The sequence below is a fragment of the Malus sylvestris genome, chromosome 14 (assembly GCF_916048215.2).
Source record: "Malus sylvestris chromosome 14, drMalSylv7.2, whole genome shotgun sequence".
NCBI lineage: Eukaryota > Viridiplantae > Streptophyta > Magnoliopsida > Rosales > Rosaceae > Malus > Malus sylvestris.
This window is the reverse complement of record NC_062273.1, coordinates 10,980,973-11,049,904: the sequence shown is the minus strand read 5'-3', so window position 1 is coordinate 11,049,904 and position 68,932 is coordinate 10,980,973. Positions and strand designations below refer to the sequence as shown.

The 68,932-nt window shown below is 36.8% G+C and overlaps 3 protein-coding genes across 3 annotated transcripts; 1 reads left to right on the top strand and 2 right to left on the bottom strand.

Moving 5' to 3' along the window:
• The first annotated feature begins 22,516 nt into the window (after nt 1-22,516).
• Nucleotides 22,517-35,445, top strand: LOC126599492 (rhomboid-like protein 20). Its single transcript, XM_050265876.1, has 8 exons — nt 22,517-22,682; nt 22,800-22,900; nt 24,394-24,534; nt 26,056-26,122; nt 26,912-27,063; nt 27,181-27,282; nt 28,011-28,133; nt 34,951-35,445. Exons 1-8 carry the CDS (start codon nt 22,658-22,660, stop codon nt 35,116-35,118), a joined length of 879 nt encoding a protein of 292 aa, XP_050121833.1. The 5' UTR covers nt 22,517-22,657; the 3' UTR covers nt 35,119-35,445.
• On the bottom strand, nt 30,000-32,669 carry LOC126599493 (uncharacterized). Its single transcript, XM_050265877.1, has 2 exons — nt 32,208-32,669; nt 30,000-31,511 (listed from the first exon to the last, which is right to left on the bottom strand). The coding sequence occupies exon 2, from the start codon at nt 30,468-30,470 to the stop codon at nt 30,000-30,002; it is 471 nt and encodes a 156-aa protein (XP_050121834.1). The 5' UTR covers nt 30,471-31,511; nt 32,208-32,669.
• Nucleotides 35,446-47,397: 11,952 nt separating the features above from the next.
• On the bottom strand, nt 47,398-52,287 carry LOC126599491 (uncharacterized). Its single transcript, XM_050265875.1, has 7 exons — nt 52,172-52,287; nt 51,422-52,003; nt 50,642-50,694; nt 50,339-50,403; nt 50,158-50,236; nt 48,311-48,622; nt 47,398-47,985 (listed from the first exon to the last, which is right to left on the bottom strand). Exons 2-7 carry the CDS (start codon nt 51,856-51,858, stop codon nt 47,831-47,833), a joined length of 1,101 nt encoding a protein of 366 aa, XP_050121832.1. The 5' UTR covers nt 51,859-52,003; nt 52,172-52,287; the 3' UTR covers nt 47,398-47,830.
• Nucleotides 52,288-68,932: the final 16,645 nt, after the last annotated feature.

The following is a 68,932-nucleotide window of genomic DNA, read 5'->3' as shown; positions in this document are numbered from 1 at the left end:
TTTTTGCACTTGTACAAACCAGCGGCAATTGTTGTTGCACCACCAATACTACCAACCAAATTGATTGTCGACAATATAGTTTTTGCGCATTCTACGACTAATGTAGAAGTTCGAGGTTTTGGGCAACGGAGAAAAGTTTTATTGATGTGTGTAAACGCAAAAGAGTTGTTGAGCGTAATGAATGAGAAAATTATAATTAGAAATAAAAATACATTTGTGATGAGTGTAGAATGAGATTTTTAAAGTGCTAATAACAATTCTTTTTTTTTAAATCTAATTACGCTTTTTTTTAGAAAGTAACACGACTTAAATTGCAAAATAAAAAATGTGCAAAAACAATTTAGATCAAATTGAATTTCATTAGATTCTGAGGATTGATAATGGTTTTAGGGTAAATTACATTTTACCCCCTCAAGCATGGGATCAATTGCAACCTCATACATCTTTAAAGCATTTCAATTTCATACATTTAGTTATATTTCTTTTCAATTTCATATATACATCCGTTAAAAAATATGTTAAATTAACCGTTAAGTGATGATGTGGCAAATGTAGGGTCCATATTTGTGCTGACATGGCAGTCAACTTTGCATCATGTGAATAAAAAAAATTAAAAAAAGATTATTTAATAAAAATAAATTAAAATTTTAAAAATTAAAAAGAGGATTTGGGCAACTTGGTGAAGGATTTTTTTTTTTTGGCAGTTGTCCCCAATAACCCATCCTCTACATCAGTTCACACTCCTATACATTTCCAATCACCACCACCAGAACCCACGATCTCATAACTTGCTCGTAGCTCGATTTGTTCTGTCACTTCTGAGTTCAATCTCAATATGACTCAGTAGGGCGAGAGGTAGATTTGGTGGCAGGGCTCCACCCGGTTCAACCCCAACACCTCGATTCCATCTAATGAGGTGGAAGTGAAAAACCCCCCACACCTTAATGTTCTCATGCTGAAGCTTCGTGTGGTTCGTTGCTGATAAGGTCGCGAAAGACTCGCCAAGAAGGTGATTGACGACAACGCCGAATAAGGAAAGATCGTTGTTAATGCTGGAAGCTATAGCAATGCAAGAGGCTACCACGATGACATCGTCTGGGACGGAAAAAGTCGACGAGGAAGGAGAAGAAACATGAAATAAAGCGTTGTCGGGAGAGACGAGTGTGGCCAAGCCGGTGAGAATGTCGTTGATGGACTTGTTGGAGACGAACATGCATATGAGGATGGACTCGAATCAAGGAGGAGGCAGCAGTGGAAAAAGCTTCCTAAACCCAAATGGGATTATTAGGCCAAGCACAGATGGAGCGATTGGAGGTGGAAGAAGCTTCCCAAACCCCTATGGGATTATTGGCTGCAAACAAGCACAGAGGAGATGGGATGGAGTTGATGAAGAGATAGGGTTATTGGGCTAAGCTTTGCCCATATCCCTTTTTCAATGTTCTTTTAGCTTTTTAATTATAATATAAATTTTTTTTTATTAAATAATCTTGTTTTTATTATTTTTTATTCACATGGTGCAAAAGTTTATAGTCATGTCAGAACAAATATGGACCCTACATTTGCCACGTCATTACTTAATAAATTTTTAACGGATGTATGAAATCGAAAAGAAATATAACTAAATGTATGAAATTGAAATGTTTTAAAGATGTTGTATGAGGTTGTAATTGACCCCATATTTGAAGGGGTAAAATGTAATTTACCCATGGTTTTATGTCTATGCACTTTGATTTGGGTTCAAGTCCGCTGATTCTTCTCCCCTAACAACTAAATATTTAACTTACTAATGATGTCACTTGTGGATTAGGATCATCTCCGGAGCAATTGCATCTAGATCCTTGGGATCAACGAATCCTAACCGTCCGTAATAGATCGTGCGGTTAAAAATAAACTTTCCCTTTCCCCTCTCCTCTGCAATCACCAACCTCCTTCTTCAAGCCGTATCGAAGTCAAACTTCGGCGATTCCAGATAATTACAGTCGCTCCTGATCAGGCTTCTACTCTCGGAAGGTGCGAGAGAAGCAGAGCTATAGGAGGACGGGAGGAAAGATAAGCTCAAAAGGTCGACTGACACGATTGTTGACGTGTCGCCATTGTCGGATGGGAATTAAGTCTATCGTCGGATGGGAATCAGGTCGTCGCAGGTTCAATTTGGGTGGTGATGGAGGAAAACTCTGTTGAAATATTCAACAGTCTAGCTGTTAGGGTTTCCTTTATTCTAAAGTTTATCCCTTTGTTCTAGGGTTGATCCTGGACGTGCAAATAACCTTCCTTGACTTGAGGGACAAGTTGTTTTTTTTTTCTGTTTTCAATCTAGTCACCCACCACAATTTTATGACCTGAATAGTTGTGGGTTGTTATTTGTTTTCCCGTTCGATGTAAGGCTATTTAATAGCCGAAGATGTTTGCTTCAGTTTAATAAGATTTTCTCCTAAGCATATCTGTATTTTTCATATTGTGTATTCTCAAAGCTCTAGTAACCTAGTTCAGTTTCAACATCTGGTATCAGAGCCCTATCACGAGGCCTGACCAAACCGGTTGTTAGCGTGAGCAAAACACAACTATGACATTTGAGAACAGCTTTGTACAACCGGTTATCCCAAGGTTCGATGGGCACTATGATCATTGGAGTATGCTTATGGAGAACTTTCTGCGTTCCAATGAATATTGGAACCTGGTGGAGACAGGAATCACTGCAGCAGCAGCAGGAGCTGAATCTAGTGACCTGCAGAAGAATGCGCTGGAGGAGCAAAAACTGAAAGACTTGAAGGCCAAGAACTACCTGTTCCAGGCCATTGATCGTTCAATCTTAGAGACGATCTTGAAAAAGGACACATCTAAGGATATATGGGACTCTTTGAATCAGAAGTATCAGGGAACAACACGTGTGAAACGTGCTCAACTGCAGGCCTTTCGAAATGATTTTGAACTACTGCATATGAAGGCTGGGGAAACTGTCAATGACTACTTTGGAAGGACGCTCGCTATAGCTAATAAGATGAGATTTCACGGAGAACAAATGAAGGATGTGGTGATTATTGAAAAAATCTTGAGGTCCATGACTTCAAAATACGACTATGTTGTTTGCTCGATTGAAGAGTTGAATGACTTGGATGCATTATCCATTGATGAACTCCATAGTAGCCTTCTTGTGCATGAATAAAGAGTCAGTCGACAAGTTGTGGATGAACAAGCCCTCCAAGTCACCTCAGGAGGTCAGCAAGGAGGAAGAAGTAGCGGTCGTGGCCCCTATCGAGGAAGAGGGAGAGGAAGAGGTAGATCTGGGTTCGACAAATCTATCATCGAATGCTACAATTGTCATGGCCTAGGGCACTTCCAATGGGAATGTCCAAAGAAAGCTGGGGATTCACAAGCGAATTTTGCAGAAATCAAGGAAGAAATGTTGCTAATGGCGCACGTGGAGGTTAAGGAAGCTGAGAAGGAGTACATTTGGTTTCTTGACTCAGGATGCAGTAACCATATGTGTGGCAAAAGGGAAGTTTTTATTGAGATGGATGACAGCTTTCGAGAGTCAGTGAAGCTGGGGTATGACTCCAGTCTTAGTGTGAAGGGCAAAGGCAAGGTACGACTAGAAGTGCATGGGATCATGCATGTCATCACAGGAGTTTTCTTTGTACCTGAGTTGAAGAACAATCTGCTGAGTATTGTTCAACTGCAAGAGAGAGGACTCGTAGTGCTCATGCAACATGGAAAGTGTAAGATCTTTCATCCCGAGAAAGGTCTAATTCTTGAGACTGAGATGACGTGCAATAGGATGTCCACTGAAGGAACAAAAATGTCTCACCATGACAACCACAGATCAAGCAACTCTCTGGCACTGTAGGTACAGTCACCTGAGCTGGAATGGATTAAAGGTGTTGCAACAAAAGAATATGGTTGAAGGGTTGCCAAAGCTCAAAGCTTCTCAGAAAGTGTGTGAAGACTGTCTTGTGGGAAAGCAGCATCGTGACTCTTTTCCACGTGAAAGTATGTGGAGAGCCTCCAAGATACTACAGTTAATACATGCTGACATGTGGCTCGATAAGTCCCATTTCAAATTGTAAGAAGAGGTATCCCATCACCTTTATCGATGATTTCAGTAGAAGAACGTGGGTTTATTTTCTGGTTGAAAAATCAGAAGCCTTTGCCATGTTCAAAATTTATAAAGCTAGAGTGGAGAAAGAGACATGAGCATTCATAAGAGGCTTAAGGACAGATCGAGAAGGTGAATTCACGTCACATGAATTCACGAAGTTCTGCAATGAGAATGGCATTCACAGACAGTTGACTGCTGCCTACACACCTCAACAGAACGACGTAACAAAAAGGAAGAATAGAACTATCATGAATATGGTACGTTGCATGCTGTCAGAGAAGCAAATTCCAAAAACATTCTGGCCTGAAGCTGTGAATTGGGCAGTGCATGTATTAAATAGAAGTCCAACTCTTGCCGTAAAAAGGCAAGACACCTGAAGAAGCTTGGAGTGGGCGCAAACCATCGGTGGATCATTTTAGAGTCTTTGGATACATTTCTCACGTGCACATTCCTGACAGTAAGAGGGTGAAACTGGATGATAAAAGCCTCAAATGCATACTAATGGGGGTAAGTGAAGAATCCAAAGCTTATAGACTGTTTGATCCTATTTCACAGAAAATTATTATTAGTCGAGATGTGGTTTTTTAGGAAGATGAACAGTGGAATTGGGATGAAGTTTATGAGCAAGCTGTCTTAACCGACCTTGAGTGGGAAACTGATGAAGAAACAACCACAGAAAATGAAGAGGGATCTGGAGATATTGAAAACATTGAAGATGATGAGTTTCATGAAGTAGGAGGAGCCATGACTGAAGGCAGTGCATCTCAAGAGAGACGAACTCAAAGACCACCAATATGGATGAGAGATTATGAAACCTAGACCTGGCAGTTTTTGACACGACACGAAAACGACACGAAAATAACTGGTTTCGGGTCAACACGATAACTTATCGAGTCACTATCGGGTGACCCGTTAAGAACCCGTTAAGAACCCGTTAATAACGGGTTCTTAACAGGTATACACGCGGGTAACACGTGGGTAACCTGTTTCGACCCGTTAAGAAAAAAATTATTTTAATAATTTTAAAGTTTAATTACTAAAAGATTTATTATAAAATACAATAGTCATATTAATATATACAATATATTCTATATTAAATATATAGTTTTGTATTATTGTTCTATATAAATTACAAAAAAATAAAAAAAAAGTTTTAGTCATTATTTATTTTTATTATGAGAGTTCCTTATTATCATTACTAGGACAAATTTTACATAACATATTCTTGTCCAAAATTAAAATATACTGGTATAGTATTTGTATATGCAAGAACTAAGAAGACATACATACAAGTATGAAAAATGTGAAAGAATATATAAACACCCGTGATTTATCATTATTCCTCTACGAATAGATAATTGTTACCCTTATATTATCATTTAGATTTTTAAAATCCTTCAAACCCTCATGAATAAATTTTTTTTTATTTGAGGGCAAAATTAATAAAATTAATAATAATTATTGTAGAAGTGTAAAAAATATAAAAATATATATATACAATCACTCATATATAAAAAAATGTAAATGCTTTAAATTAAAGATCAAATTTATTCATTACATTCTTATAGGGTCGAGGAGTGTATATGTACAAAATCATCAAAATCGAAGTTAAAATAACCGTTCAATTGTGATTTTTCGTTTATAACCGTCGAAAACTTTTGTTCCGTTACGTAATCTCTGAATGTTTGTTTGTTACGATTTTTTAAGTTTGCAATCTCAGAATGTATACAAATAAGTTTGACGGTTGGATTGTTGAAAAAAGTTTCGTAGAATGCATTGCGTCAAAACAGTATATTAAACAAACACTTAGAGTTAATATTATACTTCTATTAAGTATAAAATAAGTTTTTGTGGCATCCACTAGTGTAAATACTTTAAATTAAAGATCAAATTTATTCATTACATTCTTATAGGGTCGAGGAGTGTATTTGTAAAAATCATCAAAATCGGAGCTCAAATAACCGTTAAATTGTGATTTTTCGTTTATAACTTTCGAAAACTTTTGTTCTGATACGTAATCTTTGAATGTTTGTTTTTTATGAGTTTTTACGTATACGATCTCGGAATGTGTACAAATAAGTTTGACGGTTTGATCATTGAAAAAAGTTTTGTAGAATTCATATTGCGTCAAAACAGTAGATTAAACAAACACTTAGAGTTAATATTATACTTCTATTAAGTATAAAATAAGTTTTTGTGGTATCCACTAGTGTAAATACTTTAAATTACAGATCAAATTTATTCATTACATTCTTATAGGTCGAGGAGTCTATCTGTAAAAAATCATCAAAATTGGAGATAAAATAACCGTTAAATTGTGATTTTTTGTTTATAACCGTCGAAAACTTTTGTTCCATTACGTAATCTCTGAATGTTTGTTTTTTATGAGTTTTTACGTATGCGATCTCGGAATGTGTACAAATAAGTTTGACGGTTGGATCATTGAAAAAAGTTTCGTAGAATGCATATTGCGTCAAAACAGTAGATTAAACAAACACTTAGAGTTAATATTATACTTCTATTAAGTATAAAATAAGTTTTTGTGGTATGCACTAGTGTAAATACTTTAAATTAAAGATCAAATTTATTCATTACATTCTTATAGGGTCGAGGAGTGTATCTGTAAAAAATCATCAAAATCGGAGATAAAATAACCGTTAAATTGTGATTTTTCGTTTATAACCGTCGAAAACTTTTGTTCCATTACGTAATCTCTGAATGTTTTCTTTTTACGATTTTCTACTTATGCGATCTCGGAATGTGTACAAATAAGTTTGACGGTTAGATCGTTGAAAAAAGTTTCGTAGAATGCATATTGCGTCAAAACGGTAAATTAAACAAACACTTAGAGTTAATATTATACTTCTATTAAGTATAAAATAAGTTTTTGTGGTATCCACTAGTGTAAATACTTTAAATTAAAGATCAAATTTATTCATTACATTCTTATAGGGTCGAGGAGTGTATTTGTAAAAATCATCAAAATCGGAGCTCAAATAACCGTTAAATTGTGATTTTTCGTTTATAACCTTCGAAAACTTTTGTTCCATTATGTAATCTCTGAATGTTTGTTTTTTATGAGTTTTTACGTATGCGATCTCGGAATGTGTACAAATAAGTTTGACGGTTGGATCGTTGAAAAAAGTTTTGTAGAATGCATATTGCGTCAAAACAGTAGATTAAACAAACACTTAGAGTTAATATTAGAGTAAACTGCCGATTTGCCCCCTGAACTATCACCCAACTTTCGATTTGCCCCCTGAACTTTTTAATTGGAAAATTAAGGACTTAAACTAATTTTTTTGGCCGATTTGCCCCCTGCTGTTAATTTTTCATTCATTCCATCCAAATTTCTGTTAAATAGAAGCATATGCACAACATGTGTAGGTAGTTCGGTCGCTTCATTCTTTAAAATAATTGAAAACCTTCGATTTCTAAAATATAAACCTATGCAAATATGTGTGATTCTATAGCTTTTTTGTCTGAATGTCTAGTGAAATGACACTTTTGTCCACAAATGAGAGTTACGTGGTTTGCACATGATAAGAGTTAACGTTAATCTGGATGAAATCTATGAAAAACTAATGGTAGGGGGGAAATCGGCCAAAAAAATTAGTTTAAGTCCTTAATTTTCCAATCAAAAAGTTCAGGGGGCAAATCGAAAGTTGGGTGATAGTTCAGGGGGCAAATCGACAGTTTACTCTTAATATTATACTTCTATTAAGTATAAAATAAGTTTTTGTGGTATCCACTAGTGTAAATACTTTAAATTAAAGATCAAATTTATTCATTACATTCTTATAGGTCGAGGAGTCTATCTGTAAAAAATCATCAAAATTGGAGATAAAATAACCGTTAAATTGTGATTTTTTGTTTATAACCGTCGAAAACTTTTGTTCCATTACGTAATCTCTGAATGTTTGTTTTTTACGATTTTTTATGTATGCGATCTCGGAATGTGTACAAATAAGTTTGACGGTTGGATCGTTGAAAAAGTTTTGTAGAATGCATATTGCGTCAAAACGGTAGATTAAACAAACACTTAGAGTTAATATTATACTTCTATTAAGTATAAAATAAGTCTTTGTGGTATCCACTAGTGTAAATACTTTAAATTAAAGATCAAATTTATTCATTACATTCTTATAGGGTCAAGGAGTGTATCTGTAAAAAATCATCAAAATCGGAGCTAAAATAACCGTTAAATTGTGATTTTTCGTTTATAACCGTCGAAAACTTTTGTTCAGTTACGTAATCTCTGAATGTTTGTTTTTTACGATTTTTACGTATGCAATCTTGGAATGTGTACAAATAATTTTGACGGTTGGATCGTTGAAAAATGTTTTTGAACTGCCAGCAATAGATAATTTTGTAGTAGTGAAACCTTAAATTTATTTAACCGTCGATTGTCATTTACGCTTTATTCTTTTTATTGAATTTCATTTTTAAAATTTTATTTTTTGAAAACATGATCATCTGGCGGATGTAAGAAGATGATATCACGTTTCGATATTTACGGTTAACTGAAATATGAGTCAATATCATATAATTTGTAGAAACTTTATAAACATCAAGCAATATTTTCACTAACCGTAAAACTTTAAATATAATATCAATGATCCAAACCGTTCATCTACCTGCACCCTATAATAGATCATGTTTTCAAAAAAGAAAATCTAAAAAAAATGAAATTTGATGAGAACAATGAAGCATAAATGTAAACAACAATCAACGATTAAATTTTGATCTATGATTTATATGATTATAGTGGCGAATTTCGAAGTTAAGCTCTTCATGAAAGTTATAAAGCTTGTCATTACGAGTGTTTATATATATTTTTCTATATTTTTTTACACTTCTACATTAATTAAAAAACTATTAAAGACTTTAGGTAAGCGAAAATATACTTAAAACAAAATTGCATTTTTATGTTTTGGATATGATAATATGGAATGTATATACTTATTTAGTATTATGTTTTTCATTTGATTATTTATTGGTTTAAAATATATTTTCCTTAACGGGTAACGGGTCGGGTCATATTACCTGTTAAAATTATCAGGTCGATTTCGGATTGGGTCATTTTACCCGTTTATTTTAACGGGTGTTACACGACACGACCCGTTAAGATATCGGGTATGACACGAAAACGACACGAACACGGAAAACACGACACGAATGCCAGGTCTAATGAAATCGGTAAGGGTCTCTTTGATGAAGAAAATGTAAACTTGGCTCACCTAGCCTTGTTTACCAATGGTGATCCTACTACTTATTATGATACCGTGAAGAGTGAGAAGTGGAGACAAGCAATGCAACAAGAAATAGAAGCTATAGAGAAGAATGATACGTGGGAGTTGAATGATCTACCACCAAGAGGAAAAACCATTAGAGTAAAGTGGATGTTCAAGACGAAATTGAATGAAAATGGGGAAGTGGACAAGTACAAGGTGATGCGTAAAATAACTATACACACAAATTAAACCCTCTTTTTATCAATTGTAGTAAAGTATGTAAGTAGGGATCGTTCTAGGCCGGGGATTAGGAGGGATTGCTAAATCACTTGGAAACTGACTTGAAAACGTGAAAACAAAGTTTAAAACACTAACTAGACTCAAACAATGCAAAACTATACTTTAAAACACTAAAACAAACCAAAAGACTCAAAACAGCCCCTAAACACTCAAAACTACCTTAAAAACACAATCTGGGCAATTTTGGGACTCTCACACAAACTTGGACAAATTTTAGTTTTCTAATGAACTAAAACACTTAAAAACATAATCTAAGACAAGTTCTAATTAATATGACTCAAAGAAATAAGATGGGGTTGATTTTTGACGAAAATAATTAAATTAAGACAAGAACAAAGTAAACAAATTCTTAGACAAATTTGGGTGAATCAAAACACTCTAACACACAACCAAAACAGAAATTAAACACTTTGAAACAATAAAGTAAAAGGGGGATTTTGGTTTTAATGAATTTGAAAACAAAACAAACTTTGTAAAACAAAACAGATTGTAAGTGAATTTGAATGAAACTTATGGATGGAAGATTAGCTAGGAGGTTCTTCTCCACATATGTCACACTTGCATACAAAACGATTTCCAGTTGCTTTTCGATAAGCTATGAATACTCAACGCCCCAAATTAACCGTGAATTGCACTAATTAACCCTCAGTTTTTTCCACAAGTTATTAGGTTGGATGATTGCATACGACAACCCAAAACATTCCCTACAAGTTCCCTACATGAATTGCATAATAGAGATACAAGCAAGAATCATTAAGTTCTATGAAAAACATAAGCATTGACGAGGCACTCGTTACTATGATTTGCATGAAACTTATGCCAAGAGTTTACTTAACGTGATTGTGACTAGCAACCTTCACTACTTGTGAATATAAGTTTATAACGATTAGGTGAAACTCCCTTATATTCTAGCATCAAATTCATGCATGAAAATTAAGCGTGCACTCTTAACCAACATACACAAATTAGTTTTTATATGAACGGATAAGTAAATTGAATTCACAACTTATGAATCACAACTGGATGTAATCAAATCATATTGCAAGTATGAACATAGTTTCGAATCACCCCCTAACTAAGAGGGGTTTAGTTCCTCATACTCACAAAGCAAAGATACATAAAATTAGACATTAAAATCAAAGGAAAGAAAACACCTAAAATGCTCCAACTTGGTAGCAAGTGCATCCAAGATTCCTCATTTCCCTTGCTTGCGGCAGATTGGGTTATGGACAGATTTTGGGTAGTTTTATGATGTAGAATGGATGGGGAATGGTATGGAAGGGTTTAGGGTGAGTGTGGAGGAGTGTTTGATGGTTGGAGGGTGGTGGAGAACTAGGCAAAGAGGGTGGAAGAAGGTGGAGTGGCTGTTATGTTTTCTAGGCACTAGAATGGTGTTTTTGGGGTGTTTTGCTTCCTAGGGTGTGTATGGACGAATTTTTGTGATAAAATGATGAATATGGGGGATTTTCCTTTGGCCAAGGGGTGTAAACATGTATTTATAGGCCCCAAAAACCTTAGAAAATCAGGTTAGGTTAAGGATGAAATGCATGGCAATTTGTGTGTGTGGTGTGCAATGGTCCAAGGGTGAAAATGAAGTAATGATGCAAAGTGTGAAGGGTAAAATGGAGTGGTGTTGTAGCTAGGGAGCATGAATGATTGTGTACATTGCATAGAGATGGAAAGGGAGGTGAAATGTGTCAACAAATGGGTCAAAGGTGCAACAACATGTGTTGCACATGGCATTGGATTCCAAATGTGAATGATGGAGCATCAATTGGTGCATGTAATGGATGTAAATGTTGTCTAAAATCTAATGAGTGAAGGGAACAAGAGGTATCAAGCAATTGAGTGTAATAATTAAATGAATTGAAGCATGAAATTAGAAATTATGTAGGGGACAAGAGTGATCAAGCATGGCATGGAATCCAAAGGGAATTCTATGTGGTTTGCATGGCAAGGAATGCAAGTTGGGGTGACAGATTTTTGGGCTGTTTTCTTCATCTTTTGGACCATAATTCTTCATATTCTTGGCCTCTTTAGTTCTCAAATTCGTCCATCCACTTGGCCCATGCATTTGCTATCCATTCCAAGCCCGAAACATGCTCCAAAGGCCTCCAAAATGCATCTTCTTGCATACTTTGTACTTAGAGTCTGAAAACACACTAAAATAACTTTGAACACTAAAATAACTAAGGAAATACAACGTAAATGCACAAGAACAAGCTAACTAAGTCGCATAAATATGCTCCTATCACAAGGCTCGGCTCATTGCGAAGGGATATAGTCAGCAATATGGAGTTGATTTCTCTGAGGTGTTTGCACCAGTGGCTCGAATAGATACCATTCGAATGGTCATCTCTCTCGCTGCACAGAAGGGTTAGGAGATTTACCAACTCGATGTCAAATCAGCCTTCCTGCATGGTGCAATTGATGAAGAAGTTTTTGTTGAACAGCCACCGGGTTATGAACAGAAAGGGAGTGAATCCAAGGTATATCGTCTTAAAAAGGCACTATATGGACTCAAGCAGGCTCCACGAACATGGTACAGTCGGATCGAGGCATACTTCATCAAGAAGGGCTTCAACAAATGTCCATACGCTCACATTGCTCATTAAGGCAGCCAATGAAGGTAAAATTCTAATTGTATGCCTCTATGTTGATGATCTCATATTCACTGGGAATGATGAATCAATGTTTGAGCAATTTAAAAAATCCATGATGAATGAGTTTGACATGACTGATCTCGGAAGAATGAAGTACTTTATTGGCATAGAAGTAGTACAGAAAGCAGATGGAATATTCATTAGTCAACGAAAGTACGCACAGAAGGTGTTGGAAAGATTTAATATGGAGCAGTGCAACTCAGTGCACAACCCTATTGTTCCTGGTTTCAGACTGACTCGTGATGAAGAGGGAGTAAAGGTTGATAGCACGTTTTATAAGCAAATGGTTGGAAGTCTCATGTACCTAACAGCTACACGTCCATATATCATGTTCACTGTAAGTTTGATCAGTAGGTATATGGAGCATCCTACTGAATCTCATCTGATGGCAGCAAACAGGATTTTAAGGTACATAAAAGGCACTGCTGGGTTTAGGATGTTCTACAAGAAAGGAAGAGATGAAGAGCTCATTGGGTACACGGATAGTGACTATGCCGGTGATCAAGATGATAGAAAGAGTACTTCGGGTTATGTCTTTATGATGAATTCAGGTGTAGTATCATGGTCTTCGAAGAAACAACCAGTGGTCACTCTTTTTACTACTGAGGCGGAGTTTATAGCTGCAGCTTTTAGTGCATGTCAGGTGGTGTGGATAAGAAGAATTCTGGGAAGTTTAAGTGTAAAGCAAGATGGTCCAACAACAGTTTATTATGATAATGTGTCAACCATTAAACTTTCAAAGAATCCGGTGCTTCATGGTTGCAGTAAGCACATAGATGTTCAGTTTCATTTTCTTCGAGACCTTGTCAAAGATGGAGTTGTGGAATTGCACCAGTGTTCTACACAAGAACAGATTGCAGACATTATGACAAAGCCGGTGAAGCTCAAAGCATTTCTGAAGCTGCGTGGATTAATGGGTGTTCGTGAATATCCTGGTATAAACTGAATATCAATGGTATTCAGTTTAAGGGAGGATGTTGAAATATTCAACAGTCTAGCTGTTAGGGTTTCCTTTATTCTAGGGTTTATCCCTTTGTTCTAGGGTTGATCCTGGACGTGCAAATAACCCTCTTTGACTTGAGGGACAAGTTGTTTATTTTTTTGTTTTCAATCTAGTCACTCACCACAATTTTAGGTCCTGAATAGTTGTGGGTTGTTATTTGTTTTCCCGTTTGATGTAAGGCTATTTAATAGCCGAAGATGTTTGCTTCAGTTTAATAAGATTTTCTCCCAAGCATATCTGTATTTTTCATACTGTGTATTCTCAAAGCTCTAGTAACCTAGTTCAGTTTCAACAAACTCTTCTTTTCTGATTTCAATATATATAATGTGTTGTCTCTATCCCCCAGGATTAGGATCAAATTAAAGCACAAATGAGGAGGTTGGGGATCGCATGGTAGTGAGGAATGGGAAAGAGCAGACGGTTGAAGAGAGATTCGTTTCTGGCCATACGAACTATTACCGACGGTCAAGATTCGTTGATCCAGAGGATCCGGATGTAATTGCTCCGAAGATGATTTTGATCCGTCACTTGTCAAAAGAAAAATAATAATAATAAGTAAATCCGTCTTTCGCTCAAATCATGTTGAATTGCAATTCAATGCTCCAATCCAATTGGTAAAATATCAAAACCAATCAAATTTGAATCGAATTAAATGATTGAATATGTCGATTTGGAAAATTGAATCGGATCTTTAACACTTCTAATTCCTACATGCCTCCTATTTAAGAATTTATTCAATATTTCTTATACCTAGCATTCGTGCTACGTTTCTCGTGTTCTTGTTGTTTTCGTGACATACCCAATATCTTAGCGAGTCATGTCATGTTGTGTAACACCCGTTAAAATAAACAGGTAATATGACCAAATCCGAAATTGACTTTTTAATATTAACGGGTAATATGACCCGACCCATTACCCGTTACAGAAAATATATTTTAAATCAATAAATAATCAAATGAAAAACATAATACTAAATTAATATATACAAACCACATTGTCACATAAATATTACTTTAAAACATAAAAATATTTTTATCTTTCAAGTATTACATACCTTAAAATAAGAGCCTAATGAAAAAAAAATATTAGTACATTACTACAAAATATCAAATATTCAAAATGAAAGGAGCTATGTTTCAAGGTTGAGAAACTTTGCACCTTTTTTTTTTACAATAAGACCCCTAAATTGTCATCAATCACCAAGGAAAGAGGTATTGGACCTAACAGTAACGATTTAATCTCACTTACGTAAGTGAGATTAAATCTACGGCTATTATTTAAGTAAGGTTATTTTAATAGTTTTTAATTAATAGAAGTGTGAAATATATATATATATATATATATATATATATATATGTGTGTGTGTGTGTGTGTGTGTGTGTGTGTGAATATATATTTAAGGATCACTCCCCTGGACGATGTGGGATGTTACAATCCACCCCCTTAGGGGCCCGACGTCCTCGTCGGCACACTTCCGGCCAGGGATTGGCTCTGATACCATTTGTCACATCCCGGCCCGGGGCGGATCACTTCTCGGGCTCGTTCCACCACTGTAGCACAATATTGTCCGCTTTGGGCTTACCATTCCCTCACGGTTTTGTTTTTGGGAACTCACGAGCAAATTCCCAATGGGTCACCCATCCTGGGAGTGCTCTGACCTCCTTCTCGCTTAACTTCGGAGTTCCTACGAAACCCGAAGCCAATGAGCTCCCAAAAGGCCTCGTGCTAGGTAGGGATGTGAATATACATTTAAGGATCACTCCCTTGGGCGATGTGGGATGTTACAATAGAATTTGGTGTGCTTCGCTTCAATTCTCTAAGATACGTTAATAGGCCATTATATGAATCAACGATCCAACCGTCCGATCGTCACCAAACTTTGATACGTAGTAGTACGTAATATTTGAAGAATGCAGGAACTTAAGAATCTTCCCGAATTGGATTTGTAAGTTTATAAAATAAAATGTTAACCACCACTTAGTTTTGGAAATTGGTGGAGATCCAACCGTCGGATCGTAACGAAATTTTAGTATGTTGTTCTAGAAGCTTAATGTGTATCTTGGGAAGTGACGGATCATAAATCTGAGTTGTGGATCTTCCATATTGAGTTATTTGGGGTTATGACCCTACCGTCAAACTTAGTCGATGGTTGACCTTTGATCAACGGGTCTCGCATTATTCTTGAATGCCCTTAAGGATATGTGTTATGTGAATTACATATTCTATGGATAAGAGTTTTGAGATGTGGTTTGATAACTGTTTTAGGCACCAAGTGTTCAGGACGCCTTGGTTCTGATGTTAGGGAATCGTAGCGCGGACCCCAGGTAAGTGGGCAGTTATTTTCTGTATATACCTATATACTACTGATTTTTCCCAGAAATTGAATTTAAATGAAAGTATGTTTTAAAATGCCATGCATACATATTATATGAAATATATGAACTAGTATTTGATGCATATATGTGAAATGGTGTTGTGGACGCACATGTGAGTATCAGGTGAGTTTTATGTTGCTCATGTGATTTATTGATGATGGGAATTGTGTTGAAAGCTCATAACATGCACCCCTGGTGTTAGTGCTTATATTATTCACCCCGCACCACACGCTCACCTTGGATCCAAGTAGGTGCATGTCGAACAGACCATTAGAGGTGGTTCCGACATGTTATATAGACCATTAGAGGTGGTTCCGACTTGTAGATGACTTTAGATTATTATACAGTTGTTGATGAGAAAAGCACTAGAGCGTATTCTTACACCATTCTTGTCATACAGACTACTTCAGGTAGTTCCGATTTATGTGCAGAGTAGTGCCATACAGGTCACAGTGGTGACTCCGGTTGGGATGAATATTGAGCTATAGAATTAACCGTACATGACAGTTGCAGGGTCTCCGGTTGATTCATTATTTCACCTGTTATATTGATGCATTCTTATCATGTTTGAAGCATAGCATGACATATTTCTTGAAAAGTGTTAAAGACTTATGATTTGAGTTTTGCTGTTATATATGGTTATATATATACTATTTTTTTGGGAAAGTATACAGGTTTTACAGTGAGGGGTTAGAAGTGTTGTTAAATGAAAAATTTTCGAAAAGCTTTGTTTTACTGACCCGCTCAATCTTGTTTTGCGCCCCTCCAGGTTCTAGTTAGCAGTGTTGGTGGCCCACGAGAATTCCCATGGCGTACTGACATACTACTTAAATGTAGGACTCACCTTCGGGTGTTGTAATTTAGTAATGGTCCTACTTGACTGCACTTAGTACTTATGCTCTGAAGATGTGTGTTTCACACTTAAACTCACCCTAGCATGTTAGTTGGATATTCTTGCTAGTAGTTGGTTTTTATTCCTTCGTATTTCTTTTATCTTTTGCTTCCACATCACACTTTTGGTTACGTCACGCCCACGTGACGGCCATCACACCTTGATTCTAGGATCGGGGTGCATCAGTTTGGTATCAGAGCTAGGTTGGGATGTGAATATACATTTAAGGATCACTCCCCTGGGCGATGTGGGATGTTACAATGATATCATTTGTCACATCCCGGCCCGGGGCGGATCACTTCCTGAGCTCGTTCCACCACCGTAGCACAATATTGTTCGCTTTGGGCTTACCATTCCCTCACGGTTTTGTTTTTTGGGAACTCACGAGCAACTTCCCAATGGGTCACCTATCCTGGGAGTGCTCTGGCCTCCTTCTCGCTTAACTTCGGAGTTCCTACGGAACCCGAAGCCAGTGAGCTCCTAAAAGGCCTCATGCTAGGTAAGGATGTGAATATACATTTAAGGATCACTCCCCTGGGCGATGTGGGATGTTACATTTTCAAAAAAGAAAATCTAAAAAATGAAATTTGGTGAGAAGAATAAAGTGTAAACGACAATAAACGGTTAAGTTAAATCTAAGGTTTATGGATTATAAGGCCAAATTTCGGAGTTGACCCCTTCATATGTGTGTTTCACACTTAAACTCACCCTAGCATGTTAGTTGGATATTCTTGCTAGGAGTTGGTTTTTATTCCTTCGTATTTCTTTTATCTTTTGCTTCCACATCACATTTTTGGTTACGTCACACCCACGTGACGGCCATCACACCTTGATTCTAGGATCGGGGTGCATCAGTTTGGTATCAGAGCTAGGTTGGGATGTGAATATACATTTAAGGATCACTCCCCTGGGCGATGTGGGATGTTACAATGATACCATTTGTCACATCCCGGCCCGAGGCAGATCACTTCCGGAGCTCGTTCCACCACCGTAGCACAATATTGTTCGCTTTGGGCTTACCATTCCCTCATGGTTTTGTTTTTTGGGAACTCACGAGCAACCTTCCAATGGGTCATCCTTCCTGGGAGTGCTCTGGCCTCCTTCTCGCTTAACTTCGGAGTTCCTACGGAACAAGAAGCCAGTGAGCTCCTAAAAGGCCTCGTGCTAGGTAGGGATGTGAATATACATTTAAGGATCACTCCCCTGGGCGATGTGGGATGTTACATTTTCAAAAAAGAAAATCTAAAAAATGAAATTCGGTGAGAAGAATAAAGTGTAAACGACAATAAACGGTTAAGTTAAATCTAAGGTTTATGGATTATAAGGCCGGATTTCGGAGTTGACCCCTTCATAAAAGTTGTAAAGCTTATCATTGATTACATTTTTTTTTTTAACATTTTTCACAACTTCTACAATAATTATTATGAATTTTATTAATTTTGCACTCAAATAAAAAACATTGTCCATGAGGTTCGGAGGGTTTGAAAAATATAAATGACGATGTAACCATCGTCTAAGCATGATGCAAGCACCAACGTTTATATATTATGTTGATGCACAAAATCGGGTTGATCTTGGACCAACGTAAATTTGACCGTAAATCACACATACACACAAGAACACAATGATATATGTGTTTTACCCCAATTTGGGGTTAAGTCCACACTGGTGTCGATATAGTTTCACTATATAAAATGAGAGTTACATTGTTATTACTAGAGAGGCTAGGGTTTACCCTCCTCTTAGACCATCTCCAATGGTGGCCTATAACCTAAACATATTTAGCCCATAAAATTTAGGTTTTAGCCCATAAACGATTTTTCTGCTCCAACCCTTTTAGCCAAAAATTTTAGCCCGAGATTATCAAAAAATGGATTCAGGCTAATTTTTTTTAAAAAAAAAATTATGTAGACTATCCTAAATTAATTATATGAACATTTTAACCTAAAAATATTTAAATGCCGATAAATTTTGAAAAATCACTAAATCAATACTTGAAAATCATGATAAACCACATAAACTTAATACAAACGATATTTAATAAACCACATAAACTTAATACAAATGACAATTAATAAACCGCATAAACTTTAAAAATAATAATAAAAAAAAGACAATTAATATACCACATAAACTTAATACAATCGAAAACTCATAAACTTAATAATGATATCCACCATCTTGACTTGGTGATGGACTTGGGTGATAGTCTTAAAATGAATCGTCATCTTGAAATATACTCCTTGTAGCACTCCTTCGTAAAATGTCATTTTGCTTACCACGTAAGTATTTCTTCCTCTCTAGAGTGTATTTGTCGAGGTCCTCCATCATCAAATTAATTTTGAACCTTTCTTGTTCCCTATCCCCTTGTTCCTTCATGGCCAAACGCATTTGGGCCGATTCTTCTTGTCGAGAGATATGGTTTTCATTCATTCTTACCATTTCGCTAGCAAATTGTGCACGTATCGGATCTTGGAACTTTCCTTTTCTCTTTGCTTCCTTTTGCTTATCTCTACCCGGGGGCCTTGCAAAATAAGTTGGGGTCATTTGTTGGACACCTTCATTGTCGGCAAAATTCACACCTTCATTGACATCATTTGGGGGTGGGGCTTCACTATGAAATAATTTTCCCCATTGTTGGTCCGCCTCGGTTGCCCACCTCGGACAATCCTTGAGGATGTTCCAAGCATGATGCAACTTAAAAACTTGATTTTTTAGTGTAGTTCTTGTCTTGTAAATTGCCATTGCTTTGTCACCCTATGCAACAAATACATAAAAACAATTAGTTGCAAAATACTATTATGAACATGACAAATAAAATATCAACAAAGAAACTCACAATTTCTGAGGCGCCCCTTCCACTAGGCATGTCAACCATGACTCTTTCCAAGCTTCCCTTACACAAAGTGCACGCTTTGTTGATAATCTTCCACTGATCATAAACACCACCAACTTCCCTTTGATCGGTGTTAGAGTTCCATGGAACTTATCAACGATTTTACCCCACAAAACCTTTCTATTTTGATTCGTGTTGATGGCACCATCTTCGCTAATAGAAATTCATGCCAAACATAAAGCAATATCTCCGTCAAAGGTCCAATTACGACCTCTAACATACTCTTTTGCCATCTTGAAAATTTTGGAAATGAGAAGAAATGGTAGAAAGAAAAATTGGAAGAATTGTAGGAGAAAAGTGAGTTTTGTTTGGATGTTTGACAAATACATAGGTATTTATAGAGTTTTTGGTTGAATTTTAAGTTAAATAATTTTTTTTTAAATTATTTTATCCGTTGAATTTAAATTTAGACCATTAGATTTTTTTTTACCGTTAGATTTTATTATATTTGATCTAAGCCATTAGATTTAATAAATATATAAATATAAAAATAATATTTTAACGTGGACCGTTGGATTAACCAACGGTCCAATTAAACTGGCCGTTGGGCTACAGTAAGGCTGACAACAGAGGGGACCAACCCACGTGGGTGGGTCTTCGGCTGGAAAAAAAGGGGTGCGTTAGGGGGACTGGGTTTTGGGGTGTGGGCTTCACATCCCACTTTTCACTCTCACCCGTGGGTCCCATTTTATTTTGTGGGCTAAATTGTGGTTGGTATTTGCCTTCCTTTTAGGTTTTAAGTTTTAGGTTTGGTTTAGGTTTTGGGTTGGAGTGGGTTTTTTTTGGGGGGGGGGGGGGGAATGAGAATTTTAGGTTATAAGCCATCATTGGAGATGGTCTAAAGTGACGGTAAATGATCCCTTTTATAAAACAAGGGTTTCTATCCCCTTCTACACACATCATGGCCTATGTAGTAAGGCCCAAATATTGAGGCCCAATTTATGGTACAACATATTCTTTCACATTTTTCACACTTGTGCATTAATGATTATGCATTTTTATTTATTTTGAACTCTCTTAAAAATATTGTCCACAAGGATTTGTATGGTTTTAAAAATTTCAAATGATGATGTACTCGTTCTCAAAGCATAGAGAATGCCATCACGAACATTTGTATATGTTTTCACATTTTTCACACCTGTAAATTAATTAGGGTAAATTACATTTGATCCCCTCAAGTTTGAGGTTAGTTGCAACCTCATACAACATTTTTGAAAAAGATTAGTTAATAAAAAATCAATTTTTTTGTAATTAAAAACTTGAAAATTTGAAAAGGGGATCTGGGCAAAGCCGAGCCCAATAACCCCATCACCAATGAAAAGGGGATATGGGCAAAGGCGTATAGGAAGAAATTGATTTTTGGTGTTCAAATCGGTTTTCCATCCCATCTGCTCTGTGATTGTCTGTAACCAAGAAATTGATTCTTGGTTTAGGAAGCTTCTTCTGCCGCCGCCTCTTCCTTAACTCCATCCCCATCCGCCTATTCGTCTCCAACAAGTCCATCAACGACATTCTCACCGGCTCTGTTGTCCTCGACGTCGCACCTGTCTCTCCCGACAACGAGTTATTTCCTGTCTCTTCTCCCGCCTCATCGACTTCTTCTGTCGCAAATGATGTCGCCACTACACCTTCCCGCACTGACAACGATCTTTCCTCATCCAACATCACCGTTAATCACCATCTTGGCGAGTCTTTCACAACCTTATCAGTCGCGAACTGCACGGAGCGCCACTACGAGAACATCGAGGAACGAGGGTTGTCAACATGCACCTCGTTGGACGAAATCGAGGCGTTGGGGCTGAACCGAGTGGGGCCCTGCCGCCAAATCTGCCTCTCACCCTACTAAATCATGTCAAGATCGAACTCGGGAGTGAAGGAACAGACCGAGTTGCGACGCGAGTTGTGAGATCATGGGTTCTGGTGGTGGTGATTGGAAGCGTATAGGAGTGTGAATTGATGTAGAGGACTGGGTTATTAGGGACAAAGATTGCCAAAAAAAAAAATCTGCCTAGATCCTCTTTTCAAATTTTCAAGTTTTTAATTACAAAAAAATTGATATTTTATTAACTAATATTTTATTATTATTTTTTATTCACATGGTGCAAAGTTAGCGACCACATCAGTACAAATATAGACCCCATATTTGTCACGTCATCACTTAACGGTTAACTTAACATAATTTTTAAACAGATGTATAAAATTGAAAAAAAATATAAGTTAATTTATGAAATTGAAAAAAATATAAGTTAATGTATGAAATTAAAATGTTTTAAAGATATTATGTGAGGTTACAATTGATCTGAATTTTAGGGGTTTTACCCAATGGGTTTGGTATTTTTTTAATGTGTTTTATAATTTTTTTAATCTCACTTTTAAGAGGATAAAACATTTATGAGTGTGACTGAATGAGAGAGAGTAAAAAAACTTTGTTAGGTCATTGACTCTAAAATTGAAAGTCTGTCGTTTTGCCTATACTTATTGATTTGAATTTTGGACAAAAGATCAAGTAAAATTTTTCCCAATAGTAATAATAAGAAACTCTCGTAGTGAAAATAAACAAATAAAACTTAACTTTTTTTTAACTTATATAGAATATTATACGTATTCAATATAGAATACATACACTATGGTTATTGTATTTTGTAGTAAGCTTTTTAGTATTTTAAAATGAGAGAGATGGGAATCCTCAAATCACATCTGTTCATCGTTCATCGTACATCATACGGTTAGAAATTGTTATAATTTTTTTAATTTAAAATTGAATATAAACAGTACTTAACGAAAACTGACTGCACGATAAACGAATATGATTGGAGGATCCCTGGATCCTCACTTAAAATTATCAAAATAATTTTTTTTTCTTAACAGGTCGAAACAGATTACCCATGGCCACGAGTTATTCGCGTGTAAACTTGTTAATGACTTGTTCTTAACATATTCTTATCGAGTAACCAATAACAATCCGGTTAGTTATTGTATTAAGCCGCAATATGTTATGTTCGGGTTATTTTTATGTCGCGTAAACTTATTGCGTAAGAAATTTGCCCGGTTACTTTTTCTCAAAAATAAAAAAATAAAAAATAAAACCAAGAAAAACGGAAGAAAACAAAGACAGAGAGGGCTGAGAAATCACAAAAACAGAGATTGTGATCGTCAACTGTGAAGGTCGTTGTTGCTTCTTCGTCCTTCACTGAGAAGATGAACGGCGGTCCATCTGGTTTCCGTGCGTACATTCACTTCCCCAAATTGCTCTGAACCATCTTCATATGTTATATATCCTTTTACTCTCGATTCTCATTGTGTTGAATGACCCAGAAGCTTTCTTGTTTATTCATCGCAGACAATGCTCCTATTACCAGAGCCTTCGTCGTTGCCAGCGGTCTCTTCACCGTCTTCTTTGGGATCCAGGGCCGTTCGAGCAAGCTTGGATTGTCATATCTGGTGCTCTTTTTCTCCACTTTTTAAAGTTTTTGCTACGATTTTTTTGTTATTGATACGAATTACTGCATTTTAAGATGTAATTGCAGGTGGGTTTTGTGCCAAAATTGTTTCTTGTTTAGTTTTAATTTACTTTGGTGTTAAATGTTTTGTTGAATTTGGGTTTTGTTTCCTGTGTAAGTCATTGTTGCTATTTCATCAGCATCATTCTTCAGCATGTTATGGTCACCGTTATAGTTTTTCGGCGGCTCGTAATTGCGTAGTTAAATCCCTGTGTGTGTGAGTGTGCGTGTGTGTAGGACACTTTAGTCATTCATCAGTATTACACATCTAGTCAGCTAGGTGTTGATTTTCGGTGGTTCGCTGTGGTTGGTATGGAGATACCTCAGACTGGAATTGATTGTTGTCTGGTTAACTGATTTTTCTAATTGCCGTGTGCTTACTTTCAGTTTGGGTTCACTTGACAGTCAGATTTGGATATTGATTTTCCACTCTTCTGTCTGGACAACTCAATATGAGGTTGGAAACCTAAAATGTCTCTTGCCCTGCTATTTCTGGATTAGTTTGAAGAAACAATAGGGATTGGACATTGGGCTTGAACTCTATTGTGATGCTAAGCTACTTAATAATTTCGTCTTATATAATATCAAGGTATCATAAAACCATAATTTGTCTAGATGTTTGAGGATGAATGGAATTGGGGTTGTGTACGCAACTTTAGTTTTGGATGAACTCCCCCTTCTTCCTAGAGATTGGAAAATACTATTCAGGAGATTATGGAGATCGCTACTGAGTTATGGCATTTTAACTCTCCTATCATGCAGGTCTTCTTGTACGTTAGAGGTGGGTGCTACTCGTTGGATTTAATATTGCCTGGCCTCAGCAAAGAACCCACCCTAATGTTCAGTTCTCCCGTAACCCCTACTAAACATATATTACCCATAGATTAGTAGAACAAGATTGACCAACCAGTGTTTGTTTGGGATTGGTCTATCAAGGTGAGAGAAATTTCGAAACTGGTCAATTAACTCCACCCTAGCTATAAAATAGAGAGATGTTTATGTTGTGTGTCTGGATTCTAAAATGAAATTAGTCTACACAATTTTTTCTCCCAAGGAGAAATTGGCCTTAGGCTTGGTTAATTTAGTCAATGTCTGGACCAGCAACATAGTTTCTTTTGGTTCCTTAATTTTACCAAATACCCTCCTAATAACCTGTTTCTGTTTGTGATCTAACTTCTTGAGGGTGATTACATCTCAAGTTGAAAATCCACAAAGCATTTGGATTAGTAGATGAAACCAAACTACTGTTATTCAGCTTGGTTGATTGCGTAGAATAAAAATCCCCAATCCTAATTTTTTTAGTTAGTGAAAGGTGCTAGGATTCATATAGCCGACAAGTGGGATAAGACTTTGTTGTTGTTGTAGTGAAAGGCGCTAGGAACTCTTGAATGAATTGGTAATTCTGACCAAATTATTTTTGTCTTTTTTTGTCAGGACATATTCGGGAAGTTTCGCCTTTGGAAGTTAATTGTGTCGGTGTTTGCCTTTTCATCTACACCAGAACTGATGTTTGGGCTGTATCTGCTATACTACTTCAGGGTCTTTGAGAGACAGATAGGTTCCAATAAGTACTCAGTGAGTAATCTGTTAGCGTAAAATATTCACTGACTTCTCCGTTCATACTTTTTTCAGAATACCTGTGTCAGATGTTATATTTTTGATATCTTGTGCCTAAATAAAAGATTAATCTGGTTCCATTGTTTGTAATTTGTATTACACATCTTTCAGAAGTTTGCCAGTTTGGATGAGTTATAACTTATCAAAAACCATGAAGGGTTTGATTGGATTTTGTGAAGGCACCAGAATGGTACAAACCTAAAAAAATACTTTGTTGAAGAGATTAAAATCACAATACACAACATGTGGACCAGAGATCCACCAACAGAATGGTACAAACCTAAAAACAATCCAAAATACATCTTTACATTGTAATACAATGCTAATGAAAAACTATCCGACAGCAGCTCCGCCAATCTACTAAATTACAGAAGTGAAAGATCCCTAAAAGCTGGCAAAAAAGAACCCATAAGGATGCCCATAAACTCACCTTTTAGGTTTTTACCAAGAAATCTCCTCTACATCCCTTCCATAAATATAACAAGTTCTTCTATTTCTCTTTATCCAAATTACCCAAAAATAGTTATCACAGTACAATTCCAAAATATTCTTGCATTCCACCACCAAAAGACAAGTATTTTTACAAAGAATGCTTGTAGGTGACTGGGAATAGCCAAGTTAAACCCCTTCATATTTTACATTACCAACAAAATAAAGGAAGCTTTTAAGAAACAACAAAAGCAAAGGGGAGCATCAAGCCAAGTACATCACTTTCAATATAGTCTTATGAACCAATGAAAGGAAGTGAGACTCCAAGAATTGAGTTGTGACTTGACAGTTTATTTATTATTGCCACAACAGGGATATGGCCTCCATACTCCATCACAGCTGCTACACCACTTCCTAACCTCTTAGATTCCACTAAGACTATCAAGATCATTCAACGTTTACGAGCTTCAGTTATTTTAATTTCTGCCCAACAACATTGTAATATTCTGTGTATGTGTCTGTTGTTGGTAGTGGTCATACCATAACCACCATACACCTCATTGCCACCTTTACTTCCATTATTACGTCATTGTTCATGGTTGCCATTTGTACCATCACGAAAATGCAGCCGCATACAATCACATTCTTTAGTGAACCAAATATGTCAAGGGTTTGGTGGCTGGGACATTGGACACTTGTTTTACCACTAGTTCCAGTGAATGGAGGAGAAAATTTAATCTGAACCAAAACTAATATGGGATGGCCTAGATACATAGTTGTGTGTGGCGGGTGTACTGAGGTGCATTAATAAGATGATATATTACAGGCTATCTTATATAACTCAAGTGGGCCACGTCCACTCCCCTGACCACACACAAAATGAAAAGTACTTAAAGTAAATAATCAATGTATGACTTGTTTGTTAATTGATAATGGTGTCCACTTCCACCATTCGACAATATAAAATACAATGTAGAATGCAATTGATTTTTGTTTTTTGCTATTATATGTTGATTTTACTGTAATAATCAGTATACCTTGATTGTGCAGGTGTTCATATTGTACTCTGTGACGGTATCATTACTATTTGAGATTCTTGCTCTAGCAATCCTTAAAGGTGTGGATAGTTTTTTCTTTTTTACATTCTTTTTGTTTGTAGATTAAGTTTTATGTCATTATTTTGCCTTCTATTTATTTTCCCGACTTCATGCCGCTGGTCCTTTGTTACCTTGTTTTCTTGCATGCAGTTGTCTATTTGTGCAGGACAGTACTTTGTCTATTTTGGAAAATCTCAAGCCTCTTAGAAATCATTAGTGAAAAATTGACTATGGCAAGATCTATTTTAAAACATATTTCTTTCTATAAGAGCATTAGAGCAGTTGTTTTTATGATGTTCGTTGAGGTTTGTGTAATCTGAACCCTTCTAATGCAAACCTGCCTTGTAGTGGGCCATGGATACCTCCATGCCATGTTTGTAGCGTTTCCAAACCAGAATTTCTCAATTCCAAATTCGCCAATTGGAAAACAGAAATCTATGATATTTTACAGTGATATTTTGGATGAATAGGTAGTTGTCATCTTCCTTTCTACAACAATAGTTAGTGCAACCCTGGATATCATGGCTTCTTGATATGGGTTGTGGCAGCATCAGCGCTTGATGAAATCACAATCATATCCTACTGCTGGTTGATTAGCTCACTGGCCTTTCTACTTGTGCCAAGTTTCAATTTTACAATGTAGACAGCCCATAGATTGAGGTTACTCAAATTAGTAAGGAATTTGAAGAAAACCCTTTATAGATGGAATATTATTGCAGATTGTTTCATTTCCTGGTTTTCTGCATTGTTTTGCTTTTTTCTGTGCATTACACTGATAAAGTTTGGCGTCAAATTCTTGTCTTTTGCAGATCCAGCAGTCAACCTATTTACTTCAGGACCTTATGGTCTTATATTTGCATCTTTTGTACCCTTTTTCTTTGATATTCCAGTTTCAACACGCTTTCGTGTATTTGGTGTTCGCTTCTCAGATAAGTCTTTCATATATCTAGCCGGTCTACAGGTAAAATGTGTGCAATCAAAGTACTCCATTTAACCATATATGTTGCAGAATGTGCACCTAAGCTGTTCTTTCTTTCTTTCCCGTGGCACTAAATCTAGATTTTGTTCTCCCTTGCAGCTTCTTTTATCATCCTGGAAACGATCAATCATACCAGGGATTTTTGGAGTCGTTTGTGGTTCCTTATATCATCTAAATGTCTTCTCTATCCGCAAAGCAAAGGTTATATTTCAATCTGACTTTTGAGGTTCACTTATGATCTTACCAAAGAAAAGAGTAAAGGAAACCATGCATTTTTTTTTCTGCGTTGTATTTCAAGATGTGGCCAATAGTTTGGGTTTGCATTCTGCTCAGACAGTAATTAATGTTTTTTCACTCTCTGAACCCTGAGATATACAATCGTAGATTAGGCCTTGGAAATAGAAAAGAAAAGCTTGACTTTTGTGAACTGCTATTTAAAATAAATTTTCCTGAATTTAGGGGGTTCGATAGATCATGTTCTCAATGTGCCTTTTAAAGCTTCGATTTTTCAGTGTGAACTATGGCAGCTTTTCAGTAATTGGACATACTTGACTCTTGATTTTAATCAGTTACAAATTTTGCTAAACTTTCGGGCAGAATCAGTTTTTTTTCAGCAATTTCATTGCAGTGTATTACTTTTATTTGACCAAGTGCATTGTTTACATTTTTGTTTATTTATTTATTTATTTATTTTTGGAGTTTCCATTGTGTTACAATTAATGGTGGATTTGTGTCTACATGTGTCTATGAACGCATGTCGATCACACCATTCTGAGGGATATGAATTGGGTCATGCATGTACTTTTGCCTTCTTATTTCTCTCTTACATTTACATACGTTAACTCTTCAACAGTTATCAGCTCAATAGTTGCTTATTTTGCAAAACACATTCGTATTTATTCATGTGCATGCCTCTTCTCATTTCACAGTTCCCAGAAGTCATTGCCTCTTTCTTTTCAAGGATTTCTTGGCCATCAATGGGGACTCCACCAGCAGCACCATCTAGAAATATTGTGGGAAATGCACCACCATTCACAGCTCGGCAAGTAGAGGCAAGCATTCTTCTGTTTTTAATATTGTAGATACATGTTAGAAGGGCACTTAATATGTATTCTCGGTTTATCTAAAGAAAGAGTCTATTTTCCATGAAAGACAAAGGCTTACTAATCATAAAGTACTTTCGCGGGAACATGTTTGCTAAAAGTGGCACCACAATGTACAGGACTAAAGCTGATCAAAATAGAATGCAGGTTTAGTCAAACTGGGATAGGGACCAGGTTGTTGCCCAGGAGTGAGTTAGATTACAGTTCATGAGTAGAGGTATATGTAAAGGAAAATAGGGCAAGTTTTATGAACCCGCTAAAAAGGGTGTGTGGAAATCACCTCCCTATATAAAACTTGGTAGGGCAAGTTTTGTGGACCCTATTATATGGAATGTTGTGCAAGGCATATATGTTTAAGATGGACTGGCAGTCGTAAGAATTAGGGATAAAAGAGTTTGCTCCTGGTGTGGTGAGTGTGGCATTAATAAAAGAGACGATGAGAGGACTTATTTGCGATGGTTCCAATTTTGTACTGCGCTAAATGCGGAAGAGTAACTTGATCCAGAATAAGTATGAATGACAAAAACAAAAGAAATAACATTATGACCCTCAAGTAATTTGGAAAATGATATATTCAAATTCTGTTTTGATATGTTTATTTTGTCCTTCTGGCTGAAGTCAAGGCTGAGTTGTTTTTGGTAAATTTATGTTGGAATCTAAAGGTCTTCGCCTAAGCTGATCAAAGACAGAATATATGGAGTGCAAGTTCAGTGCAAATGGAGGCCAAAACGAGTTAGGGGTGAGGATCGGAGATCAAGAAATACCAAAGAGCGACCGTTTTCGTTACCTAGGATCTATCTTGCAAAAGAACGGAGAATTAGATGGAGATCTCAACCATAGAATACAAGCTGGATGGATGAAGTGGAAGAGTGCATCCGACGTGTTGTGTGACCGCCGTATGCCACTGAAGCTCAAGGGAAAATTTTATAGGACGGCAATAAGGCCGGCGATGCTGTATGGCACAGAATGTTGGGCGGTGAAACATCAACACGTACACAAAATGGGTGTAGCGGAGATGAGGATGCTTCGTTGGATGTGTGGGCACACGAGAAAGGAAAAGATTAGGAATGAGGATATCCGGGGTAAAGTAGGAGTAGCCGAAATTGAAGGAAAGATGAGAGAAAATCGGTTACGGTGGTTTGGACATGTGCAAAGAAGGCCTACTGACGTTCCGATTAGAAGATGCGACTATGGGACAGAGGTGCAGGGCCGAAGGGGTAGAGGAAGACCTAGGAAAACTTTGGAAGAGACTCTAAGAAAAGACTTAGAGTACTTGGATCTAACGAAGGACATGACACAGGATCGAGCACAATGGCGTTCTAAGATTCATATAGCCGATCCCACTCAGTGACTTGGATTTTCCAAGTCTCCAACCGAGAAGTTTTCCTCATTCGGGAAATTAAGAGAACACTACCCCAACCTACATGCTCCACTCAGAAAGCTTCAACATACAAGCTTTAACAAAAGAAAATTCAAAGAACTTAGCGAAGAAGGCTTTGGTGTATTTAACACAATACGTTGAAATGAAGGAAAGCTTATTTATTGATATCCCCGATAAGCTACAAATATGTACATGTACATGAGTCAAAATAAGCACACAAGAGGGAGCCTTCACAAAGGTTGCTTAGGAGAAGTCTCAGCAGTCGGTAGAGCCCCAGAAAGAGAAGGCATCGGAGGGGGATCATTTGGAGCCTCAGTACTGGACAGAACCCTAGAAGGAGGAGGCATCAGAGGTTGATCATTTGGAGCTTCATTACGCGGTACAGCCCCAGAAGACGAAGGCAATAAATGCCTTTGGAACAAACCCACAAATCTCTAATGATCAAGTAAAACCTGACCATCAGTTTCCTTCATCTGGTCAAGCTTCCTCTTCATGTTTGTAGCATAGTCATGTGCGAGCCGGTGCAACTGTTTATTCTCATGCTTGAGCCCTCTAATCTCCTGTTTGAGACTCATCACTTCAGCCGCCAATGATTCAACTTGGCGGGTTCGAGCAAATAGGCGTTGGGCCATATTAGACACAGAACCTGCACACTGAACACTGAGAGCCAGCGAATCTTTAACAGCTAACTCATCAGACCGTTTGGAAAGTAGTCTGTTATCTTTGGGAGTGAGAAGGTTCCTGGCCACCACCGCAGCGGTCATATCATTCTTCATCACGGAATCCCCAACGGTAAGAGGACCAGTAGGGGAGACGAAGGATGGGCGCCATATGTTGTCTGGAGAAGGCGGGGCTGCCTCTTCAACAAGGTTCAAGTCAAAACGATGGTCGGAGGGGCCAGACATTTTCAAATGTGTTGAAGAGAGAAGAGGTCGGACAAATCAAGATCTTAGAAGTGCAAGAATGAAGCTTCTACTGGTGGAGATTCAAGTGTGCTTTGGAACTTAATGCCAGCCCCTATAAAAATCTGCACTCGACGAAGCTTCAGAAATCGAAGAGGCGCCTGCTCAGAAATCGAAGAGGCGCCTGCTCAGAAATCGAAGAGGCGTTTGCTTTCTCAAAAGCTGGGCTGCTTAGAGATCACGAGGGTTGATCTCAGAAATCGAAGAGGCGTTTGCTTTCTCAAAAGTTGGGCTGCTCAAAGACCACGAAGGCCGATCTCAAAAATCGAAGAGGCGCTCGCTTTCTCAAAAGCTGGGCTCCCCAGAGACCACGAGGGCCGATATCAGAAATCGAAGAGGCACCTACTTTTCCAGCCTTTTCCAGCCTTGTCAGCACCTGTCACACGCACACTCAGTTTTGCGGAAATTATGGGCATTCTGTCAAAGACTTCTGGGGAAGTAGAAAACACATGAATCTTACTGTTCAATCACCCACTTCCCACACGCAACAATAGCTCATGGGTACCACAGATAACTTTGCCAAAGTTCTCTGCCAAAGTTGAGCACGTGAAGCTTGCAGCTCCCACTACATCGCTCTGACCAAGAAGGGTAAAAGAATAGCAAAGAAACAGCACTAACAAAGTTTAGACCCATAAATTTTGAAGGTCTAGCTACCATATTATTACCCACAAGGGTAAAGGAACAGTACCACTGCTGGATAATTGGAAAGTCCCTGTGTGTCAACCTCTGTGCTTCGTGGCAAGGTAGACTAGCAAACATGCCCAACCTTTACTCACATTCGAGAAAACACTCCCAATAAGATTGCTTGCTCCAAAATCGAAGAGGCACCGTCCTCCGAATCTCGAGAGCCAGACTCCCAACATGACTACTTTCTTAAAAATCGAAGAGAGGGTAAAGGAACAGTACCATTGCTGGATAATTGGAAAGTTCCTGTGTGTCAACCTCTGTGCTTCGTGGCAAGGTAGACTAGCAAACATGCCCAACCTTTACTCACATTCGAGAAAACACTCCCAACAAGATTGCTTGCTCCAAAATCGAAGAGGCACCGCCCTCCGAATCTCAAGAGCCAGACTCCCAACATGATTACTTTCTCAAAAATCGAAGAGACACTGCTCCCCGAATCTCGAGAGCCAGACCCCCAGCATGATTGCTTTCTCAAAAATCGATGAGGCATCGTTCTCCGAATCAATCGAAGAGGCGCTCGCTTTCTCAAAAGCTGGGCTGCTCAGAGACCACGAGGGCCGATCTCAGAAATCGAAGAGGCCCTACTTTTCTAGCCTTGTCAACACCTGTCACACGCACACTCAGCTTTGCAGAAATTATGGGCATTCTGTCGAAGACTTCTGGTGAAGTAGAAAGCACATGAATCTTACTGTTCAATCACCCACTTCCCACACGCAACAATAGCTCATGGGTACCACAAATAACTTTGCCAAAGTTCTCTGCCAAAGTTGAGCACGTGAAGCTTGCAGCTCCCACTACATCGCTCTGACCAAGAAAGGTAAAAGAATAGCAAAGAAACAGCACTAACAAAAGTTTAGACACATAAATTTTGAAGGTCTAGCTACCATATTATTACCCACAACTGTAAAGGAACAGTACCACTGCTGGATAATTGGAAAGTCCCTGTGTGTCAACCTCTGTGCTTCGTGGCAAGGTAGACTAGCAAACATGCCCAACCTTTACTCACATTCGAGAAAACACTCCCAATAAGATTGCTTGCTCCAAAATCGAAGAGGCACCGTCCTCCGAATCTCGAGAGCCAGACTCCCAACATGACTACTTTCTCAAAATCGAAGAGAGGGTAAAGGAACAGTACCATTGCTGGATAATTGGAAAGTCCCTGTGTGTCAACCTTTGTGCTTCGTGGCAAGGTAGACTAGCAAACATGCCCAACCTTTACTCACATTCGAGACAACACTCCCAACAAGATTGCTTGCTCCAAAATCGAAGAGGCACCACCCTCCGAATCTCGAGAGCCAGACTCCCAACATGATTACTTCCTCAAAAATCGAAGAGACACTGCTCTCCGAATCTCGAGAGTCATACCCCCAGCATGATTGCTTTCTCAAAAATCAAAGAGGCATCGTTCTCCGAATCTCGAGAGCCAGATACCACAGACCACTTTTTCAAAGTGCTCTGACAGAGTTAAAACATGTGAAACTGGCAGCTCCCACTACCGTGCTATGACCAAGCAGGGTAAAGGAATAGCATTACTACTTGTTGTTAGGGAGACTCCTATATATGTCGACCTCCATCCCCAACGGACAGGCAGACCTGCAAAAATGCTCAACCCTTCATCATATCTGAGAGGGCACTCCCAACGAAGCCTTTCGAAATATTCAGCTTTCTTTCCCCCCGATAATACCTCTGCAAACAAGCTATACTAGAGCAAGAATATCTCATATCATCAGGGTTAAAAGCAAGAGTATCCCATATCATGCTTTTTTCCTGTCTTTTCTTTTGGCCTTGTTTTTACCTGCAAGACAAGGAGAAAGAGAGCAATCAGTCAGCACTTGGAATCAAGCTTCCAGCCAGGAACTGACTGCCTGGAACCCCTTACCTGATTACTTACCTGGCATTGCTCTCGAGTACTCATCTTCAACATCTTATGTTTCCAGGGAAGATTCCGCATCTGCTTGAGGAACAGATAGGGCAAGTGCGAAGGATACAAGGAAGCATGTGGAGACAAGCGTAACAGCACACGTGCCGATACATTCATTACTCTGTCAAAAGCAAAAGTATCCCATATCAGCAGGGTGGAACGTACTCTAGATTTGATGGACTTGTTTTGACCCTCAAATTCTTCAGTCGGCCTTATACTCTGGAGGAAACCAGAAAACCCTCCAGCTCAGTTCAAGAATAAGCCTGTGGAAAGTTACTTCTTCAAAAGCAAAAGTATCTCATATCATCTCTTCTCATTTTTCTTCTCTTTATCCTTCATGCTGCTGCAAGATGGGGAGAAGGTGAACAATCAGTCGGAGCTCTGATTGCTTACCTTGTCTGTCACCTCTTTCAGCAGACCCCCTAGCTCGGCGACTTGGGGGACTCCTACTACATGGTTTGTATCGCGCTTGACCAAGCCTGAAACTACAAGTAAGCTTCAAGTGAAATTGATACATTACCTTGTGCATCTCCACCAGTTAAAGATACCACCCCTGGATGGAGGAAGAGTACTTCCAGAGAAGATGTCACATCTACCTATGAGACAGATAAGGCAAGTCAAGACGACACCACACTCCGATACTTAGAAGTTTCGTGATTACGAGATCATTCTCCCACAATATTTCCTAATGTCATTTGTACTAAATCATTCACTTGTACTCACTAAATGAGAGCTTGAACCTATGTACTTGTGTAAACCCTTCACAATTAATGAGAACTCTTCTATTCCGTGGACGTAGCCAATCTGGGTGAACCACGTACATCTTGTGTTTGCTTTCCTATCTCTATCCATTTATATACTTATCCACACTAATGACCGGAGCAATCTAGCGAAGATCACAAAAAGCGATCGTTTTCGCTACCTAGGATCTATCTTGCAAGAGAACGGAGAATTAGATGGAGATCTCAACCATAGAATACGAGCTGGATGGAAAGAGTGCATCCGGCGTGTTGTGTGACCGTCGTAGGCCACTGAAGCTCAAGGGAAAATTTTATAGGACGGCAATAAGGCTAGCGATGTTGTATGGCACAGAATGTTGGGTGGTGAAGCATCAACACGTACACAAAATGGGTGTAGCGGAGATGAGGATGCTTCGTGGGATGTGTGGGCACACGAGAAAGGATAAGATTGGGAATGAGGATATCCGAGGTAAAGTAGGAGTAGCCGAAATTGTAGGAAAGATGAGAGAAAATCGGCTCCGGTGATTTTGAACATGTGCAAAGAAGGCCGACTGACGCTCCGGTTCGAAGATGTGACTACGGGACAGAGGTTCAGGGCCGAAGGGGTAGAGGAAGACCTAGGACAACTTTGGAAGAGACTCTAAGAAAAGACTTAGAGTACTTGGATCTAACGGAGGACATGACACAAAACCGAGCGCAATGGCGTTCTAGGATTCATATAGCCGACCCCACTTAGTGGGAAAAGACTTTGTTGTTGTTGTTGTTGTTGTATGTTTGGTTTCTGAGGTTCATTTTCTTTGTTTGCGTATGTTCTTTTTGTTTTCTAAGAAAGAAAATAAATGTGCAGAATGGTAGACTGAGGCAAATCTAAATGAGATGCATGTCATTTGGTGTTGGAATATATCGGTGTGCAAATTAAGTTTTTAATTTTGAAATGAATATAGAGGAGTGCTTACATATATTCCTGAAGCTAGCCATTTAAGCTTATGTAGCACAAGTTACTTAGTATATAAGCTTTTGGGTTATGTTCTGATTTCATATTTCTATGCACGTCATCAATTTCCTCGTTTGCTTTCAGAGAAATTATCCCTCTTCCATGCTGTCTGCAACAGAGCCAACAGAGGACTCCATTGGTACTCTGGTTTCTATGGGCTTTGATAGGAACTCTGCCAGACAGGCTCTAGTGCAGGCTAGAAATGACGTCAATGTAGCAACAAACATCCTCCTAGAAGCACATGCCCACTAATTCCCTAATTATTGTTCTGTGAAGACGGATCCAAATTTTTCACTCTTGATTGGAAATTTCATCCATATCTCAGGGTGGCAAACAAATTTACAGAGGACCGGAATTAATATGCTGTCAGAAGGATGTCTGTTTTGTTTATTTTCTTTTTTTATTTTATATTGTAGCTATTGCGCGCGGAATATGTATTATTATACCGTTTACGCAAGAGTAGGACATAGAATTGTCTGCATCATATTGGAAGGGTGCATGTTGTCTTAAAAAGGAAGCCAGACATGTACAGTTGCAGTATTTCCTTTTAGCCATTCCCATGGCAACTCTCGTGCCCAACTTGTCTTAAATGTGTATACCTACCTTTGTAAATCTCATCACCTGAAGAATTTGAGACACAAAACCAATAACATGGATTGAGGACCCTAAAGACAAATAACTCATCGGTTTTGTGTGAACTTGCGGAAGCCACACAAGAAATTATCGAGAGACGGTACGGCAACGGTTATAGAAATAAATACATAATGGCGTATCATTATAAAATGGGAGCTAATTGCTCAAATCAGGGTTCTTATACAATATTTAACATTTTGTTCTAATATTACGTTCCAAGGGGCGATACAGCCACCCTCGTTGGCCGTCTTTGAGGGAGTTGCCGGCGCATTTTGTGAAGGGCCGACTTGTTTTTTATTGGCCACTTCTGCAGAGGTGGCTATTGGTTTGATGTCCCCACGGAAGCACAGCTTGCTGCTCTCCTACGTAGAATTTACATCATCTTTGAACAAATATGTATAATACAAGAAAACTATATGGAATTAAACGTCTTTGAAGAAGTAATATATAGGAAAAACCCTTGGTTAATTTCGAGAATCTTCTTCTAGAACAATTGCCTTGAAAACAATTTCCACGAGTCAAAGAATAGACCAAATGTTACAAGAATTAAAACAAGAAAAGACAGTCAATGTCTTGCAACATGCAGAGGAATCTCAAGTAGAAACAATTTCTACAATTTGGGATTCAAAAAACGAAACTGAAACAGATTCCATTAAGAAAGTAGAACAAGCCTTTCAAAATCTTGAGCTCAAACAAATCACAAATTGAAGAGTCAGCCCAACCACACTTACCAAGAATTGGTATCCAAGTCCCACACCTCCAAACATTCAATTTGAAGAAAGAAACATTCAAAATCAATTCTCAGTTTCATCTGATAAACTCTATGAATGGAATATGGATGGTTTATCTGAACAATAACTTTTGAACAAGCTACAACACATCTCCATGGTTGCTAATAGTTATATTACCAATCATAATCTTAGTCAAACACAAGTTGTCGACCTCTTGGTCACTGGATTTACATGAATGCTTCATTCCTGGTGAGAAAAACACCTCACTGAACAATCAAGAAATGAAATAAAAAATGTAGTTAAAAATGATGAAGAAGGAATTCCCATTTTTGATGAGCATATAGGACAAAGGAGTTCCAGATGCAGTCAACACATTACTCTTTACCATTATTGAACATTTTATAGGAACACCTAGTAATGTCACCTTTATAATTCATGATCTCTACGATGTCCAACCTTAAGTGATTTTAGGTGGTACAAGGATGTTTTCATGTCTAGAGTCATGCTTAGAGAAGATAGTAATCAACCATTTTGGAAAGAAAAATTTATTAATGGATTACCAAACCTTTTTTCCCATAAAATTAGAAATGTCTTAGTTAATGAAGAAGGTGTCATACCATATCATGCCCTTACTTATGGGAATATTATAAATATTATCCAGAAATAAGGATTGAAAATGTTTATAGATATGAAAATCTAAAAACAAGTCAATAATCAAATACGAATTAGTAACATTTTGTGAATAATATGGATTACCTCCTATTGCTCCATCCAATAAAAAGAAAAAAAATCAGAAGTCTACAATAGGTATCCAAATAGATACCCAAATAAGTATTCCAGTAGGAGACATTCCAAACATAAAAAATTCAAAAATAAGAATCTTGAAACAAATAAATTTTACGAAAAACCCAAGTCCAGTAAGTGGAAGAGGAAACCCTTAGGAAAATTCCACTCCAAAAACCAAGAACAAAAATGAAATTGCTACAAGTGTAGAAAATTAGATCATTATGTAAATAAATGTCGAGTCAAGAAAACAATCAACAAATTGAAGACCTTTGAGGAAGAGAAAACTCAATTAATCCAAGTTTTAGAATTAAAAGATACAAACCATAGTCAATTTGAAGATGATTTAAGTTCTAATTCGTCTTCTTCCAACAAATCCTCAAGTAGTCTATCATCCCTAGATATAAAGATATGATGTATTGATACTTGTTGTAATAATATTTCAGTTCTCAATAAACAAGAAGAACAAGAAGATATTCTTATTGAATTAATCAGTAAAGTTGATAACTCTGAGTTAAAATCATTTTACTTAAAAAAGCTCAAAAAACTAGTCTAAAAAAGAAACTGGTACTAGTCAACCCCAGTCATATCAAAAAATCAGTCTTAGCACAACATTAGAATGGTTCAATAAGCCCAAAAAGGAAATCACAGTAAAGGATTTATAGAGAGAAGTTAATAAAATCAAGGAAGAAATTAGGTTCATAAAATCAGAAAACCTAGAAATACGTACACAACTCAGTAGAGTTCAAACACAAAAGATTACAAACCTTCATGATGAAGAGCATAATAGTTCTTCATCAAGTCATAACTCAGGCTCCCAGTCTGAAGAAAAGTCCACATAAAATTTAATATTAAGTTTATTAGACAAGATAAGAATCCAGAAATGGTATTCTAAAATAAAAAATAATAATTGAAGACTTTCATATAGACACAATTGCTTTGATTGATTCAGGTGCAGAGTTGAATTCTATTCAAGAAAGATTAATTCCTACTAAGTATTTTCATAAATCATCATAAATACTTAGTGCTGCAAACCAGTCACCAATGTAGTTGAAATATGAAATTATGAAAACCCATGTTTGTCAATATTTGTTTTAAAACCCCATTTGTCTTGATTAAAAACATTTCTGATCCAGTCATTTTAGGTCTCCCCTTTCTAGCCCTTCTATATCATTTTAAGGTTCACCAAAATCGCATAACCGCTGGGATGTTAGGACAAAAAATAACATTTGAATTTTGTACAGAGACAAACCTCAGAAAATTAAGACAACTCCAGAAAAATAGTATATCAAAATCCATCAATCTTATTACCAACAAATCCCAACAAATTAGTTTCTTAAAAGAAGAAATTAATTACAAATGAATTGAAGAACAATTAACAAACAAATCTTTGTTACAAAGCGTTGACAATTTTCAAAAGAAACTTGTTAATGAAATTTGTTCGGATATTCCCAATGCCTTTTGGCACAGAAAACAACACATTGTTAAACTTCCTTACAATAAGGAATTTAACGAAAAGAAAATACCAACAAAAACCAGACCAATCCAAATGAGTTAAGAAGTTCTGGAATTCTGCAAAAAAGAAATCCAAGAACTTCTCAATAAAGGAATCATTAGAAAAAGCAAATCACCCTGGTCTTGTCCTGCTTTTTATGTCCAGAAAAATGCTGAATTAGAAAGAGGAACTCCCAAGTTAGTCATTAATTACAAATCTCTTAATGAAGTCTTGGAATGGATACGATATCTAATTCCCAACAAAAGAGATTTAATTAAGAGACTTAGTCAAGTTGTAATCTTCTCAAAATTTGACATAAAGTCTGGATTTTGGCAAATCCAAATTCATGAGGAAGATAAATACAAGACAATACTTGTTACTCCTTTTGGTCATTATGAATGGAATGTAATGTTATTCGGTCTTAAGAATGCACCCAGTGAATTTTAAAATATCATGAATGAAATATTTAATCAATACAGTCATTTCTCAACTGTTTACATTGATGATGTTCTCATTTATTCCAAATCGATAGATGAGCATTGGAAACACTTAAACATGTTTGCTAGGATAATTAAGTCAAATGAATTAGTTGTCTCAGCAACTAAAATTAAGTTATTCCAAACCAAAATTAGGTTTTTAGGATACCATATCCACCAGTCAACCATTCAACCAATAGATAGAGTAATTCAATTTGCAGATAAGTTTCCAGATGAAATCACTGACAAAACACAATTATAGAGATTTCTAGGATCCTTAAATTATGTTGAAGAATTTTATCCACATCTTAGACAACAATGCAAACCCTTGTTTGATCGTCTAAAAGAAAATCCCTCATCATGGTCCAATACTCATACTTCCATAGTCAAACAAATCAAATCACATGTTAAGACTTTGCCCTGTCTTGGCATTCCAACTCCTAATTCCTTCAAAATTGTTGAAACTGATGCCTCTGACATTGGTTACGGGGGTATTCTCAAACGGTCAATTTCTTCCGGATCTCCTAAACAAATTATTAGTTTCCATTAAGGAGTATGGAATCCAGCACAAAGTAATTATAGTACTATTAAGAAAGAAATATTATCTATAGTATTATGCATTAGAAATTTCAAGATAATTTATTAAATCAAAAGTTTTTAGTCAGGGTTGATTGCAAATCTGCAAAACATGTTTTACAAAAAGATGTTCAAAACATTGCATCAAAACAGATTTTTGCACGATGGCAAGCCATATTAAGTATTTTTTATTTTGACATTGAATATATTAAAGGCAGCCAAAATTGCATTTCTGATTTCCTAACCAAACAATTTTTGCAAGGATAGAATGACAGGAAAAAGAACTGATCAGAGGAGGCTTCCAGCCACTCTACCACCACCACCAGTAAAACAAGAATCAAGCCAAGATTCTTCATCATCCTTAGCCATTACCAATTGTTTCACCCCCTTAGGTTTCACAATAGGAAACCTCAGACCAAATTAGCAAACACCACGTCTCAATTACCAAACGACATTAGTCAATCAATATGACCCTTATTCAACTCAGTCATATCATTCATCATCATCATCTCAATCAACTAGCTATACCAAAACATCCCCATATATTAAGAAAAATCCAGATGAATATCTTTTTAGCATTCCCTTCAACATTCATCAAGAACAAGCCCCAGAAAAAATAGCCAAAACAGTTTTTCCACCCAATTTTCATTATCAACCTACTGAATCTTACAAAAATCTCAAATATTATCAAGTCATCCTCAATGAAATTGAGTCCATTTCAATCAAACCTCTCTATAGCAAAACCCATGAAAACAAAATCATTTACGATTCTCTTTACATTGGAAATTTTTTAACAAAATCAGAATGGGGACTCCCCCTTTATCAAACCAAGCATCATCATTCACAGAATGTTTTTATTCCCAATAATCATTATAATTATTTCGATTATATCCAAGTATGGACTAACATCTTTCTCCATCAGACAGAAGACTTTAATCATTCATGGTTTATTAATTTTGACAAAAGTTTCAGACTAAATTTTCCTGCATGGTTCCCAAAATGGTGGTCAATTCATAGCCCAACAGCCAGTCTCCTACCAGACGAACTTATGCAAGTCCTCTCAGCTAGTTTCCAGTAAAAATTTGAAAGAAGCCGATTCAACTATAGGATTACACTTCTCCCATTATTCATGGCCAAGTACAAAGTCCCATGGATTATGAAGTCGAAACAGGTGAAGTTTACCATTCAAGATCAGTCAAATGGTGGGATAAGTTCAACCATCAGAAGATCATCAATTTGGTCCTCTCAGAGTTTCCCATCACTCCAGCTCCAGGTATCCCAGCAACTCCAATTCCAGCTATTTTGGTTCAATAAAAAACGGTATTGCCAATCATCCCAGAACAATCTCTATCAGACATTAGTCCTTCATCATCTCTCAAATGTATAGCCAAGTCATCTAAGTCATCAAGTTCAAAAAAGAAGGAAAAATCCACCCAGCTCAAAGACCTAGCCCAACAATTACTTGTAAAAGCAGCGATGCTCCACACAGAAGACTCAGACTCGGAATCTTCAGATGCATCCTCACAGCAACCAGCCGACTTAGTAAGTCAGAAAGCTAAGTGGGCAAATTATCAGGATTCCCATGACCCATTTGAATTGTAATAAACCCATGTGAACAAACAATTACTCGGCATGTGATTCCAATAGGAAATACGTCAAAATCAGTACCGAAAGCAGTAGCGATTATCAACAATCATTCCAAACAAGACAGTATTCATGAATAGTAAAATCACTTTTTACTATTCATCCATCATTATGTCCCCAATTATGGCCGCATGCTCCTTCAGTAATCAGCTTTAGCATTTTTCCAGCTCACGATATAGCCGGATTTCCCGCTTTAATCATCAACAATCTTCAATCTATTTAAGAGAAAGCCTTCATCTGATGACGGGGGGTTGAACTTTTTGTGTATTCACAAGAACAGAAGACGATTTCAACTATCAATTTCCCAGTTAAAAATTATAAACACTTTTAGTTCTAAAATCAAGGATGCCTGCGTGCACCAATACCCTTACTTTCATTTCAATTTGTTGACTCAATCCTTAGTAAATCAATCATAAGTCATTAAATAAGTTTTCAATAAAACTTATTTTCAAATATATATGCATCATTACTTTGAATTCATTATTTTCATTATGAAGAATGTTTTCATAACAACTGATTTTGAATGGCATAAAATTCTTATTCACAATCAATTCATCGAATACCTTAAGTCCAAGGTAAACACCGATCAATCATTTGTTTGATTGTTTCTATTTGTTTATAACAGTCGATTTCATGACATTTTTAATCCTGGTTATCCTCCGCATCAAGTTCCACATAATTCAATTAACAATTCATTCAACCCTAATCATCATTGCCCTTGGTATAATTGTCCTCATCGTTATTATATATATATGGGGTGTGCTATCCACACACCCCAAATTACTTCTCACACACTCCTTGTTAATTTCTGTCTGTTGATCTTCTTCAATTCATTCGATCCGACGGTCGAAAATTAGAAGGGTGTGTGAGAAGTAAAATGGGGTGTGTGGATATCACACCTTATATATATAGACACACACACATACACACACACACACACACACACACACCCAAATCTTAACCCCTACAAACTAGCATAAAAAAGTTGGAAAACTGATAAAAGACCCCTAAAAACTGTGTTTATTCATCAGGACAAAAGATTGTTATAATACATAAAATGGGCATAAAGAAAAAATGACAAGTATGGGTTCCACGGAGACAAGGCATGCAGCAAGTTCACATGACCATTATCAAAACAAAAGCAAAAGGAGACAAAGCAAAAAGAAGACAAATAATTCAGTCCACGTTTCAGAAACCATGCTGACATTTTCAGCAAATTCAGAAACAGTGGAAGCAAAGTGATAAATCAAGAAAAAGTTGACAAGCACCCAAAGAGACGCCTGTATAAAAGATAAGTTTTATCTCATTGTAAATACACCACACCTACATACCACATCACACCAACACGACTACCATACATACAGACAAAGCCGTTAGCTCTCTTAGCCTTCTTGCTCCCTTTGCTTACTTCTTTGTAAACATTTTATACATCAATAAAAATTCAAGTGTATATATTCAAGCGATCTCCAAGTCTTAAGTATTAAGTAAGTTTTCTTTCTTTGTATAGTGTATTTGTTTAATTATCCTTACAATCCAAAACAGGAAAACACTATCGTAGTTATATTATTAACCTACTAAACTGACGATCATACTTTGTTCGAACACTTTGTTATAGTTGAATGTTTTCCATACAAATAACTGGACATTAACCAATGTACCTCTGAGTTTAGCCTTTAAAGCCTTATACCTACATTGTGAGTGGCCATCATGTTAAAACATGTCAAGTTCCATGTGCAAGGTTTTATGTCTAGTTGTTATAACGGTCATCCGACTATTTAACCGGGCCTTTGCTTTTCGAATTTAGTATCAGAGTTAAGTTTAGTATTTTAATAGTATAATTATAATAGTAAGGTACCTTGAGGACGGAAATTATAAACATAACTGATATCACACACTTGTTTAATTTTGTAAGAACACTAGCTATTATTGTCCTTGTAGACCATGTCAACAACAACCACCAGATATTTATCGTCTTAGACACCCAACTATAACTAGCATAGAAAGAAAATTAGCAATATTTCTAATAGAATTAGCAAGACTTTGAAGAAACAGAAGTTTTATTTTGGTTATCTTGAACACCCTTTATTTATTAGTAAATATAAAAACACAGAAGTGTACCATAACGTATTTGAAGCAAAAAGAGCAACATATCATACTTTAGAGACTCTGAGAGAAGAAAGAGAGTTTTTAAGAAACAATTAGCCATAAAAGAGAGTTTTTAAGAAACAATTAGCCATAATCTTAGAGAAAGAAAGATTGTAGTTTATGATAGATTATCTTAATTTAGAAATTACTGAACCACAAAAAACAAAAATTACTTTAGACCAAAGTAGTTTAGTTTGTTATTTTCCCATTAAGAAAGCATAATCATATTTTACATAGTGAAGAAAATCCACAAGCCAATAGTATTGTAAATCTTATTATTAGTCAAGAAAAAAAATATAAACTAGAAAATAATAAGCATAATTATTTATTAAATTAGTTGTTTGAATATTTTCAGAAAAATTCCATAAAAACTATTAGGCAAAATCTAGATTTTATTACATCTTAGTTAGAAGATAATAATAATAATATTTAAAGGTTTCCTAGCAAAAGAGAGATAAAAGAGCTTATTGACCTTATAGATAGTAAGTCTAAGCAAGTAGAACTTAGATCATTAAAAATAGTTGAGCAATTAAAATTAGAAGTACAAAAAATCCAATTAGTGCAAAAAGATTTGAGTGAATAAGTAGATAAGGTACATAAAAAATAGATAGATTATTAGTTTAATGACCGGTTCTAAAACAAATAGAAAATATATCCAAGCTTTGAAAGAAATTAGTAAGTTAGATAAAGAACCAGTAGGTCAAACAAACTTTTCAGCACCAATAGCTAGTGGTAATATCCATATTAGACAAAATAATTTAATTATCCAATTAGTTTTAAATTTAGCTAAAAAAATTATCATATTTTTTGAAAATTTGATCCATCTTTCTTTGAAAGATCAACGGAGCATTTTTAAGGCCAAATGACATAACAAGCCACTCAAAATGTCATGCTAGACAAGTAAAAGTTGTAATACTTCAATTAGCAGTATTACATAGTAAAACAAGCAAAACATAACAATATTAATATAAACTTTATCCCTAATTTAGGAAGAAAAATAGCAGTATTACATAGTAAAACTAGCAAAGCAGGACAAAAAGTATTTTAATATTGAAGATTCTAGTTCAAAATATAAAAGAAGAAATTACAAAGCTTAAGCTATTAACATTATCATTAGATGATAGTTACGAGATAGTTGAAACATATGCATCATCACTAAGATGGGCAGGAATACTATATCAGAAAAAGCATAAGGAAACATCAAAGTCTGATGAACAAGTTTGTAAATATTCATCAGGAAAATATAATGATGTACAATCAAGATTACCAGTAACAGATTTAGAAATTTTAGGAATAATTAACTTAGTTGAAGCATTTTCTTTATTTTTACATAGTGAAGTATTTACAATAAGAACTGACTGTCAAAATATAATTTCTCATTACAATAAGATACATACTAATAAATAGGCAGCCCGAAGATGGGTCAATTTTGTTGATTCAATTACAGGAAATGGTTTTAAACCAATTTTTTTAACATATATAAAGGTAGTGATAATACATTAGTTGATATTTTATCAAGACTAATTAATTGAACATGAAGGGAATATTGTGGACCATCATTCTCAAATAGCACAAGATCACAAGGCAGAAGACCAACATGGACCTCCATCATTTAGTGGATTTCAAAATAGTAATAAGTAGACCAGCATCACCATCAGTACCCACCTTTAACTTTAATGACACTATAGTTGAAGGAATCAAAAATCCAACTTTGAGGTATAGGTCAAGGGTACCAAGACTCACTGATAGACAGCAGGTTCCTTTAGATAATTTTTGAAATGTTCAAATCAAGCAGTCAAGCATGAGGTTAGGTCATGAAAACTTAATTAGAGCTTTAGAACAAGAGTTTGATAGTTGTAATTTTAATCTTCATCAAAACTAGTATCATATTCATTCTCTTGAACACAAGCTCCAAGCCCTTTCTAGAGACCATAAGGCATTGCTTAATCAGTTCACCAAAATGAACAACTCCAATCTCTTATAATGCAGCAAAATGCAAGTAACACCCTGAAAAGAGAATTAAAAATAGGCATAGAAACTTATCAGTATAAGAATAAAGAAAAAGAAGTTATTGAGCCCATAGAATAAGAGGCTAATGAGCCCATAAAAGAGAGAGAGAGAGAGAGATTAAGATTAAGCTCTTGGATGAAGATAGTGAAATGCAGTAGCATCAAATAAATAAGCAGCATCAGCATCTGATAAAGAAAAACAAGAAAGATATGAAAGATTTCGTAGAAATATACCATTAGATTAAAAATAGATTATATCTTATTAGAAGAAATTTCAAAAGGAAAATTAAGAATAATGTCACCAGATATGCAAAATGAGATCATGAGCAGAATATCAGTCCATGAAAGAGTTACAATTACAATTATAATGTGCTTTGTGTCAGTCCATCTTTGATCCAAACCAGGGATGAATATTATTACAAAGATATATTCACCGTGTATTTGTGATAATATAGAGAGTTGTATTTGTAAACCAGATGTTAGTATAGTTGTGGCCATGATTAACATGAGAGATTTTAGACTATCACATTTTATTATAAGCATCAGAAGAAGCATAATGTAGTAGAAATTATCTCAGCCTTACTATTAGAGTTTGGCCATCTTGATAAATATTCATTAACCACAATTCTATATTAGAGTCATTTCATGAAAAGCTTATAAATAGTATTAGGAGTGTTTCATTAAGACTCCCAAAAAGCTTGTAGGTTTGCAAACTTGGACTACGCTGAGACTACTGCCTCCAAAACTTGACTTTTTTTCTTTAACAAACGATATTATCTACATTAAGGAGAGGGAGTGGACTTAGCCTCAAAATGAGCTAACAATAATATAATTCAAACTCGCATTTTGCGAGAAACAAACCTAAGATTTACAAGTGAAGAGAAATACCGCTAGACTGTAATACTAAGTGACCCATTTGGTATTGGACTTGGGTTCATTATTTCAAACTCAAACAATTTTTGAGTTCCAAATCAAAAATTTGTGTTCGGCAAGCCTGTTCTTGAAAACCAAATTCTAAGTATACCTCAAAACTTTAGCTTATTACTTAAAAACAATTTTGAATCTTAAACCAAATTGAGTCTTATTAAAAAAAGAAAATTAAGAAATGGTCTTAAGAAATATTTTCAAATTGTAAACATGGGAACATAAATTTGTATGCAAAACATATGAGGCACGTGAGCCTAATTTCAAAAACATCTTAAAACAACTTTAGTCTCTAAATTCTACCCAGGATATGTCAAATAAGAACATGCATTGTGCTGCAATCATATTAGAAATTAGCTCTTACAGTGTAACGAATGATTAAGCAGCAATTCAAGGACTTCCTCTCAACAAATCTAATGAGAAAATTGACCAATACTATCAAGTCTTGACAAATACGAAACTAAGTTGAGAGAGAAACGCTATAGAGGGTGATGGAGATTCCATCAAAAGCAACTGTTGGAAGGAGAGAATGTTAGAGGAGAGAATGCTTTGATTTTTTTGGTTTTTTATTTTCAGATGGGTGTAAAAATAAATTTACATATTAAATTGGGTTTGTGAGGGTAGTTTAAGTAATAAATTTGGGTTTAAAAAGCTATTGATAGTTCAATTAAAAATAAAATGAAAATAAAAAATAAGTTGGGTGTAAAGAGAGATTAATTTGGTGTAAATAAAATTACCCAAACATTTTACTAAAAGTTTGAATCTCATTACGCCATTAGGCCCAACGGAATTGTTTTGAAATCAAAACTACAAAAACAAAATCTAATTGACATGATTTAAACATCATTTTCTATTTGATACAAATAATAGATTTCGTCAGATTAGACGTTAGATTAGGAGCTGATGAGATTCACACTCATGCCAAGATGCAAGGGCACAACTCATTTCCATTACTGTGGTAAGGAGTCACTTGCGATAAAACATAAAACATTTTGTTAATCTCAACTGCCTTTGCTCTTAACGTTTTGTTGGATAATCTCTCAACCTGACATGTTCTGTGAATTTCTCAAATGGACCATTTTAACCAAACATCATGAACTTTGAACACAAACAGATGAAAAGGTTATTTTGTACTTTCGTGTACCACCTTATCATGTTATTACATGCCCTACATCAATCAAGTGAGATAAAAAGCAGACTTGAATTCTGGTTGTAACCATAACAGTTCATGCCAAACATACCTCCATGGAAACATTTTCAGTCACCAACTGAGCTCCCGTACGAAAGAACGAAAAACAAAACCCGAATCTCCAAAATCTTATATGAGACAGATCAACACTGCATTTTTCTAGCTGCAGGCCGCAACTGCTCAATTGAAACCTCAGTACACAGTATGAAAAACTTGATAAACAAGAGTCCTTTTCCTCTGTGGATAGCTGATTGTCTCTGAAATTTTATACCTTGTTACACGGTATCCTGGCACTACTAAAGTTCTAAATATTCCTTGGATAGGTATTGGACCCTTTCTCCTTTTTTTTTTGACAGATATTAGATGGTGCTGACGTCAACTCGGCTTTTATGGAGCTGGAAGGCAGGGGTGATCCAGCTTCCGCAACTGCATTGGATGCCTGCCCAATTGAAGTAACCCAAGCGAGCCTCGCAATGCACACAGAACAACTTTCCTTCCATTGCACCTTCTTCGACTGTGTAATGGAGAAGATGCCACCAGCAATTAATAAATTCACAATTAATTGAATCTTAAGCTACAAATTGATTATATAATATCCAAGTTGAACAACGGTAATATTTATGTCATTATGTCATAACACTCAAATTAAAGAAACCAAGTAAATCCCATTCGACAACAGTCCGCTACTTGCTTGATTAACTATTGTGGCAATGGAAAAGGCAGGTCATACGGGTACAAAAATGGAAGAGTACTCATCCAATTCTTCAGTATCCAAATTAATCAAAGCAGGTCACAAGGACAGGAGCCTACAAAAAAGGAATTGAGAGATGTAAATTTACCTGCTGCCATCCACTTTAGAGGCTCAATAAAAATGGATGAACATTCAGATTCAGAATCCTCAGACTTGTTATATGAGTTGCTACTTTTTCGCTTGCGCCAGCCGAAGGATTGCTCTCCCTCACCCGGAATGTGATCCACAACATTGTCCTGCAATGCAACAACTCTTCGACATTTCTTGCAGCGGAAAGCTGGTTTAACAGTTTTTCCTTCATTTGAAGTTGCTTCCACTCCAGAGGCAACTTCAGTAGCCACACCAGGATCTGCTCCAAATATAGAACTGTCTATTCTATTCCCACGATGATAAGATTCACCTGAAATGACGGGGCGTATTTCAATTATAGCAGCGAAACAGAAATTCACATTTACCAATAAATTTGAAAACTCCACCGAAAATGAGTATGTTATGGCATATCCTGTGCTGACCCAAACGATGCACATAGTAAGTGCTGACCCAAAAGATGCACATAGTAAATGAACATAAAGAAAAATTTCTTCCTATTCCTTCCAAAATTGTCACTGCTGTTCCACTAAACATTTATTTTCTTCTGTTAATAGGTTAGGTGGTAGATGAGGGGACAAGACATTTTCAGCTAGAGTTCACCGGTACTGTAGCATCATTTTAGCTGTTTTAATGTTAGTACTCCTAAGCATTTTTATCGTTACGATTACGATTAGTTTAAGGGTTATAACTCAACTCCATTAGCGGAGATGAGGATGCTTCGTTGGATGTGTGGGCACATGAGAAAGGATAAGATTAGGAATGAGGATATCTGTGGTAAAGTAGGAGTAGACGAAATTGAAGGAAAGATGAGAGAAAATCAGTTACAGTGGTTTGGACATGTGAAACAAAGGCCTCCTGACGCTCCGGTCAGAACATGTGATTACGGGACAAAGGTTCATGGCCGAAGGAGTAGAGGAGGTCCTAGGAAGACTTTGGAAGAGACTCTAAGAAAAGACTTGAGAGTACTTGGAACTAACGGAAGACGTGGCACAGAACCGAGTGCAATGGCGAACTAGGATTCATACAACCGACCCCACTTAGTGGGAAAAGGCTTTGTTGTTGTGGAGTTCCTTTCAGAGTTTCTTCCATTTACCATCCAAAACAGACTTTATCTATATGCTACAAAGTTGGACTACAACATCCACCAAAGTATGCTCCTATTTGCAGGCCGAAATATATCAAAAATTTGACCTGACTGCATCAAAATGAAACACATGGTCCCAAAGACATCCGTTGAGCAATAATCCACCATTGACTCCATCGAAAACACCATCCCTCACACTTCTTAAAAGACACTCATTGGGCAATAACCACCCAAAAGTTGATTCAACATCTGCAGGGGGAGACAGGTTGCAGTTTTGATATTGGAAAACAAAAAACACTTGATCCACTTCTCTCGAAAAAAATTTCTTTAGACCTATGACAGATAAAGCTTAAATTGCGATTAATTACCCCATGGTTCTATATAGTCGGGCTTGTGAAATATATTGCTTTCAACTGGTCAAAAGACATGGCATGATCCATTGCCAGCCTATAATGGTGCACAACCAAATAGGTAAGGCAATGTTCCTTACTATCTTTCTAACAATAAGTTTTATAATGAGTATGACATGACACTCAAGCAAAGCAGAAATATGATAACTTGCCACTTAAAGCACAAGAATTATAGCCTAGTCTCTATGGAACTCTTTTATCAGCTCCTACATCAAAATTTTAAAAAATTAAAACATGAAAACATGATGTATCAATCATCCCTTCATTAAGACAAATCATGTGGGACATAAGGAAAGAGGTGGAGGGGGAGGGAGAGAAGGTGGAGAAAAGAAAAAAGAAAGGAAAGTGTACCTAATACTTTCAGGTGAAAGGACCTATATATGGGGCTGGCATGATCCACCTTGAAGCCCATATTCTCATACATTTTTAGCTGCGAGGATAAAATAGAAGAGTAAAATTCATTATGGGCTAATTGCAAATGAGTATATCAGAATGTAATGTCATTAAGTGTTACAAGACAGTCTTGCATCACCTGATCAAGAAAACCATCGTTGGGGCAAACAGACTTGCAGATTTGCCGCAGGGAGTTTAATGCATCTGTAGGAATACGTATGAGGGAAGAAAGGGATTAAAGTCTGAGCAGTTAAGCATTAATTGGCTGTATTTTTCGCCCAAGGCAATTACTTAGACATTTTTATACCCCTTCAAGTTATACACGCTTGTCAAAACTATTTTTATCTCAAACTGACAAGAACTATTTGGATTTCAAAAAAATACAACAGCAGCAATAAGCTATATATGAAGACTAGCAATACTTAAAATGGATTTGTCACACCTTCTTGTGATAGATGTTCTGTTCTCATCAGGTATGCTGTAATGATAGCTGCACTGCAATGGACACATGCAAATAAGGTTGAAAATGCCATAAATTTGGATTCAGAAAACTGGAAAAACTAAGAGCATGTGGGCCTTTTGACAATTTCCGATATATGTTTGCAGAATTGTGCGCAGCTCTAATTGTTAACTTTTCTAACAAAACTTACATGTTTAAGAAAAATAAAACCCAAAAGAGAAGAGGATACACTATCGGTCCCAACAAGCAAAAATAGTATTAAAAGACACGCAGTAAAAGCAGGTAGACTATAAAAAATTCACATGCTGTTTCTGCCTTATGAAGGGTTCAAAGATAATTTATCGTACGCATTCAACAATTGTGGATTTAGAGGTCGCACTTGGTGCGATGGCAAGTGCCTTCGCCCATGAGCGATAGGTCTCGGGTTCGAGACTTGGGAGCAGCCTCTCCATAAATGGGGGTAAGGCTAGCCGACATTCACCTCTCCCAGACCCTGCGTAAAGCGGGAGCCTTGTGCACTGGGTACGACCTTTTATTCAACAATTGTGGATTTGCTATAAGAAATGGATTTGCATAACGTTCGGTAAGAGGACAAGTATCTTTAAACAGAACTTTGTTGTTCCTAGAATCAAGTTGAATGAATACCAACACAGAGCTAACTGCAGCTACGTTCACTTGTGGTAATCAAGCTGCTTGAAGGTATTAACGAGAACCAGAACAAAACTAAACAGAAGAACGATAAAGGGTCAAAATAATGAGTACCTTCTAGACACGCCAGCAAAGCAATGGACCAAAACAGACCCCTCTTTTCTACTCTTATCAATAAAATCCAAACACACGTCCAAATGATCCAACAAATCTTCATTCTCCATATCTCTTAGTGGAACCCCCATTCTCACCAGCTTCAAATCCTTGCCTGCATATTCCAACAAGTACAGAAGCTTATCGGACGCTGAACAACTTTTTTTCCCGTCACCGGAATCACCCTCGGAAGCCGAGGCACCACCAGACCCGCCAGCATACACCTTCTTAATTTCCGTGGTGGGAATTGTTAAACCCTTCCATTCGAAGAAAAACGATATTGACGCTGAACTAAGAAGCGATAGAATATGCGTGATCTCTGTGCTACCATTTTGGAGAATCTCTGCTGCATCGCTGATGTTGCCGATGAATAGATTTTCACGAACACGGTACGGCATGACCACCAACAAATAATGGAATTCTCCTTAACCCAAGTTGGCAAAACGAAAATGAGATTCCCCCCTTTCTCTACGCTATTCGGCAGATTACTAGGTCAGCTTGGAAACGGAATTCGCCGGAAAAACGATCATTTCTATTGGATTACTGAAAATGATGATCACAAAGCAAAATTAATCAAACTATAAATCACCAATCTAACTGAAAATATCCTCACACAATGAAACAATGAAACAAGAAAACAGAAATAATAATTAATTTAAATAGAAATCTTGAGCTTTTTTGTAAAATAAATAAATGGCAGATATTTCAAACCTGGAAATTGGGATTATTCCGGCGAGCCAGGGAGGGGAGGTTCGCTCTTTCTCGTTTCAGCAGAGCAGCTTCTGCCTTCCAAATTACAGTCGGAGTGAATTTATATAGGAAGCGTTTCGTACGTGCGACTAACTGATCTGGCCTGTTATCGTAGAGTTTCTGCACGTGCGAGGTTTGTGTACGATGAACGACTGGCTTTCCACGTGTCCATAATCGAAAGCAGGATGAGCTGCATGATAACGTGGAAAGACCAGCACCGTCGCTTTGTTCGACTGATTTGTTTGTTCAAAAGGGTGATGAGTTGGTTGGCGAGTTGTGGAGCCATTGATTGGATTGGACGTATGCCTTTATAATCTTGACGGCTAAAATATTTGAAGTATAAAAAATAAGCAAAGCTAATTAAGGGCTATTTTGAATGTACTTTTAAAATAATTGAAAGCATATTTAGAGAAAATGTTTTTTGGATTCCAAAAACACATAATTGGTGCTTCTGTATGTGCTTCTTCTAGGAAGCACTTGAAGTGCTTTTTCAGGATTTACTTGCATTTTTACTAAGGATTGGTTCTAAAATCATTTTCACAAAAAACGCTTTCAATTATTTTAAAAGCGCATCCAAACGAGAGCTAAAAGTGTTTCAAAATTTTGAATCTTAACCAAAAATCAAATAATAAGTTTATTTAATGGCTACCCCTAACGACAATCTTTTTTCCGTTTAATCCTCTCTCCCTTTCTCGATCTTTCCACCTAATCTCTATTTCTCGATCTCCATTTCTCAAGCCCTCCGCCTCATCACGATCTTTCCTTTGCAGAGAAACAATTCCTCCATTTTTGTAATTGAATTGATCTCTCTACTTCTCTCTCGATCTCTCCACCCAATCTCTATTTTCATTTTCATTTCCATTCGAATCCACCATTTTTTCGAATCATAAGCATCTTCAAGCAACAAATAATTCTCTGTCCAAGTTTCTTCAACATATTCAAGGATGACAATCGACTCGGAAATCGGTTTTTCTCGGTGAAGAAGGACTGTAACCTTCTTGTAAACTGAATTACAGTGCAACAGAAGTTCACTCTTGTTGGAAAGGTCATGTTCTATGTACTCATATTTCACAACCTTGAGCTTTAGAGCCCATATAACTTTGCAAACACACAGACTTGGCCAAAATTCTCACTTCTTCCATTATTCCTGTGATCATGTGATTAATGCCATGGAGAAGGAGAAGGAGGAAGAGATGAGACAAAAGAGCATATAAGCACAAGTACTCTTTAATCTGGTGATTTTCTTACCTCCCTTTCTAGGGTTCTCACTTCTCACAAATATATATGCCTACACACTTTGTGTGTATGAACATATTTTTTTAGAAAATGAGAAGGAGAGAGGAAGGGAGAGAGAATGTGGGGGGGAGTGGGATGTTTTTGTTTTTGGGTTATTTTTTATTTTTTATTTTTTATAAATATTGGAGGTATTTTAACATCACCTTTAGGTGAGGCTTAACAAAAAATAGTAAAATTTGGACCTATGAAATTACATTATTGCCCATCATTTTTTTTTTGTGTGATAGAAGACTAATTTGTCTTTTCACCCTCTTTTGATTAACAAATAGGGTTTTATTAATTAGTAGAGATTACGAGATGTTTTTAGTTTTTCCAAAGATTGAGTTTTATTTGAGTTTTCCCCCAATTTTTCCCCCTGGTAATGTGATTTTTTATTTTTCATATTTTTTATTCTAACTTTTGTATGTGGTAGAATATTATCTAATATGTTTTGTTTAACTGAAATGGAATCTGCTGCTGTTGGGAATCATGAAGGATATTTGATGGGATTTTGGGTTGGTCTTTACTTTAGGTTTAGGGAAAATAATTCAGCTTAAGCTATCTTTAATTGAGATTTTGGGATCTTGATTTGGGCTTTAATTGTTAATTAGCAATAAGTGTGTCATTAAAGTTATTGCATATGCACATACAGCTCCTAGTCCTTATTAATCAATATAATTTGTTTTTGGAAAACGAAGTTGAATCTGGATGGGTGGTAGGTAGGAAATAGTTCTGAGAATTTTTTGATGAAAGTTAATTTATGTTTTGAATTATTTCATGAATAAATTTGTTGGGGAAGGTGATAGATTTCTTAAAAATTAGCATCATATGGGAAAAAGGGTATTGAACTTGTTCAGATTATAAGTCTCGTGTTTGTGATGCAACTATATCTTAATTGTAAATGTCAAATTATAACATGAAAAATGTTAAAACTTTCAAATCCCAAAATTTTGATGTCAAGTGAGTAAAGGGATCAGATCACCAAACGTTAGATAGGAAGGATTAGAAGTGCATTATGTGAGCATTACAAAGGTTTGTAAGATGGATTTAAACACGTTGTATGCAGGGATTGGCTCACATTGCTTTCTAATGCTCATTTATCCTCTATCAATTTTAGAAATGGTGCCTAAGTCTTGGTTTCATTTCATAAATAGTGTTTACTTATAGGTCCAGTTTCATAAATAGTGTCTAGATATTGGTCTAGTTTCATAAATAGTGTATAGTCCAATTTCATAAATAGTTTTCATCTATTGGTTTTGTTTTAAAAATAGTGTCCAATTCTTGGTTTTGTTTCTTAAATAGTGTCCACTTATGGATCCAGTTTCATAAATAGTGTCTATTATAGCAAAATAACTAACATTATTTCTGAAACTGAACCAAAATAACTCACACTATTATTGGAACTACAGCAAAATTACCCACACTATTTCTTAAACTGAGCCAATATAACCCACACTATTTAGGGAATAGAACAAAATAAAAACTATTTTTGAAATAACAGCAAAATAACCCACATTATTTTTAGAACTATAGCAAAATAACTCACATTATTTCAGAAACTGAACCAAAATAACCCACACTATTTTTAGAAGGGAACAAAATAAACATTATTTCAAGAAATACAACAACATAACCTACACGATTTGCGAAATTGAACAAAAAATAATGCACACTATTTCTAGAACAACCACAAAATTACACATTATTTATGAAACTGAACCAAAATTACTAACACTATTTTTGAAAAGGAAGATGTTTGTACCATACTTGACCAATCGCGAAACTACTGAGCACCGGTCAACGTTATACCGTCAAGGACCCATAAGAGTTTCCCTCCAACCAAAATGCCAATCACAGCGCGACATCAGAAGCTAATCATAGCGCGACAAGTGTCAACATTGGAAGCCAATCACAACACGACACTTGTCAATATTAGAACAAAACTAGAAACTTTCTTCTATAAAAGGAGATCATTCTCCCACAATATTTCCTAATGTCATTTGTACTAAATCATTTACTAGTACTCGCTAAAGGAGAGCTTGAACCTATGTACTTGTGTAAGCCATTCACAATTAATGAGAACTCCTTTACTCCGTGGACGTAGCCAATCTAGGTGAACCACGTACATCTTGTGTTTGCTTCCCTGTCTCTATCCATTTACATACTTATCCACACTAGTGACCGGAGCAATCTAGCAAAGGTCACAAACTTGACACTTTCTGTTGTACCAAAGTCCTCACTGCTTTTGTGCATCAACATTTGGCGCCGTCTGTGGGAACGACACTTATTCTCAATCTCTTCAGCTTTGTCAAGTTGGTTTCCACCATTCGTACACTCTCTTTTAACCAGGCATCCCTATCCAACATGGGGAGAGAAGGAAGCCACAGTACACAGAATGACACCCCTCTTGCACCTAGTGCGAAGCAACGAAAGAAGGAAGGAAAGAGGGTTACTCTTCAAGCTAAAGTCAATGAGCTAGAAGCTTAAAACAAAAAGATAGCAATGAAGAATAAGGTCCTCCAAGAGCAATATGAGAAGCTCTTTGAGACGCTCCACGAAGCTAGGCATGCTCAAACACATGAGCTTGTTGCCCCCGTGGAAGTTAACCATCAACTGGGTGCTCCCCAACACGAAGGGTCACCTGTCTTCGACATAGATATCCCTGATAGGGAGCGAGCTACCCATCGATGTGATAATCAACATGAGACTTCTCTCAACCCAATTGCTTCAAGAAGTAGGAGAAGTGGAGGAAGGCACCTCCTTACGGAAGGGGCGGAAGGATCGAAAGCTGTTTATCACGATTGTCGGGACTTCCTGAAGCAACGTCGAGAGAACTTCATCCATATAAGCTCAAATATCAATAAACCAAGGCTTTCTGAGAGACTCGGTCCTCTACCACGGCCCTGGCCGACTGCCAATCTAGAGAAGGAACGACAGGTCCCAGAGGAACATGAAGGTACAGAGGACTTGGAGGTATTCTGACAGACTCGCCCTAGAAGTCAGTACGACGATCCCAAGGAAAAACCACACGCTCTTGCTCAAACTTTCCTACTTCTAAGAGACGATTGAGACTTACGAAACAAAATTCTAGTGGTACATGACTACACTTAAGACCTCCTTGTCTTATAGCTTCTTGAGGAAATAAACAAGGTGAAGGCCGAACGTCAGGCCGAGATACCTAACTGGAACCAACCCAAGCCTGGCCCTCTCACAAGAAGGATCCTCGACACCCCTCTTCAAGCGAAAACAAAACAAAAGCTTGGTTTACAACTCTATACTGGAAATGAGGACCCGATTGAATACCTTAACCTCTTTGAGTTCACCATGGCATATCAGATGCACACCGACGAAGAGCGATGTCTTCTCTTCCCTTCCACCCTCTCTGGCAAAGCTCTAAACTGGTATTGTTGTCTTCCACCTGAGATAGTAGACTCATTTAAGAAACTAAGGAAACTGTTTGTCTCAACACATCTTCCAGAATGATCGCTTACATTCTGCAGATGACTTGTACACTATTTTCCAGAAGCCGGATGAGTCATTACAAGAGTATGCTGGTCGCTTCAGCCATGCATATTCTTGTTGCACTAAGGCAGATGACAAGACCGCCCTCAAAGCCTTCATGGCAGGCCTATGTGATTGCTTCTTCAAGTACATGATTAATGCCAACACTTGGAAGACTTACTCTGAGGTGATGGCACAGGCTTACAACGACGCATCCGCCGAAGTAAGGACATACCAAGGGAACTCCCATATGGTTAACCCCTATCAACAAGTGGGAAGTGGAAGTCAAGTTCTACCAAGTGAGGAGATCTTAGCGATTCAGACACCCATTGCATCATCTCCTGCCTCATTTAGCTACTCGCTAAGTCACTAAATGTATTTGTCTATTGGTAAGAGGAAGGATTTTTACTCTCAGCAAGCCTATTAAAACAAGAGAGATAAAAGTTTGTATCAAGACAACCAGGGGTGAACGTACCGTCAACTATTATGACTATGGGGCCAAGCCTCACTCTTTCAAAGCAGAAGACTCGGTACTGAAGGAAATGCTATTATAAGAAGGCATACACATTACAAATATTTTGACCCTCAACCGCTTGAGATCTTTTGTCACACAAGCCATTCGGCAAATATTTAAAGAATAGGGAATTTAGACAACTTATCTTGAGTCTTTTGCATTTCTAGCACTGGAACACTTGGTTTACGCTGACCTACCCCTATACTCTGACTCAGAGCTTCAACATGCATACTTTGACATAAAGTATGTGATACTAAGTGTTACAACCAACATGGTTCACATATTGAAAACATGGATAGCAAAACATTAATAAGCATCACTCATGTCAATCAACATAAACATCATACATTCTAACACATTCATACATAAACATCATACATTCCAACACATTCATATATAAACATCATACATTCCAACACATCTATACATAAGCTAACTGTGTTTCGAAAGGGTTCAACATACTTTGTGTCATTCGACACTTGCTACAATGTGCCTCGACACCTTGCCCTTATTCTCACCAACCAGGTGATGAAATGAGAATAAGGAACTCATCTTCATGCCACAAACCAGGTGATGAAATGTACAACCCGTACTCTTCTTCATACCACCAACTAGGTGATGAAATATACAACCCATACTCTAATATTATTTGGCAACTTACCACTCTTATCACCAACCAGGTGAAGAAAGAACTCACCTTCGTGCCACCAACCAGGTGATGAAATGTACAACCCGTACTCTGATATTATTTGGCAACTTGCCACTCTTATCACCAACCAGGTGAAGAAGGAACTCACCTTCGTGCTACCAACTAAGTGATGAAATATACAACCCATACTTGAATATTATGTGGCAACTTACCACTCTTATCACTAACCAGGTGAAGAATGAACTCATCTTCATGCCACAAACTAGATGATGAAATGTACAACCCGTACTCTCCTTCATGCCACCAACCAGGTGATGAAATGTGATGAAAAGTGATGAAGGAACTCACCTTCCTACCACCCACCAAGTGATGAAAGCAACTCACCATTCATTCCACCAACCAGAAGACGAGTGGTACAACTTGTACATGTGAACTCTTAACATTCACAAATAATAAAAACCCCTCAAGCTTTATAACTCAACTAAGGGAGCACTCATACCTGACAAGAGTTATAGTCACCAACAAAGTCTTATTGCTAGCCAACAACGGCTTCAATGCATGGTATACGAATATCAAGCTCTTCAACATTCTTGCATCTGCTTTAGACATTTCTCCTATGTAACAATGCAAACACTACAAAAAGCAAATGTAACAATATAACCACTTGTCTTGTAACAATGTAACTAGGTGTTGTGTGTAATGTTGTCTCTCCTACATTTTCAAATTTCTAGTTTTCCCAAACAAAAAAAAAATCTAAAAGGGAAATTGGGAAATTCAACAAAACTTCATTAATAGAGGACAACTACAAATCTCAAAAGCTTCACACACTCTTGATCAAGACAGTGTGAAGCAAAACCAATTTATGGTGCCAACAAGAGCTTCATCAAAGGAGTTCAACCATAATTCTCAAAAGTTTCACACACTCTTGATCAAAACAGTGTGAAGCAAAACCAATTTATGGTGCCAACAAGAGCTTCATCAATGGAGGGCAACCATAATTCTCAAAAGCTTCACACACTCTTGATCAAGACAGCGTGAAGCAAAACCAATTTATGGTGCCAACAAGAGCTTCATCAAAGGAATTCAACCACAATTCTCAAAAGCTTCACACACTCTTGATCAAGACAGTGTGAAGCAAAACCAATTTATGGTGCCAACAAGAGCTTCATCAATTGAGTTCAACCACAATTCTTAAAAGCTTCACACACTTTTGATCAAGACAGTGTGAAGCAAAACCAATTTATGGTGCCAACAAGAGCTTCATCAAAAGAGTTCAACCATAATTCTCAAAAGCTTCACACTTTTGATCAAGACAGTGTGAAGCAAAACCAATTTATGGTGCCAACAAAGCTTTATCAATGGAGGGCAATTACAACTCGTAGAAAGCTTCACACACTCTTGATCAAGACAATTCGAAACAAATTCAATTTATATGGTTCATCCAAACCTTCGAATACTACAAGGTGTGGCTTGCATCACAATCTCTTGCTCAACAATGTGGAAGCAAAATTTATATATGTTGTCTCTCCCTCATTTTCAAATTTCTATTTTTCACAAAAATAAAAGGAAGTTGGGAAATTCAACAACTTCAACAAATGGAGGACAACTACAATTCTCAAAAGCTTCACACACTCTTGCTCAAGATAGTGTGAAGTAAAATCAATTCATGGTACCAAACAAAAGATTCAACTCCAAAGCTTCACCTACAAAGCTTCAACATCAAAGCTTCACCTACAAAGCTTCAATTCCAAAGCTTCACCTACAAAAGCTTCAACTCCAAAACTTCACCTACAAAGCTTCAACACAAAAGCTTCACCTACAAAGTTTCACCTACAAAGCTTCAACTCCAAAACGTCACCTACAAAGCTTCACCTACAAAGCTTCAACACAAAAGCTTCACCTACAAAGCTTCACCTACAAAGCTTCAACTCCAAAACTTCACCTACAAAGCTTCACCTATAAAGCTTCAACACAAAAGCTTAACCTACAAAGATTCAACCCAAAAGCTTCACCCACAAAAGCTTCAACACAAAAGCTTCACCTACAAAAGCTTCAACTACAAAGCTTCAACACAAAAACTTCACACACTCTTGATCAAGATAGTGTGAAGCAAAATCAATTCATGGTACCCAACAAAGCTTTAACCGTAAAGCTTCACCTACAAAGCTTCAACACCAAAGCTTAAAGAATATATATATATTTTTTTTCGAAAATTCAGAAATTCGGAAATTCAAAAATTCAAAAATTCAAAAAAAAATAAAATTGCATAGGCCTCATCTTGTTTGGCCTAACAACTTTCATAACAAATATATATGAATAAGGAGTCTTGGGCTACCACTTAGAAAGGAAAATGGTGAAGTTTTGTTACTTTGGAAACTTGGCTACTAGCAAGACACCTCATTCGTCAACTCCTTCAACCTTGGGGGACTCCTACCATATGCTACTACACCTCGGTACTTGGAAGGTTCACGACTACTCAGTCACTTGGATCTTTCAAGTCTCCAACCGACAAGTTTTCCTCACTCGGAAAATTAAGGGAGCACTACCTCAACCTATATGCTTCACTCACAAAGCTTCAACAAAAGAAAAAAATTAAAAAAACTTAGTGAAGAAGGCTTTAGTGTATTTAACACAATACGTTGAAATGAAGCAAAGCTTATTTATTGATATTTCCGATAAGTTACAAATATATAGATATACATGAGTCAAAACAAACAAACAAGATGGAGCATTCACAAATGTTGTTCAGCAGAAGTCTCAGCAGTCGGCAGAGCCCCAGAAAAAGAAGGCACCAGAGGGTGATCATTCGGAGCCTCAATACTGGACAGAACCCCAGAAAGAGGAGGCATTAGAGGTTGATCATTTGGAGCTTCATTACGCAGTATAGCCCCAGAAGACGAAGGCAATAAATGCCTTTGGAACAAACCCACAAACCTCTGATGATCAAGTAAAATCTGACCATCAGATTCCTGCATCTGGTCAAGCTTCCTCTTCATGTTTTTAGTATAGTCATGTGCGAATCTGTGCAACTGTTTATTCTCATGCTTAAGCCCTCAAATCTCCTGTTTGAGACTTATCACTTCAGCCGCCAATGATTCAACTTGGTGGGTTCGAGCAAATAGGCGTTGGGCCATATTAGACACAGAACCTACACACTAAACACTGAGAGCCAGAGAATCCTTAACAGCCAACTCATCAAACCGTTTGGAAAGTAGTCTGTTATCTTTGGGAGTGAGAAGGTTCATGGCCACCACCACAATGGTCATATCATTCTTCATCACAGAGTCCCCAATAGTAAGATGACTAGTAAGGGATAAGAATGATGGGTTCCATATGTTGTCTTGAGTTGGCATGGCTGCCTCTTCACCAAAGTTCAAGTCAAAACGACGGTTGGATGGGCCAGACATTTTCAGAAATGATGTAGGAGAAATGAGGTCCAATAAATCTTTGAAGTACGAAAATAAGGGGAGAATTCCTACAAGCATAACTCTCTGAAAATACTTCTTGCACATAATTGGTACCCCTATAAAAGAAATGATAGCAGAGCCATTTGTTTAAAAATCGAAGAGACACCTCTTCGGATTTCGAGAAGCAGATTTTCCTAAGTAAAATATATCGACAATCCCCACACGCAACATCAGCTCCTCGGGTACCACAAATAACTTTTCCAAAGATCTCTGACAAAGTTTAGACACATAAATTTTGAAGGTCCAGCTACCCTACCATTACCCACAAGGGTAAAGGAACAGAACCACTGCTTGATAACTGGAAAGTCCATATGTGTGTCAACCTTCGTGCTCAGTGGCAAGGCAGACTGGTAAAAATGCCCAACCTTTACTCACATTGAGAAAACACTCCCAACAGGATTACTTTCTCAAAAATCGAAGAAGCACCGCTCCCTGAATCTCGAGAGCCAGACTCCCACTAGGATTACTTTCTTAAAAATCAAAGAGGCACTGCTATCCGAATCTCGAGAGCCAGACTCCCTCCCACAAGGATCGCTTTCTCAAAAATCGAAGAGGCACCGTTCTCTAAATCTCGAGAGCCAAATCCCAATAGGATTGCTTGTTCAAAAATCGAAGAGGCAACGCTCTCCGAATCTCAAAAGCCAGATCCCCAACAAAATTACTTGTTCGAAAACTGAAGATGTACCGCTCTCTGAACTTAGAAAGCTAGATTTCCTTGGATAAAACTTGTCTGCAATCTTCACACGCAACATCAGCTTTCCAGATACCATAGACCACTTTTTCAAAGTGCTCTGACAAAGTTAAAACACGTAAAACTTGTAGCTCCAACTACATTGCTATGACCAAGAAAGGTAAAGGAATAGCATTACTACTTGTTGTTGGGGAAACTTCTATATATGTCTACCTCCACCCTTCACGGATAGGCAGACCTGCAAAAATGCTCAACCATTCCTCATATCTGAAAGGGCACTCTTAACAAAGTCTCTTGAAATACTCAGCCTCCTTTCCCCCGATAATACCTCTGCAACAAGCCACACCAGAATAAAAGTATCTCATATCATCAAGGTTAAAAGCAAGAGTATTCCATACCATGCTTTTTCCTTGTCTTTTCCTTTGCCCATGTTCTTACCTGCAAGACAAGGAGAAAGAAAACAATCAGTCGGAACCTGAAATCAAATTTCTAATATGGAACTGATTGCCTGGAACCTTTGCCTGGTTGCTCACGTAGCATTGCTCTCGAGTACTCATCATCAACTGTTGTCAAGGTCACGAATCATTTCGGCAAATACTTCAGAACAGTTGATACGATATTGGCTCTTTACACTAAAGCTGCCAAGCATGGATGAGTCGCTGAGAAGTAGTGCTCTAAAGGACCATTCAAATGCAAAGGTTGTTCACCACTTTTGCGATGCAAAAGATTAAAGCAAAAGGTTCAACGATGAGCTAGAACAAATCACTGTAGCACAACACCCTCCCTGCAGAACCGCATAATCCAGACGGAGAAGTCTAAGTCAAATCCAAGTTCGGCATCGCTGCCCTATCCGAAGAGCTCAAGAAACTTCAACAACCTTTTGCTAGCAACATTGCCAAAGAGCAAAGCCTCGCCATACCACATCCATTACTTTGTCAATAGCAAAAGTATCACATATCATCAAGGTCGAACGAACTCTTGATTTGATGGACTTGTTTTGACCCTTAAATTCTTGAGTCGGCCTTATACTCTGGAGGAAACTAGAAAACCCTCCAGCCCAGTTCAAGAATAAGTCTGTGGAAAATTACTTCTTCAAAAGCAAAAGTATCTCATATCATCTCTTCTCATTTTTCTTCTCTTTATCCTTCATGCTGCCCACAAGATAGGGAGAATGAGAACAATCAGCCGAAACTCAAAATCAAACTTCTGATCTAGGACTGATTTCTTGAAGCTCTGATTACTTACCTTGTATGTCACCTCTTTCGGCAGATCTCCTAGCTCGGCGACTTGGGGGACTCCTACTACATGGTTTGTATAGTGCTTGACCAAGCCTGAAACTACAAGTAAGCTTCAAGTGAAATTGATACATTCCCTTGTGCATCTCCACCGGTTAAAGATACCATCCTTGGATGAAGGAAGAGTACTTCCAGAGAAGATGTCACCTCTACCTATGGGACAGATAAGGCAAGTGAAGACGATACCACACTTCTGTACTTAGAAGTTTCGTGATTACTCAGCGGCTTGGATCTTGCAAGTCCCCAGCCGAGGAGCTTCCCTCACTCGGGAACTTAAAGGAGCACTGTTTGTACCATACCTGACCAATCCTAAAACTACCGAGCACCGGTCAACGTTATACCGTTAAGGACCTAGAAGAGTTTCCCACCAATCAGGATGCCAATCACAGCGCGACATGTGTCGACGTCAGAAGCCAATCATAACGCGACATGTGTTAACATCGGAAGCCAATTACAACACGACAAATGTCAATGTCAAAACAAAGCTAGAAACTCTCTTCTATAAAAGGAGATCATTCTCCCACAAAATTTCCTAATGTCATTTGTACTAAATCATTCACTATGACTCACTAAAGGAGAACTTGAACCTATGTACTTGTGTAAGCCTTTCATAATTAATGAGAACTCATATATTCCATGGACGTAGCCAATCTGGGTGAACCACGTACATCTTGTGTTTGCTTCCCTGTCTCTATCCATTTACATACTTATCCACACTAGTGACCTGAGCAATCTAGCGAAGGTCAAAAACTTGACACTTTCTGTTGTACCAAAGTCCTCACTGATTTTGTGCATCAACAGAAGAAAACACACAGTTAAAAACCATGTTTTATTTATTTTTATTTATGTTATGGAAAACTAACCAAAACCCCCCAAAAAACTTTCCTTTTAATCATCAAGACAAATTTTTTTGATAATACCCAAAATGGGCATGGAAAAGAAGACAAGGAAAAAAACATTTCAGGGATATCACATGCAAAAGCAAAAATTAGGCTCCAGGAGACAGCTATGCACTAAGCTCACATGCATTTATCAAGACAAGCAAGTTTATATGCAAAGAAGAAAAAAGACAAATAAGTCAGACCATGTTTCATAAACAGTGCTGACAATTTCAGCAACAGTAGAAGATGACAAGTACCAAGGAGATGTCAATACCATACATTTGTAAAGATTTTAATTTTTCAAAGTATTCTCACTTAGTACCAATGAGATGTCAATACCATACATTTGTAAAGATTTTAATTTTTCAGAGTATTCTCACTTAGTCTATATAAGAGGAGTTCCATTCATTGTAAAAACACATCTTAACATCTCAACACCTGAATACCCTACTCTCACCATATACTCACACCATCTTCATCCGTAGCCTTTATAGCATTCTTGTAAACACTTCCTTGTAAGCACTTTCCTGTAAACAATTATCTTTGTAAACATTCTATATATCAAGTTCAAGTGTACATATTCAAGCAATCTCCAAGTCTTAAGTAAGCTTTATTTTCCTTCTTTAGTGTGTTGGTTTAATTAGACTTCTAGTCCAAAACAGGGAAACACTATTGTAGTTATATTATTAACCTGTTAGACTGACAATCATATTTTGTTCGAGCATTCTGTTATAGTTGAATGCTTGCCATACAAATAACTGGACATTAACCAGGGTACCTCTGAGTTCTTCGTACCTTTAAGTTCAGCTGTTAAGGTCTTATACTTGTACTGTGAGTGGTCGTCATGCTGAATATGTTGAGTTCCATGTGTAAGGTTTTATGTCTAGTTGTTATAATGGTCATCTAACTATTTGATCGGGCATGCTTTGCGAATTTGGTATCAGAGCCAAGTTTAGCATTTTAATATTATAATTATAATAGTAAAGTACCTTGAGGACGGAAGTCATTAACACAACTGATATCACACTTGTTTATTTTGTATGAACAACATATATTATTGTCATTGTAGACCACCTTGTCAACCACAACCACCAGGTATTTATTGTCCCAGACACCCAACTATAATTAGCATAAAGAGAAGGTTAGCATATATATCCAAAAGAATTAGCAGGACTTTGAAGAAGCAGAAGTTTTATCTTGGTTATTTTGAACATCCTTCATTTATTCGTATATATAATAACACAGAAGTGCAACATAAAGTTTTAGAAGCAAAAAGAGCAATAGATCAAGTTTTAGAGACCTTGAGAGAAGAAAGAGAGTTTCCAAGAAACTAGTTAGCCGTAACTCTAAAGAAATGTAGATTGTAGTTTATAATAGATTATCTTAATTTAGAAATTAGTGAACCTCAAAAAAGAAAAATAACCTTAGATCAAAATAGTTTAGTTTGTTATTTTCCATTGAGAAAGCATGATCATATTTTGCATAGTGAAAAAAATTAACAAGCCAATAGTATTGTAGATCTTATTATTAGTCAAGCAGAAAATATAAAATTAGAAAATAATAAGCATAATCATTTGTTAAACCAGTTGTTAGAGTATTTTTAGAAAAATTCCATAAAAATAATTAGACAAAATTTTGACTATATTACATCTCAGTTTGAAGATAATAATAAAAATATTCAAAGGTTTCCTAGCAAAATAGAGATAAAAGAGCTTGTTGACCTCATAGATAGTAAGTCTAAGCAAGTAGAACTAAAATCATTAGAAATAGTTGAGCAGTTAAAATTAGAAGTTCAAAAAAATTCAATTAGTGCAAAAAGAGTTGAGTGAACAAGTAGATAAGTTGCATAATAAAATAGATGAATTATTAGTTTAATGATCAATTCTAGAACTAGCAGAAAATATATTCAAGCTTTGAAAGAAATTAGTAAGCTAGATAAAGAACCAGTAGGTTTAACAGATTTTTCAACATAAGTAGCAAGTAGTAATATTTATTCTCATTAGGCAAAATAATTTAATTATTAAATTAGTTTTAAGTTTGGTTGAAAAATTATATCAAGTTGAAGAACAAATAGCAAAAATAAACCAAGTTTTACATAAAGCATCTTCATCACTGCCACCATCTTTGTTAGAAAAATTAAAAAATTTAACTTTAAGTACAAATAATCATATTAAAAGACCTAAGATAAATCATTTTGATAACAAAAAATGGAACTTTTTAAGAGAAAAGGAAAAGAAGTAGTTAGAACTGAAGATATTTATCCAAATGAAGAAGAAGCACAAGAATTTATTAGAACAGGTTTTGAGAGAACACTAAAAAAATAAATATAATTTGTACCAATAAGGTTTATTTGAAAATAGAAGTAGAATTGTAAGTAGCATCAGTTAACATGAAGTTAACTGTATTGATAAAGAAGTTACACTTAATTTAATTAGCAAAGTAGTTACTCATTTAAGAAGATCACATTTTAGTCAAATTCATATAGGAACAATATTAATTGGAATAACAAGATTAACCAGAGCACAAGTAGACACAAAAACTTTAGTGTATATATATGATGATAGATGAGATAATCACCAACAAGCAGCAATAACAACAACTGAAGTAGATTTAAGTTCAAACTTAGCAGTCATAGAATGCATTCCAAATTATGTTATGACAATTAATGAATTTAGTAAATATATTAAAGTAAACATAAGAACAAAAAATTATAATATGAAAGGAGAGTATAAAAATTTGTGTATTAGCTTAATGTATATTGGTAAAGTGTTTGATAGATATAATCATAAGTTTAATTTAAAATTTCAAAATTTAATTCAAATATTTGGTAGTAAACATGTAAATATGATAGAAGCAAAACCCGTAGATAATAACTTTTTAGAAGGAACTCAATGGACATTACCTAATTTACAAGTAGTAAGAAATAGACAACCAGATAAAGTACAAATATATGAAACTAGTACAAGTCAAGCAACAATTAGGTTTAGTAATTACAAGCAACTAGAAAAAATATAAGATGATGAAAATGAGATCGAAAATGAAAGTATTCATATGACTTTTGATAATTTAGATATTAATTTAGTTCAGCGCGAAGAAATGGAAAAAGGGAAAAATCTCAAGGTTGTTGAGAAGCTTTGTGCAGGCAAGACAATTTGTGTGTTGATTTGGAGGAGGTCTTTTTGTTGCACGAAGTCATATTTATAAGACTGAAAATACATTTGGACGTGATGTAGAATTGTATCGTGCATCACCAAATCACCTATGATGATAATCCACTTCTTTTCTGATAGCATCACACCTTGCTGTAGATAATGCATTTAAAATCACAGTGGATAAAACACATCATATGCCATTTAATGCTCACATGCTGATCACTTCACATGCATGACTTATCCAAATATGCCTCGTGCAATTGATTTGAAATATTGCATGAACAGTCTCCACATAATCTCTTTCTGCTGCCGTGCTGATTGCATGGAGTTGTAAGTCGCCAGCTGTGCAATCCCTCGTTATTCCATCATTATCCCGACCAGCTGTGCTCTTGATAATATTTAGATATTTTAATATATTATTCAAGAGATAAATATATGATTAAAAAAATCATAATTTAACCCCTTAAATAATAATTAAAAATTATCGTTACAAAGGTGTCATTCATCAGTGTACGACCTCGATTACTCGGACCGATGATGTAAATTTGGGTTCAAACAGTAATATGCTACACGACATCATGATAGAGTTCAATTTATCTAAACTGTACCTTCTTGCAGGTTTCTTAATGATTTTCTATCGTGCTTGTAGAATATCGAAACTCTCTCAACGTCTTTTCGGTACGTCTCTTGATGTAAGGTAAACCACCTTTCGACGTCATCCATATGGCTTACGATTGCTTGGACAAGTGTCACCCACCTTAGGTAAATGTCATCTGCTATGTAATACCTTATATTGTACTAACGCCCGTTGATGTAATAGTCTAGATGAGGTGATTTACCTTCTGTTAGGTTAGTAAAGAGAGGTGAACACCCAAGAACTGTAATATCATTTTGGCATCCTGAGAGTCCAAAGAAAGCATGCCAAATCCATGTGTCAAACAAGGTAACCGCCTCTAACACAATAGTTGGCTTTCTTAATCTTCGGCTAGATCCTCCTTACCATATAGTGGGACAATTTTTCCACTGCCAATACATGCAATCTAATGACCCTATCATGCCTAGAAAGCCACGTTCTTGGCTTTGCGAAGGAGTTGAGCAAGATTTGCTTGATTTGGTTCATGGAGGTACGTATCTTTATACATCTGAACAATTGTGTGACAAAATTGAGCAAGATTCTCAAGGCATGTAGACTCAGACATACTATATGTATCATCCATCGCATTAGCCGGGGAGGCGTAGGCCATCATTCGGAATGCAACAATAATCTTTTGGTGATGCAAGAAACCAAGCAACCTGT

Coding starts and splice junctions, on each gene's coding strand:
- LOC126599492 (XM_050265876.1), top strand. CDS start 22,658: ATGAACGGCGGTCCATCTGGTTTCC. Junction 22,683..22,799: donor CGGCGGTCCATCTGGTTTCC/GTGCGTACATTC, acceptor TATTCATCGCAG/ACAATGCTCCTATTACCAGA. Junction 27,283..28,010: donor TCTCTATCCGCAAAGCAAAG/GTTATATTTCAA, acceptor CTCATTTCACAG/TTCCCAGAAGTCATTGCCTC.
- LOC126599493 (XM_050265877.1), bottom strand. CDS start 30,470: ATGTCTGGCCCCTCCGACCATCGTTTTGACTTGAACCTTGTTGAAGAG.
- LOC126599491 (XM_050265875.1), bottom strand. CDS start 51,858: ATGCCGTACCGTGTTCGTGAAAATCTATTCATCGGCAACATCAGCGAT. Junction 50,404..50,641: donor AGAACATCTATCACAAGAAG/GTGTGACAAATC, acceptor GTATTCCTACAG/ATGCATTAAACTCCCTGCGG. Junction 50,237..50,338: donor ACGATGGTTTTCTTGATCAG/GTGATGCAAGAC, acceptor TTATCCTCGCAG/CTAAAAATGTATGAGAATAT.